This window comes from Talpa europaea (genome assembly GCF_964194135.1).
Source record: "Talpa europaea genome assembly, chromosome: 1".
NCBI lineage: Eukaryota > Metazoa > Chordata > Mammalia > Eulipotyphla > Talpidae > Talpa > Talpa europaea.
Window position 1 is genome coordinate 9,024,566 of NC_140073.1, and position 55,262 is coordinate 9,079,827.

At 41.6% G+C, this 55,262-nt stretch overlaps 4 protein-coding genes across 4 annotated transcripts; 3 read left to right on the forward strand and 1 right to left on the reverse strand.

Moving 5' to 3' along the window:
* Positions 1-9,219: 9,219 nt before the first annotated feature.
* On the forward strand, positions 9,220-10,164 carry LOC311170842 (olfactory receptor 10W1-like; the record flags this gene model as incomplete). The annotated part of the gene is made up of 1 exon (XM_084233303.1): positions 9,220-10,164. The coding sequence occupies one exon, from the start codon at positions 9,220-9,222 to the stop codon at positions 10,162-10,164; it is 945 nt and encodes a 314-aa protein (XP_084089429.1).
* A 7,859-nt stretch (positions 10,165-18,023) lies between these two features.
* Positions 18,024-19,259, forward strand: LOC311170828 (olfactory receptor 10W1-like; the record flags this gene model as incomplete). Its single annotated transcript, XM_084233280.1, has 1 exon — positions 18,024-19,259. Exon 1 carries the CDS (start codon positions 18,315-18,317, stop codon positions 19,257-19,259), a length of 945 nt encoding a protein of 314 aa, XP_084089406.1. The 5' UTR covers positions 18,024-18,314.
* An 18,798-nt stretch (positions 19,260-38,057) lies between these two features.
* LOC311171741 (olfactory receptor 1S1-like) lies at positions 38,058-39,023 on the forward strand (the record flags this gene model as incomplete). Its single annotated transcript, XM_084234803.1, has 1 exon — positions 38,058-39,023. The coding sequence occupies exon 1, from the start codon at positions 38,076-38,078 to the stop codon at positions 39,021-39,023; it is 948 nt and encodes a 315-aa protein (XP_084090929.1). The 5' UTR covers positions 38,058-38,075.
* Positions 39,024-45,855: 6,832 nt separating this feature from the next.
* On the reverse strand, positions 45,856-46,985 carry OR9Q2 (olfactory receptor family 9 subfamily Q member 2; the record flags this gene model as incomplete). The annotated part of the gene is given in 2 exon segments (XM_084228708.1): positions 45,856-46,058; positions 46,061-46,985. Coding segments are annotated over 2 exon segments (1,128 nt in total).
* Between the last annotated feature and the right edge of the window lie 8,277 nt (positions 46,986-55,262).

Consider the following 55,262-nt stretch of genomic DNA (forward strand, 5'->3'; position numbering starts at 1 on the left):
GCTTTTTATATTAAACCATTAAATTTTCATTTAATAAAAATAAATAAATTAGGAAGGAATGTGTGAATAGACCATTTTATGAGTGAATAAATAAATGTATTTATGAACTGAGATTGAGTGAATGAGTCAGCTCCATCTTGGGCCCCCTGATTACAGGATTTAAGATCTGTTCATTCTTTATGTCCAAAAAGGACATCTCTCAAATCACCCAATAATGTTCTGTCTTCTCTCACCCCATGGAAGCACAAACCGTATTCCTTTTCATTAAATCCAATGTTCATATATTATAATCAAGTCCACTCGCTACCCTAGATAGAGGCTTTTGAGGCATCATAAAATTCAAGAAATTAACAGGGATAGAAGTGGAATTTAAATGGTGAACTCAATGTAGTATATTCACATGTTGGTTTCCGATGAGGCACACTTTTCTTTTATTTATTTTATATAATGTTATAATGTAATATTATTTCAAATAAATAAATAAAAGCAAAAAGAGAGAAAGATGCATTTCGTTCTAACAAATCAGGGCAATAAATATCACGGCATCCAACCTTTATAGGAAAACCTCTGCTACTGAAGGTGGAAGAGAAGAAAATGGCCCGGTCTTTCTTCACCCCTGGCCTGACGGCCAGAAAGACAAGGAGAGAGGATGAGAACTGTCCACCACTGGAAGCGTCCGGGGAGCAGTACCAGGTCCTCTCTCTAGATGACAATAGGAATTCTTACTGCTCATGGGGACTCACAGATAGAGGGGTCACTCTGTGCAAAGACACATCTCAAGACAAAACTGTCTTTTTCTAGGGAATTCCCTTTAGAAAAGAGATCACAAAATGCCTTCAATCAAAATAAAATTATTTCATAATTTTTCACTCTGAAGGAGTCTTTTTTTTCTATTTTTAGTATGACTTTTATTTTATTTTATTTTATTTTATTTTAAATTTTATTTTTATATTCCCCATACAATTACAACCCCCTTGTTTTGACCCCAAGCCCTTCTTTCCCCGCCCCCCCCCACCACCCATAGAGTGTCTCTGGTTCATAGTTGTTTGTTGATTTTGATATTTTCTTTATTATAGTTATTCTTTTTCCTGGTCCCTTTTTAAGTTTTCTAGATTCCTGCTATGAGTGAGACCATCTGGTATTTTTCTTTTTCTTTCTGGCTTATTCCGCTGAGCATGATCCCTTCCAGCGCCATCCATGTTGCTGCAAATTGCATGTGTTTATCTTTTTTGAATGCTGAGTAATATTCCATGGTGTATATGTACCACATCTTCTTGATCCAGTCATCTATTTTTGGACATTTGGGCTGTTTCCAAAGCTTAGCCATTGTAAATAGTGCTGCTATAAACATGGGGATGCGGGTTTTCTTTGGAATTGATGTTTCTATGTCCTTTGGGTAGATACCTAGGAGTGGAATTGCTGGATCATATGGAAGCTCTATGTTTAGTAGGTCAAGAAATCTCCACACAGCTCTCCATAGTGGTTGGACCAGTTTGCACTCCCACCAACAGTGCAGGAGAGTTCCTTTTTCTCCACACCCTCACCAACACTTGTTATTGCTAGTTTTTTTTAATATGTGCCATTCTCACTGGTGTAAGATGGTATCTCATGGTAGTTTTGATTTGTATTTCCCTGATTACAAGTGATGTCGAACATTTTTTCATATGCCTGTTGGCCATTTGCATTTCCTCTTCAGAGAAGTTTCATTTTAGCTCTGAAGGAATCTTTTTAAATTTTACAATAATTAAATCAGGATCCCCAATGTGAGGCAATATGGATTCAAACTTTATTAATCATTGTTACCTTGTTTGCAAAATATGCATAATAATGGTAACTGCCTCAAAAGGTTGAGGTAGAGTTTTAAGGGATAATACATCTCATGTGCTTTGCACAGTGCTTGGCAATAAATAAACCATTTTTATTACACTTTCAGCAAAAGTGACTTAAATTAGACCATGACTTCTCTCTGCCCCTGTCCCACCACTTATCCTGTTGCTCCTCTCCTAGGTCTTTGAGCTTTATGACCGCAACTTCCGCTCTTATACTAGCTCCACTTGGGGACAGCTTCCTGGGACCAAGGTTACGGGGAAAACAAAACAAAGACCAGTTTCTCTGACTTGAACCCAATCAATCAAGACACATTTAACACTGTGAGCTCAGTCACCTATTGTGTCATTCTTGTCCCCATGGGGGGTTCAGCAAATGTGTTGAGAATGGAGGACTTTCATGTCCTCCTTGTTAACAGTTAATTACAGCACAAATTTTTATAACTCAAGTAATGAGGAGCTTGCTGATATTCTTTTTATATACCTGTACCCAACACATATGTACATAGGACATAATCTTAGTATTTAATGGACCCTCTGTACTGTTCCAGTGAGAGAGCCAGATGTGCTCGGCAATAACATGTGTGTGTTCTAGCAATAGCTTTCCAAGAGGATACTCTTTGTTGCGATATGGAGGAGGAGGAAAGGGAAGAAGGGCAAGGCATAGATGATACCAAGTCCCTGTGGACATGAGACAACATTTTAGTTATATCATGAGGGATGGCTTCTGCTCATCGTATGAAAACCCTTTCATAAAGTGTTTGATGAATCCATCAAGAATAATTTGTTCTCATTCCAAATTTTATCAAGCATGAATGGCAGCATCATTTTACAGGCAAACATTTCTGAACTTGTTGATTGAGCAAAACATCATTGATTTGGGGGTCAGAGCCTCTGGGGCCCATTGAAGGTAATCTGCTATTTGATGTTCAATTTCTTTCCTTCAGGACTGAATAAATGAGCCAAAATCTAAATGGGTGAACCCTAAGACTGTGTAATTATCACCTAGGATAATAATCACATTTCAAAGGGAACATATCTGAAGTCTGATCCGTTGTAAAAGGAAATGAAGGAAAGAGAAGTACAATAAGGATAAAGATCTTTTTCAAACAATAAGTTTATTATGACAAGTAATATCTGAGCAGGAACATAATCCTATCTATGAAATGTACAATTCAGCCAAATGTACATTGGCTGAATATGTATGCTTTCCTCAAATTCTGGAAGACCACAATAAGGAAATTATTTAAAAATTAACAAAGTATGTGTCTGCCTCATGTTCCCCCTCAATTTGCTCCTTATATACAATGAAGATTTCTACTTTTTCATATAAAATATAAACTATGATCTCAATTCTCCAGGACAATAATAATTCAGGACTTGGGCTGAACCCAGCTAGGACAACCTCTTGGAAGTAACTCCTTGAAACAGAAAGCTGAAATGACCTTGATTAAGGAACTTCATATTTTTTAGGAAATTATTTTGGGCACTAAGGATGTCATTAATGGGATTATACTGGTGTTCACTTTGACAAGCATATGCCAGGCTTCCTGCTGACAATGGATCCCAAGTGTAGGGGCAGTTTTTGATTGGGCTAATTAATTAACCTGGTAACAGGGGAGGAAATCGGCAATCACCAACCTTCTGGGAGATTGAAGTTTTGAGGCAAGACCCTAGGTAGCAAAACAATTTACTGCTTCCTTAGATTTTGTTTGGGAAGATTACTAAGTTCTCAGTCCCACTGGGGAGTATCTCCAGGCTCATGGTCCCCCCTTCTCTATCCACAAGAGCAACATCAACTGCTAAGTCCTGTCTTTTATGAGTATAGCAGAGAAGTCTGGCTCAGTGTACTGCTGTCCCTTCTCACACTGGAGCTGAGAGAAAAGTCCTTTATCTATCTTCTGTCTTGCAAAGTCCCAGGCACTGGCTGGTATTGAATTATAAATGTGAGTAATGGCTTTACAAATTGAGACCCCCCTATTTCAGAACTAGTTAAGACTATGACTTACAGTATTTTCTCTGATTCCTCTTGAAAAACTAATTTTTTATAATATGGTAATAAATAATCTTAGCCAAACAAATATTGAGAGAATAAATAATATATAAATTTCATTACAGGTTGAGTTTCCAAAATCTTCTCCTCATACAATAGGATCATTGAATCCTCAAAGATAATAAGGCAGATAATATTTTCTCTCATCAATATTATTCATTTTATAGTTTCAAAGAAATAAGGGAAGAATTGACATTTTATGCACACTAACTGGCTCATATATCAAGCCAAATATCCTCAACACTCTAGCTCATTTCCTCTCACCACAACTCTTTTAGGTAAGTATTATTATTTACATCTTTTAAACAAGAAAACCAAAAGTTAGGTGAGACGATTTGCCCAGAGGATAAAGGTACAGATAGTAGAGTGAGATTATAGCACAGGTCTGCTTTAATGCCAAATCCACTAATTAAATCCCCTCTTAAAACAATGTTAGACAATTGATGAGCTGTCCTAGCCTAGACTCTCTGGAGTCCCAGAATGCACATAGGTCATTTTTCTCATAATGTCCTTGCCAATTGGGGCTGTACTGGCTGGAAAGATAAGAAGGAAGAGGGGTATGATGTGGGATTGGAGGTTCCGAGATGGGTGTGGATTCATGAACAGGTGCCAAACTGGGGTAGATTTCTGGGGACGATGCTGAAATGCTCTTATCTTGCCTATGTCCTGTGCAACTTGTAATAGCAAGTTGATGATATGTTGATGTAATAAATTTCACTCTCTTAGAACCATAAAATCACTATTTCATCTAACCATGGCATGGACCCCCTATTCTGTCTACCTCCTCTTTTAGTTAATATCAATTTTTCAGATCTAAACTTAAATATTATTTCTTCTAGCAAGCCTTTGATATGCAGTCTTAGAACAGACTTCTTCAACACACACACACACACACACACGTTTATTAAAAAATGGACTATCCATGAAGATAAGGGTGAGGTCCAAATCTTGTGAATGCTGACCACTCATATAACCCACCCCACAAAGCATATTTTTAAAGGCAATATTTAAAATAAGAGAATTTCTGGAGCTAAAATTGAGGGAAGTATTAAATCCACAGTATGTGAGGAATAACAAAATAAATCTAAATGAAAATTTAGGGCTGAGTGATGATTCTTTAGTGTTTGATGTGTGTCAGGTAGAAATGGCCCCATGGTGTAAAACAGAATGAATATGCAGTAGTTTTAGAGACATGCTTCAGCTGACTTCCAGAAAGGCTTTTTAAAGAATTAAGCTTCCACAATGAAGCAGGAGAGGCCAGAGATAATGGAATGTCTTAGGCATTGAAGAAGACACAATGTGCAAATCCTTTATTGGAGATTCAAGAATGTAATAAAAAACTGAACTGAGCAATTTTTGAGATCCCTTTCAATCTAGGACTTCATTCCTTGTGATAGTTCTATTTAAGTATTTTATTATAAATCCTGAAGAGTGCCATTCAGATGCTATGAGTGTGACTGGGTGTGATAAAATCCTCCTAGGTCTTCATCATCACACAGATTTCAAAGCCTACAATCATAATATAGAAGTCTGCTTGTCGTAGCCTTCTATGTGCTGTTCTTGAGTAATGAGGTTGTGAGACTTTTTCCACAGTGTAGCTCAAAACTCTTCCATAAGGGTTCCTAAAATTGTTTTCCATGAGATCTTAAACAAGAGATTTCATTATGAAATAATCTTAAAAGAGAAAATGGGGAAATGTGTAGATGGCTTGTTTTCACAGTATATTTATCCACACAGTATGCGTTTATTGAGTGTCTACAATTTTCACATCACTTGCTTGGTGATACAGGGAGCTAAAACATAAATAAGGGAGATGGTTGCACTTGAATTTACAAGTAACAATGATAACATCTGTTGTTAGTCTGCAATGACTATGGACTAGGCATTGAGGTATATTGTGATCTCATTTAATCCTCACGTTGCTTAGAACTAAATATAAACACTATTTTTCAAATAAAGTAACAGGGACTCAGAAAAATTACATAGTGCCTAGCATCATGAAGCCAGGAGATGGAATTTTTCAAATCACATCATTCAAGTTCAAAACTGATTTCACACTAATGCAATGCCCCCCGCCACATGTTTTAATGAGGTGTTGTCTATGCTATGTGACATTGGAAATAATTCAAAACAATATTGAAGTCCAGAAGAGGAAAAGAGAATGAATGGATGAGACCCAGCTTGCTAGCTTCTGGAGAAACAAGAGAGGACCTTTTATGTCCTCAGTACTCTTCATCTTATTCCTCCCTCTGTTGGTGCCTCTGGAGTGGGTCTATGTGATTGAGTCTTCCTAGAAATGGTATTTCTAGATTGAAATGTTTCTTCAATGCTCATGATGAATGATAAGAAATATTAGAATTGGGCTAGTTGAAGCAAGATCACATGTCACCTGTTTTCTACCTTCTGACTATGACTTGGTCTTGGAAAGGAAGGGGGATGGTTGCCTTTGATGATAGATCTGTTCATTAGAAGATTCTTGAGGAAGGTAGATGGCCCATTCAGGATTTCACTGTAGCACCTTAGAAGGAAAGGTTAAGTATGGAAACAGACTGGTTTGTCTTTCCTATTTATCCCCAGACTTACAAAAGGATTCTTAGATCTTTAAATGTTTATGATCCCATATTTTCCATTGCTCCACAAGCCCTACCAAAAAATACTCTGTTTCCTTCAGATCCTATGCTTCTGCAGATTGGGTAAGGCTAGAGAAGTCTGAACTTGAGAGGGATTTGTTGTCTGAAGCGCATCCCTCACTGGCAAGCTCAAGTCTATGTCAGGTCTTCACTCCATGAGCATTGATTTCTATCCTCAAATTCTACTCCTAACTCGTAACACACTTTTAATATACTTTTGTTTCAGGTAGAAAGATAGTTGATGCATAGATACAGAGATAAAACATTTTCATCCAATATTAGTTTATTACACATTTTTCTACAAGTGGAAACCTAACATATGTACAATGCTGGATTTTGCCTTTCTGGGGGTGGGGGTCAAAAACGCGTAACGTAAAATTTACTCTCTTTACAATTTCCAAGTACACAGCACAGGACTACTAACCATCTACACATCGTTGCACAAATATCTCCACAAATTTTCCATACAACAAAATGAAATTCTATACCAATTGAGCAAGTCTTTCCCTTTTCCCCTTGTTCCTGTCAATCTCCATCTACTTGAAGTTTCTAAGAACTTGATGACCTTAGACACCTCGTACAAGTGGCATCATGCTGTACTTTCCTGTTTGGAACAGACTTATTTCACCTAGTATAATGTCCTCAAGATTCACCCATGTTGCAGCACATGGGAGAAGTTCACTTTTTTTTTAAATATCCCCCTGTATGTATACACCACATTGTGTTAGCCATTCATGTGCTGATGAACATTTAAGTTGCTTCTATCTCTTGACTGCAATGAACACAATTAAGAGACATGCAAAAGTCCTCAAAAGTCTGCTTTCATATTTAAGTTTTCTAAATTCCTGCTATGAGTGAGACCATCTGGTATTTTTCTTTTACTTTCTGGCTTATTTTGCTGAGCATGATCCCTTCCAGCTCCATCCATGTTGCTGCAAACTGCATGTGTTTATCTTTTTTGATTGCTGAGTAATATTCCATGGTGTATATGGACCACATCTTCTTGATCCAGTCATCTATTTTTGGGCATTTGGGTTGTTTCCATAGCTTAGCTATTAACAGGAAAAAGACTAATCAACACAAAGTAAAAATCAAAATCAACAAGCAACTATAAACCAGAGACACACTACAGGGGGGAGGGGAAGGAAGGGCAGGGAGAGGAAGAACTAGAGTCAAAATAAGGGGGGGCTGCAATTGTATGGGGACTATAACCATAATGAAAATGCATACATTGTGCAAAGATGAAAAATGATGCAAGAATTATATAAAATAAAATATTTTTTTTAAAAAAAGGATCTGATTTCATTTGTGTTAGATATGTGCCCAGAGGTGGGACTGCTGGATCATAAGGTAATTCCATTTGCAATTTTTTGAGAAACATCCATGTTGTTTTCTGCCATGGCCATGCTACTTTACATTTCCACCAACAGTGCGCAAGGTTTCCAACTCTTCCTCATCCTTGGCAACACATTATTTTCCATTTTTTGATAGCGGCCAACCTATAGATGTGTAGATGGTTAGTAGTCCTGGGTGGGGGTCAAAAACACGTAACATAAAATTTACTCTCTTCACAATGTTTCTCTTCTCATACACTTATTGGTCATGTGTAAGTCTTCAACAGAGAAATGTCTGTTTAAGTCCTTTGCTGATTTTTAATTGACATGTTTGTTCTGTTGCTGCTGAGTTGCAAGAGGTCTTTATACAGTCTAATGTTCACACAGTATTAGATGAATAGTTTGTAAATATTTCTCCATTCCATAGGCTACCTTTCCACTCTGTTGAAGTTCCTCTGCTGCACAGAGTTCCTGATGTTTGTTCAAAGCAATTCTGATGGTGCCATCCACCACATCACCCTCCCCTCACCTGAAGAGCAGTGTCTCCCACATAGTTTCCAACCTCCTAAGATCTCATGGCAGCCTCCTCTTCACACACCCACTTTCCAACAACTTATATTACAATCCTGGTAGGCTGAATCACCATTTCTAAGGACAGTCATATCCCTTTGTTTTACAACTTTCTTTTCCATTAACGACCTTGCTATTCCATGTTTCCTCTCCCTTGAAGTCTTTTTTTTCCATTTTATTTTATTTTATTTTTTTAATAATAAATTTTATTTTTATATTCCCCATACAGTTGCAACCCCCCCTTTCTGATCCCAATCCCTCCCCTCCAAATTGAAAATGTGTTTCATCTCTAAAACTTTACTTTCTGAATTGTAAATTTCTTATCATGCAAGCTACTTTTGATCATAAACACATTGCACATATTTTCTACCATTTTGTGAGTTTTGATGTTACATCCATACATCTCCAACTCATTACTGAGGAGGTAGTGAGTATAAATATAGATGGATTAATAAATAAATGAATAATCTTCTCCCTCCACCTCCACAAGCTCTGCACCCAAAATATACTGCTATTTTCTTGTAAATTTACCAAAATAATTTGATTTTCATTCTACTTCTGAAGGTAGCTATGAATTTCAACTTACTCTACCTTGTTGCTTCAAAAATTCTTGATCATTAAATCAACTCTTGGCAGTTAGAAATTTATTTGTAGGAGAAAAAAGAGAATTAGCCCAGATCCTTCCAGTTTCTAATTCCAGCCCTGCAAAAGTTAGATTAGTAGCCCAAAATGTGAACTAATATATTGTCAGTCTAATTCTTCTTCTGTCTTTATAATTCTCAACAGAAAAAAAGGCTGGTAACTCAATGATCTGGCAAAATCATTCAGTGTTGATGGAATTTGTGTTTCTGGCCTATCCCTCCCACCCAGAGATTTGCATCTTGTCCTTCCTTGGAGTCAGTCTGGTTTACGTGTTTGTCATCACTGGCAATGTCCTCATCATGGTGGCCATCCAGACAGAAGCCCGTCTACACACACCCATGTACTTTTTCCTGGGCAGCCTCTCAAGCATAGAACTGTGCTATACTGCGGTGGTGGTGCCCCACATGATGGCCAAATTCCTACAGTCCGAAAAGACCATCACCCTACTAGGCTGTGCTACCCAGATGATTGTCCTCATTGGACTCGGCAGTGCTGACTGCTTCCTCTTGGCTGTCATGGCCTATGACCGGTACGTTGCTATTTGCCACCCCTTGCAGTACCCCCTCATCATGACCCTAACTCTTTGTGTCCGCCTGGTTGTGGCCTGTGTGGTCGGTGGTTTGTTCCTGTCCTTACAGTTGGGGGTCTTCATCTTCTGTCTGCCATTCTGCCGGTCTCGGGGTATCCAGCACTTCTTTTGTGATGCACCACCAGTGATGCGTCTCGTTTGTGCCAAGAGCCACATCCACGAGCAGTCAGTGCTGGTGGCAGCCACGCTAGCCATCGCTGTACCTTTCTTCCTCATCGCCACCTCCTATGGCTTCATTGTGACCGCTGTGCTCAAGATCCACTCAGCAGCTGGCCGCCACCGGGCCTTCTCCACCTGCTCCTCCCACCTCATGGTGGTCTTGCTGCAGTATGGCTGCTGTGCCTTCATGTATCTGCGCCCTAATTCCAGCTACAACCCCAACCATGACCAGTTCGTCTCACTGGTGTACACACTGGGAACCCCACTGCTCAACCCACTTATCTATACCCTGAGGAACAATGAGATGAAGGGGGCCATAGGGAGAGTTCTTACCAAGAATTACCTCTCCCACAACAACTAAGGGAGGATATCAGATTGATTCCAGCAAGTATAATCCTCACACAACTGGGACTTCTCTCAGTTGATGTTAAAAAAAGCTTTAAAAATTGTACAAGTTATTTAGCTATGCGGGCCAAATGTTTCCATCACTGAACTCAGTAATTTTTCATCTAGGAAAGAAATACATAAGCAAATCATCATAAAGCAATACGCAGTGGCAAGTATAAAACAATATGCAGATTATAAGCAGGAAAATATGGCTCATTCAGTAGTTCTGAACTGGGATGGAGGGAAAGGGATAGAATAGACATGATCTGTGGGGGTCATGGGTTAGGGAGCCAGCAAGCAGTGTCAAGACTGTACCACCAAGAGCAGGAAGCCATGATCACCTTTAGACCTCAAATAGAGGGCACAGTATTATCAGACTAGAGCGGAGGATCACAAGGAACAACTTGGTAATAACTATGGCTTAAGGGGAAAAAGCAACTATTGACATAACTGTGGCCATTCCAGAAGAAGCAAGGCGATGAAGACCCCAACGTCTCTCTGCTTGGACTCACCCTGCTTGTCCCACTTTGGTCAAACCCAACAGCAAGCAAAAGGACAGGGAAGGCTGATGATTCAGTTCTCAAAAGTCAGCCTTCTGATATGGCACAGTACAAAAAGGTCCTTGAGAGTGAAGGGCAAACAGAAAATAACCATAATAAAGGTATTGCTATAGTATTATGTGCAACAATTAAAAACATTAGCAATCTAATTTCTTCACAATAAATTATTGGTTAAACAAATACTATATGAAGTAATTTGCAACCTTAAAATATATTTTCCAAGTGTAGTTTTTAGTAACGTTAAGTGTTTGCTGTCTGCCAGACCCTGTGCTGTGGCTGCGTGTGCATGCCTGCAATATGTGTATACATGTATGTGTGTATATATATCCATGTAAGCATCAAAAATCCTATGATGTAAGTGTTTCATATTCCAGAAATGGAAATAAGTCACAGAGATTAAATAACTGGCATGGGGCCGCATAGCCAATAATTGGTAGAACTAGAATTTCAAGACATTCCAACTTCAGAAAGGATGCTAATATTTGTAAGTATGAGGGACAAAATCAAGAGATGAAACTACATTTACAGCATGCTCCAGATATGTATACAAACATATATACACATTGTATGAAAGAGAATAAATAAATAAATGAAAATATTAACTATGGTCATCAGTTGGAAGGGTATTGATCGCTATTGCCTTCATTATCCATTTTCATCTTTTCCCATACTTTCTTTATAGAAATGTATTTTTTTACTTAGAAAAAAGTCAACTTCAAAAAGCATGTTCATAAAGAATCATGTTTACGTATTAGTTTTTATTTATTTATTTATGATCGAATAACTTGGGTGTCTCAGCCATGTGAATAGAATATCTTATGGAATGTTGATTAATAAATAGAATTTGTGGCTGGCTTACAACAGAGTTGACTTACATAGCAACTATTTTTTTCAACTGATGTGATACCTTATATTAATTTGCGCATGTGCCATGCAGGCATGGAATATGTAGATGAATATGTCCACACTCATCCCAGTCAAGGACCCACTGCATTATTCATCTTGACAGTGAATTCCTAGAATAGGGACAAGGGTTTGAGCCATCAAAAAACTCTACAAAGCGCTTAATTCAAAATAGTGGCATGAGGGCCTCCCCGGTGGCGCAGCGGTAGAGCGCTGGGTTGCGAAGCTGCCCGCGGCCTCTGCAGCGCTGGTTCGTTCCCTGGTGCTCCCCGGCCACCGGAGGAGGGTCCCACATGGCGCGCAGACCTCTCCTGCCGCCCACTGCTCCCCTCAGCAGTGTCCTTCGGTCCTTCTGCCTGCTCTGCTCCCCGCTCTGGCTCTGGTGAATTCTCTCACCCTCCCGCACTTCTGACTGTACCCAGTGCATGTATAAACAAAAACAAACAAACAAACAAATAAAGAAAGAAAGAAAAACATGCCTCTCTAAAAAAAAAAAAATAATAAATAAATAAATAAACAAAATAGTGGCATGAACAAATCCAGGCTGAGGTGCAAACCTGGTTCCTTCTACATGACACTAATGCTCTCCCTGCATCAGAATCCTGGGCAGTGACTGAGGAAACAGTTGTTCCCAGCACCACACTCTATACCACTCAACTTCTGCAAAGAATGAAGAACGACTCACTTGAAACAAACACACGGTGCCTCCAAAGTTTGCATATCAAACACTTTGATATGCAAATATTCTTTTAACATTGACCCATTTAAGATACCAGAGTTTATTTCTCTTTACTTTTACTGATCTTCCTGGGTCACTTGATAATCCTTAGATTTCAAATATTTAGGCCACATCCCCAGTGACCTTCTGCAAAACCTCTCTCTCTATGAATTCCTTATTTTTCTTTGTGTTTATCTAAACTAAGGCATGAAAGTTCCTGAAAAGATGACATGTATAAGAACTTCAAGGGGATTTTTCTGCATTGATAATTGAAAACCCCACTCACATCCTTCAATTTATTAAATGTTTGTTTTTAAGTTTGATCTTTAAAAACACCAGTTTTCTTAAAGGAAGAATGCCAGTACACTTGATTTTTTTCACCCAAATTCTCTTTGGGATTAATTAAATACAGTCCTGTAAGTCAGGGGAAAAAGTAGAATTACTGCTGCAATAAATTACTCATTCTATGAAGTGCTTGATCCATCACTTCAGTGTTTCCTGATGCTTGCTTTATAAAATATGGGGCATGAGAAATACATTATTGGTCAATCAAATATCTGCATTTCCTTCATTCACTTCTCCAAGTGTTTTCCCCTGAGTAAAGATGGAGAGGAGTGGGATGTAGGTGAGACTGGGACCTTTGGCACCAACAGTGCCATGATCTCGCAGGTAGGTGGAGCCAGATGCAAAGCCAGGTCAAGGCCATCCTAAAGTCAGAGCAACGGCCCTGGCAAACTAAGACACCTACCGACCAAAAAAAATCTTGCAATACTATTCTCTAACTGATATACTTTAGAGGGTAAAAAGTTTTTATGACCTAATACATAAAGTCATAATATGTATTTTGACATGTATAGTAACAAAACTACACACACACACACACACACACACACACTGTCTAATGAGCCATTTCTGCAATCATCCTGTGCAATTTCCTACTCCATGATACATTCTCTAGATGCCTACTTAAGTCAGGAAACAGCACTGGCCCCTCCACTGCCTTTCTCTCCCATTTGTGGACTATGGAGACACTTCACAAGTCTTTGAATATCTCCAGTAGCTCAATCCTGCCTGGCTGATGGAGTCTGACTGTCCTGATACCACCCCCATACACGCACACACAAACACACATCAAAGTGTTTGTGTTAATCACTGTGTTAATCACTCCAGACCTACATAGAGGACTTGCCTTTGAACAAATGAGACACAGGGGTATGCACACCCACACAGATATATAAATATTTGTATGCACTTGGCCAACCCACATCTTTTCAAGGAATAAGTTATTTTGCAAAAAATCTATGGGAGTGTCTCTGCTAAAAGAGAGTTAAACAAAGAATGGTGCCCAGAAAGAGGTGAGACATTTAATGAATATTTATGGATATTCATGGACAGCACTGTGCCAGAGTCCAGGAACCCAGATAAAACCTATAATATGATCTCCTTTCTCCAGGACAGTAGTAATTTGGGATGCGGTTTGAACCCAGTTATGACAATCTGGTGGGAGTAAACGCTTTGAAACAGGAAGCTCAAATGGCCTTATTAGGGAATGTCACATTTCTCAGGAAGTTATTTCAAGCACTGAAAATGTGGCTAAAAAATTTAATACTGGTCTTTACTTTGACAAGCATACTCCAGGCCTTCATTGATGGGGGATCCCGAGAGAACAGATCATTTTAGTTTGGACTAATTATCTGGCAACACAGGTGGAGATAAGCAACACTATGCTACCTTCTTCTGGGAGATGGAACTTATGAGGCAAGACCCTAGATATAAAAGCAATTTACTCCTCCACAGCTTTTATTTGGGATGATTACTAAGGTCCCACTGGGGAGACTTCCCAGCCCACAGTTCTCCCTTCCCTACCCACTAGAGCAGTGGGACACAAACTGCTATGCCCTGTCATTTATGCATATAACCAAGAACGCTGGCTTAGTATATCCCTCTCCCTTCTTAGGCTGAAGGTAAGAGAAAGTCTTCTTTCTACGTTGCTCCAGCTTCCCAATGTAACAGGCACCAACTGACCCTGAATTAGAAGAGAAGTAAATGACTTTATAAGCAGACACTCCGGGATTTCAGAACTCGGTCAGCCTACAGGTTGCAATGTTCCTCTGAACTCATCTGCAAGCCCAATTCTTTGGATTAAACGTGCAATAACTAATCTCAACATAAGAATATTGATGGGATGACTAATACAAATTTTAATAAAATTTAAGAATTAATATAAACCCTTTCTTTATAAGGTAGCTCACTTAATCCTCTGCTACGAAGCAGATATTATTAATAGCATCCCCTTAATAGATTCAAAGAATAGAGGGAAGAATTAACATTTATTATGCAATTTAGTAGGATTCATTCATCAAACCTAATGTTCTAAATACTTTATCTCATTTAACCTCATCACAACTCCATTAAAAAAGTGTTGTTATTTATAATCTATTAGACATGAGGGGAAACAGAAATTAATGTGAGAGGATCCTCCCAGGAGACAATGCTATTATAATAATGGATTGAGATTATACCTTGGGTTTATTATTTTCAAATGCACTAATACATTTTTACATCATGCTAACAAGACAACTGTGGAGCTTATCCAACTCATGCTCTCTGTATTTCCAGAATGCACATGGATTAGTTTCTAATGACATTTATGCCTACTGAGGCTGGGTTGGCTGGAGAAGGAAGGAAGGAGGATAGGAGTATGATGTGGGATGTGAGCTGAAGACACTCAGAAGGGTGTGGCTTCGTGAACAGATGCCAGCCTGAGGCAGATTTCTCCAAATGATTCCGAAAAACTCTTATCTGGCCTATGTCCTATAAAACATATTTAGTAGGAACTGGGACTATCAAGATCATAATATCTTGATGTTTCACTTTCTTGAAAACATAAGAACTACTCTTTTATCTATCTGGAATATGAACTCCACTGTTCTGCCTACTTCTATCCCTGTTCAGATCTAAGCTTAAATATTACTTCCTTTAGAAAAATCTAATTACAGAGATACTGGAACCCCATGTTAAACAAACTTATAGCACAACTATTTTTATAGCATTCAATCACAGCTTGAAGTATATAGATACACAATTATATGTATATATGCCAGGTTCTTAAATTAGTGAGTATTCTCTCTATATATAATGTAATATAAAACCACTAGGGCTCAAACATGTCATTTTGATCATTTTTATGTGATGCCCAGAACTTAATTCATGACAAATAAATGTGAGTGACTTCAGGAAGGAAAGGTGTGGAGATATGGAGTCACACATAAAGATTTTCTGAATGCCAGATTAAAGATCTTCTGTATGCCAGACTAAAGCAATGGACAAATGTTAAGGCATTTTGGAGGATGTTTTGTTTTGTGCAAAATAAAATATATATGGTAGTGTTTAATCAGACAAGGAACTTCATAACAACCCAAGTAGAAGACCACCAAAGTGATAAATACAAACTTGTGGGCTAGTCTGATTGTTATGTCATGTGAAGAACAGCAAGAGGAAATTGGGAAGAAAACTTAGGGCTGTGTGATAAGAACTCTGTAGTTCCTGAAGTGTGTCATGTAGAAATGGCCCCACTGTAGAGAACAGAATGGATATGTAGAAGCTGCAAGAGGCAGGTTTCCACTTACAAGAAAGAGTATTAGAGAAGCGTGTCACCCGGTACAGTGGGAATTCAAGGACTAAGAGAGGACTGAAGTAGATTTCAGAAGACTTTTTCAGTGCTGAGAATCCATGACCTATAGACAACTTTATTATAGATATTTTATGACAGATCCTGGAGAGCACCATTAAGATGATATGAGTGTGAATTACTATAAATGCTCAGGAGTCATTATCACACAAATTTCAAAGCTCTCCATCATACATGGTCATGGAAGGAGAGGGTGGGCAAAGCAAAGTGGGGAGGGGGCCCATGGTATATAATAAAGGGGCATGGGTTCCTTGGGGTAGGGTTTGTGGTGCTATATATCTCAGGAGATGTGAACCTATTCCTCTGAATCAAATATGATGCGGTAAACTGATCTGACCTCAAAAAATAAATTTAAAAAAATAATATAATTTGTCAACTAGCCTCAGGCCTGCTTTAGTTGTTTTCCATTCCATAGGCTTTGTTCCTGAGGGACAGGATTTTTTCCCTAGTGCAGCCCTAATGTCAGGGCAATATCTTTCCATTAAGACTCCCAAATAACTAATTTGATTATGAAATAATCTTAGAAAGTGGAAAAAAATCAATGATTTATGTTTTTTAGTTTACTAATCTGTAACAACATATTTATTGAATGCCCATAATTTTGACAACAGTAGACTTACTGATATGAAAATAAAAAACACAAATAAGAAAGGATGGATACCCTTGAACTTAAAAATAATAACGATGGCTAGCTGTCATCGGCTGCTATGGCTGTGAACTAGGCATTGTGATAGATACTTTACCTGATGCTCTAGTTGAATCCCCAGAACAACCCTTAGAAATAAGAATAATTGTTATCCCACTACTCAAATAAAGAAACCAGGACTCAAAAAATTATATAATGCTTAGCATCCTGGAACAAGAAGATGAACTTATTGAAACCTCATTATTGAATTTCAAAATTGATTTCACAGTGACACATTGCCCCTCCTGCACACGTTACACTAAGATGTTGACCATGGTCGGTGACTTTAGAAATAATTCAAAATAATATCAAAGTCCAGAAGAGGAAAGAGGTGGAATGAGATGGACCCTGCTTGTTAGATTTCAGAAAAACCACAGAGAATGCTTTGTGCCCTTGATATGCCTCATGTTTCAGAGCCCTTACTCACAGTCCTCCCTGTGTTTGTGACCCCTGGTAGGTTGATGTGAATGATTTTTATGGAGATGTGCTGTGATTAAGGTTTTTCTCCTAAGTCTATCATGAATAGTAACGAAAAAATTAGACTAGTTGAAACAAGTTCACTGTTGCCTTTTTCTACTTTCTTGAATATGAGTTGTTTTGGAAAAGAAGAAGAATGGTTGCCCTTGATACATGTGTTTAGTAGAAGGTTTTCAAGGAAGCTAGATGACTTCTCCAGGGTTTTACTTTTGCATTTTAGGAGGGAAGAGAAATAAATGGAAACTAGCTTAGTCTTTCTGTTCATCCCAAAATCATAGGAAGAGTGTTTAGACATCTAACAGTCTATGATTACATATTCCCATAATTCTGTAGGCCAGGAGGAGTCCTGTGATAGAAGAAAAAAAAAATACCTGTTTCCTTTGAGTACCCAGCCCGTTTTGATTAGATATGGGTTAAGAAACCAGGAGTTGGGGGGCTTTGGTATGGGGGGATATCCCTGACACTGTGAATTTCAAGTCTACGTCAGCTCTTTGTGCTGTGGATATCAATTTCTTCATTTTTAATCAAATCACTCGCTTTTCAGTGTTACATCCATATATTCCTTAGTCGATCCTTTAGGAGGCATTGCATGCAAATAAATAGCAGAGAGGAAGAGAGGAAGGAGAAAGAATGGAGGGAAGGAGAGAAAGAGGGAGCAAGGGAGGGAGCGAGGGAAGGAGAGAGGACAGCTGTCTACCCTCACTCAAAGACCTCTTGGGGTCCCTGTTCCCAAGAATTCCCAAAAATCCTCTGACATTTTCTTATGTAATTACTGAATTTAACTTTCCTTGCACTTCTAAAAATAACTTGGAAATTCCACCAACTTTCTTTCTCTCTCTCTTTTCTAATAGTCTCTTACATAATTTGGCCCAATTCTTAGTAGTTAGAAAATAAGCTACATATTTTCTAACTACTGAAGAAATATGGTAAAATGTCAAGGAAAATTAATGAACTAATTCTTATCTTTCTGCTTTCTCATCCAGCCCTAATTAGATCAGATTCATAGCCCAGAAAGAGAATATATTGTGAGTCTGATTCTTCTTCTGTCTTTGTAACTCTCAACAGGAAAAAAAAAAAAATTATTAGCTCGATGACCTGGAAAAACCACTCGGTATTGATGGAATTTGTGTTTCTGGCCTATCCCTCCCACCCAGAGCTATGTGTCTTGTCCTTCCTTGGAGTCTGTCTCGTTTACGCATTGGTCATCACTGGCAATGTCCTCATCGTGGTGGCCATGCAGACAGAAGCCCGTCTACACACACCCATGTACTATTTCCTAGGCAGCCTCTCAGGCATAGAACTATGCTACACTGCGGTGGTGGTGCCCCACATCATGGCCAACCTCCTACAGTCAGACAAGACCGTCACCCTGTTAGGCTGTGCCACCCAGATGATTTTCTTTATTGGACTCGGCAGTGCTGACTGCTTCCTCTTGGCTGTCATGGCCTATGACCGGTACTTTGCTATTTGCCACCCCTTGCAATACCCCCTCATCATGACCCTAACTCTTTGTGTCCGCCTGGTTGTAGCCTCTGTGGTCATCGGCTTGTTCCTGTCCTTACAGCTGGTGGTCTTCATCTTCTGTCTGCCATTCTGCAGGACTCGGGGTATCCAGCACTTCTTTTGTGATGTGCCACCAGTGATGCGTCTCGTTTGTGCCAAGAGCCACATCCACGAGCAGTCAGTGCTGGTGGCAGCCACGCTAGCCATTGCTGTGCCTTTCTTCCTCATCGCCACCTCCTACGGCTTCATTGTGACCACTGTGCTCAAGATCCACTTGGCAGCTGGCCGCCACCGGGCCTTCTCCACCTGCTCCTCCCACCTCATGGTGGTCTTGCTGCAGTATGGCTGCTGTGCCTTCATGTATCTGCGCCCTAATTCCAGCTACAACCCCAACCATGACCAGTTCGTCTCACTGGTGTACACACTGGGAACCCCACTGCTCAACCCACTTATCTATACCCTGAGGAACAATGAGATGAAGGGGGCCATAGGGAGAGTTCTTACCAGGAATTACTTCTCCCACAACAACTAAGGGAGGATATCAGATTGATTCCAGCAAGTATAATCCTCACACAACTGGGACTTCTCTCAGTTGATGTTAAAACTGATCTTAAAACAATGGTACAGCCATTTGGATATCATGTGTACAGAGACTTTTCAAATGTTTCTACTACTTTAGTCAGTAGTTTATCTTTTAGAGAAAAATTAACAAATAAACAAAAATTTAATCAAAGTATAAGTATATGCAAGTAAGACTACATCTCGGGACTTCATCAGCAAGACTGCATTTCAGTCAACAGCCGGAAACAGAGGGCTCACCCCATAGAAATAAATGCAATAAAGAGATTATTTGTAGAAGTATGAGTAAGGAAACCAATAAGAGGTGACAACACACTACAGACTAACAATAACAGGAAGTCATTATCTCCCAGACACCACAGACAAAAGATTGTACTGTATTATCAGAGACCAATGAGAAATAGATGTATGAGAAATAGATCTAAGAAAAACCACTTGGGAGGACTGTAACTTTAGGGGAGGAAAAAACTATTGGCAGAACTGTGGCCATGGAAGGAGAGATCAAAGAGATAAATACCCCAACCTTTCTCTACTTGTATTATCCCATTTCTGATCTCACCTCCCATTGGCACAACCCAAATGGGAGCAAGAGAACAGGGAAGGTTGGTGATAGAGTTCTCAGACGTTGTCCTTTGGGGAAGGACAAGACAGAGATGGGCCTCGAGGGGGCAAAAAGAGGAGAATCAGATACAGATTGTTTGTTACAATATTTTACATAAAAATGAAAATACATTAATAATCCAACTTTCCTCCTATAAAGTGTTGGCTAAATAATTGTTGTGTTAAATAATATTACATAGCCTTAAAAGTTTGTTTTCAAATACTAGTTATTAGTAATATCCCATTAATGTCATTAGGTGCTTACTCTGTATCATCAATACTTACATTTATACAAAGATAGTTATGTTACATACTTATGGCACAATATTTTCTCTATTAATATTTTTTATTGAACTTGCATCTATTGTAGTGGGAATGCAAGTTGGTGCAGCCTCTTTGGAAAAAAAGGTATGATGTTTCTTAAGAAAATAATAATGGAAGCTCTATCTTTAGTGGTTGAGGAATCTCCACACAGCTTTCCATAGTGGTTGGACCATTTTGCACTCCCACCAGCAGTGCAGAAGAGTTCCTTTTTCTCCACATCCTCGCCAATATTTGTTGTTGCTACTTTTTTTTAATATATGGCATTCTCACTGGTGTAAGATGGTACCTCATTGTAGTTTTGATTTACATTTCCCTGATTACAAGTGATGTTGAACATTTTTTCATATGCCTGTTGGCCATTTGCATTTCCTCTTTGGAGAAGTTTCTTTTTAGCTCTTCTGCCCACTTTTTGACTGGATTATTTACATTGTTTTTATAGAGTCTCATCAGCTCTTTGTAGATTTTTGTGATCAGTCCTTTATGTGCAAAGCTTTTCTCCCACTCGGTGGGGTGTTTCTTTGTTTTGGTTACTGTATCTTTTGCTGTACAGAAGCTCTTTAATGTGATGTGTAGTCCTAGCTGTTTATCTTTGCCTTCACTATCACTGCTTTGGGTGATGTGTCTGTAAAGATGTTTTTGAGGTGCATGTCATGTAGTATTATGATCCAGCAATTCCACTCCTAGGTATTTACCCAAAGGACACAGAAACATTAATTCAAAAGGGCACCTGCACCCCTATGTGTATAGCAGCACTATTTACAATCGCTAAGCTATGGAAACAACCCAAATGCCCAAAAATAGGTGACTGGATCAAGAAGATGTGGTACATATACACCATGGAATATTATTCACCAATCAAAAAAGGATAAACACATGCAGTTTGCAGCAACATGGATGGATCTAGAAGGGATCATGCTCAGCGAAATAAGCCAGAAAGAAAAAGAAAAATACCAGGTGGTCTCACTCATAGCAGGAATTTAGAAAACCTAAATAAGGGACCAGGAAAAAGAATAACTATAATAAAGAAAAAATCAAAATCATCAAGCAACTATAAGCCAGAGACACACTACCAGGGGTAGGGGGAGCAGAGGAGGGATTAGAGGGGTTCAAAATAAGGGGGGTGAGAATTATGGGGAATATAACCAAAATGAAAATGCATACATTGTGCAAAAATGAAAAATGATATAAGAATTATATAAAATAAAATTAAAAAATAAAAAATAAAAAATCTTTCAAAAAAGAATGAACAATGATGTAAAATATATATAAAATTTTTTTAAATAAAAAAAAAGATGATGGGATAAAAAGAAAATAATAATGGAAATCCTGGGTGGTCCAGCTATCTTAAAAATGTGAAAACTCTAATATGAAATGATTTATGTATGTCTATGCACATAGCAGCACAATTGTCAAATCATGGAACCATCCATGGGGAAATGCCTCATTTTGGGGACCCATTAATTTTAAAGAGAGTTTATAAAGGACACAAAATAATCTGACTAACTCCAGCAAGACTGGACTCTGAGTGCATTGATCTGAATCTATTGCCTATTGTTAAGGAAGAGACAGATCTTCTCATTCAGAACTTTATTTAGGATTATTCCACTGTATCATTGTAGGGTAAGGTAAAAAATCAGGCTTTTCTGCCCTCCCGCCATCAGGATAGATGAGGGAGCCCTGTGATCCTGAATGCATGCCTGATAGCGGGCACCTGAAGTGGGTACACCTGTGCTAAGACTGTGCTTTTTTAAGGGCCGCGTCACGGGAACGCCAGTAGAAGCCGAAAGAGAAGAAGCCCGAAGCAGAAGCAGAGAATGCCAGAGAGCCCAGATAGAGTGAAGATTTGCTGGGGCTGGGAGGACTGCTAGCCTCCCGGCCCCCCAGCACCCCTGCCTGCCACATACCCACTGAACCCCAATAAAAGACCTGCAAAAAACCACTGAGGACTCTGACTCCTCCTTTACCCGGTCTGCATGGGATCAGAAAACCTGCACTGTGTCCTGTTCCTGACCTTATAATCATCCTTTCAAAAGGATGTCCCTCTCACCCTACTCCACTTTATCACAAATTTCTATGAGATGCCTCTTCTTCTGAACATTAGTACGCAGAGGACACTTGTCCGTTCTCGTCTGGATATTACAGGGGTGTGATATATCATCTATTTGTTGTTATCAGGAGAATCTGCAGAACACAGAGCTCGTGGCTCCTCATTCCATTGTACTCTGTAAAGGTCTCTGCACTCACTGGAAGAGCTCCTCTAGCCTCTACGGCAGAAGCAGTCAAAGCGTTCACCTGCCCTTTAGTGAATTTCTTTAGATGGCTGATGGAATGAAGCAAATTTCAAAGTGGTAAGATAGCATCTCAAGAGACTTCATTTCTTTGATTTGGCTTTTATTTCATATCTAAAAATAAAACATACATGTTTCTTTGATGCTTTAACATGAGGAAGATTCTTCACACGTATCAATGCCGAATTGTAGAAAACAAAGGAGTTATCAGAGTAATACTCTCCACTTTTACAGATCCAGGGGAAAAAGCAGTAAAATAGTTGAATTACCCAGAATTACGTATCTAATAATTGTAAAGCTAGTATAAAACTTGGGTTTTGTGCCTTTCCTTTCAAAATTCCCACCACACCCATTTATCAACTGAATCCATCTCACTCAAGGCCTCCCTCAAAGAAAGAGAAACAAAATAATCATCCGGCTGACAAAACCCCAATCTATGAAGGGGCTAAAGTAATTGCAACATAATTGGACTGTAGAAATTGTCAAGGAACATTGAAAGGACATGGGATATAACAACAAAATAATTCAATTCAGTTCAGATCCAATCAATTTGGGTCATGATACAGCAGTGAAGACAGGAGCCCTTGTGGGTAGCAAATACAGCCTTGATTGAAATGTCTATCACACTCTTATTGCCAGGAATTGTTTTAAGCATCAGATCCCCAAGTAGGAAGGTGAATTCCTTAATCGTGGATAGTGATGATAACAGGGTTGGAAAGTTTGCTGAGAACACCTTTGTGGAGGGAAGTAGAAGGCTTAGAATAAGAAATACAGCCGTGGATTTGTCTGGACTGTTAGGTGATACAAAAAGGAAGTTTTGAATGCCCCAGACCATACACTAAGATGATACAGACTCAGAATAGAGAAATTTATTTTCACCAAGTTCCTTTGAACTTGAAATAAAAGCACCAGCACAGGGAAAATAGCTATTAAAAACTTGTTTAGAAGCAATCAACATCGCACCCATTACCCAGGTGAAAATTCTCAAAATGATCAGACATTTTGTCTGTGTCAAAGGTCAGTTCAAGGTGCATGGCCTAAAGTGTTGAAAAGCAGAATCAATTACTTGATCTTGTGATCAAAAACAGGAACGCAATAGAAATTTTCACATGCTACACATTTGCAGGGTAAGGAAAAATGTCAGGCTTTTCTGCCCTCCCACCATCAGGATAGATGATGGATCCTTGCAGTCCTGAATGCATGCCTGATGGCGGGCACCTGGAGTAGGGTGTGGGCACAGGTAGATGGGATTCACCTGGGCTAAGACTGGGCTTTTAAGGGCGGCGTCATGGGGACACCAGCAGAAGCCGAGAGAGAAGCCAAGAGAGAAGCCGAGAGAGAAGCCGAGAGAGAAGCCGAGATCACCGGAGAGCCCAGATAAAGTGAGGATTTGCTGGGGGCTGGGAGGCCTGCCAGCCTCCCGGCCCCCCAGCACCCCTGCCTGCCGTGTACCCGCTAAATCCCAATAAAAGACTTGCATAAAACCACTGAGGACTCTGACTCCTCCTTTACCCGGTCTGCATGGGATCAGAAAACCTGCACTGTGTCTATTCCTGACTTTACAATGTTTTGAATGATAAACCTAATAGCAATGATAATGTTTATTTTTCTATTACAAAAAAGCAGAAGAAAATGTATGTTTCTACCGCCCAAGATAAGCCTCACCAACTCAACTGTGATCAAACTCAGCAGTGCAAACTGTGACAACTAGTCTATTCACTGCATTTCCTCTCAAATGTTTTGCTACTAAGAAAAAAAGGAAAAATATCCTCAAAATGTAAATATATGGCACAACTGTTGATATTTAAGAAAATGTGCAGTCTTTGAAAATAATCCCTAGAGGAGCATCAAAAATGGTTTGATGAAGGTGATGCCATTAAAGTAATTGAAAACCCTTTGAAGGGGGGGACATGGAAAGGAAAAAACCCTGATTTGTGTATATAAACTCAAATGTGTCTGGTTTTTCAGTAATTTATAGCCTCACTTTGGATATGCGTGAGAGCTTTTCCTGGAAATCACCCTAATTGTGACTTGTCGAATCCTCCAACACAAACAGGTCTTGCTTTATCCACAGATGCAGTCTGATTTGTACCAAGCAATTTCACCAAACTGAAAATGTTCCCATTTCAGTACTATTCTGTACATTTGATATTCAAGATGGAATCATTTTTCATCTTGAAAATTGAAAAACATTTTTCAATGTTCTTCTAAGTCAAGACCCATCCAAGACCTACTTTATTTGGTCCTGTCTATATGATAATTATAATTATTTTACTGAAATCTCTTCTCATTTTATCTTACTACTGTATTAATTGCTTTAAATCAGGTCATTTGGAGTGAGTTTGTGGCATTCGTTCAGTTGATGGTTACGTAGGGGAAGGTAAAAAGTATCAGGATTTTCTGCCCTCCCGCCATCAGGATAGATGACGGAATCCTGCGGTCCCGAATGCATGCCTGATGGCGGGCACCTGGAGTAGGGTGTGGGCATAAGTAGATGGGATTCACCTGAGCTAAGACTGAGCTTTTAAGGATGGCATCATGGGGATGCCAAGAGGAGCGGAGAAGCCGAGAGAAGAAGAAGAGAAGCAGAGAGAACACCAGAGAGCCCAGATAGAGTGAGGATTTGCTGGGGGCTGGGAGGCCTGCCAGCCTCCCGGCCCCCCAGCACCCCTGCCTGCCATATGCCTGGTAAATCTAAATAAAAAGCCTACAAAACCCACCGAGGACTCTCTAGGACTCCTTTTTTTTTTTAACATTTAATCAGTATTAATATTTATTTTTTTTATAAATTTTATTGTTATATTCCCCATACAATTGCAGCCCCCCCATTCTGACCCCAATCCCTCCCCTCCCGCCCCCGCCCCCCTAAAAGTGTCTCTGGTTCATAGTTTTTTGTTGATTTTGATTTTCACTTTCTTATATTCATTTTCCTGGTCCCTTATTTAAGTTTTCTAGATTCCTGCTATGAGTGAGACCATCCGGTATTTTTCTTTTTCTTTTTGGCTTATTTCACTGAGCATGATCCCTTCCAGCGCCATCCATGTTGCTGCAAATTGCATGTGTTTATCTTTTTTGAATGCTGAGTAATATTCCATGGTATATATGTACCACATCTTCTTGATCCAGTCATCTATTTTTGGGCATTTGGGTTGTTTCCAAAGCTTAGCTATTGTAAACAGTGCTGCTATAAACATAGGGGTGCAGGTGTTCTTTGGAATTGATGTTTCTGTGACCTTTGGGTAAATACCTAGGAGTGGAATTGCTGGATCATATGGAAGCTCTATGTTTAGTAGGTCCAGAAATCTCCACACAGCTTTCCACAGTGGTTGGACCAGTTTGCACTCCCACCAACAGTGCAGAAGAGTTCCTTTTTCTCCACACCCTCGCCAACATTTGTTGTTGCTAGTTTTTTTAATATGTGCCATTCTCACTGGTGTAAGATGGTATCTCATGGTAGTTTTGATTTGCATTTCCCTGATGACAAGTGATGTTGAACATTTTTTCATATGCCTGTTGGCCATTTGCATTTCCTCTTCAGAGAAGTTTCTTTTTAGCTCTTCTGCCCATTTTTTGACTGGATTATTTTCTTTGTTGTTGTTGAGTCTCATCAGCTCTTTGCAGATTTTTGTGATCAGTCCTTTATCATTAGTGTTGGGTGCAAAAATGTTCTCCCAGTTGGTGGGGTTTCTCTTTGTTTTTGTTATTGTCTCTTTTGCTGTGCAAAAGCTCTTTAATTTGATGTAGTCCCAGCTGTTTAGCTTTGCCTTCACTATCACTGCTTTGGGTGATGTGTCTGTAAAGATGTCTTTGATGTGCAAATCACGTAGTGTTTTGCCTATATTTCCTTCTATATATTTTATGGTTTCAGGTCTTATGTCTAGTTCTTTAATCCATTTTGAGTTGATTTTTGTGTATGGTGTGAGGTAGTGGTCAAGCTTCATTCTTTTGCATGTAGCGACCCAGTTTTCCCAGCACCATTTATTGAACAAACTTTCTTTGTTCCAATGCATATTCTTTGCTCCTTTGTCAAAGATTAGTTGACCATAAATCTGTGGGTTTATTTCTGGATTTTCTATTCGATTCCCTTGGTCTGTATGTCTGTTCTTGTTCCAATACCATGCAGTTTTGATGATTATGGCTTTGTAGTATAGTTTGAAGTCTGGGAGTGTGATGCCTCCATTCCCTTCTTTTTTTTTCAGGAGAGCTTTGGCTATTCGGGGTTTTTTGTGATTCCATATGAATTTCATCAATAATTGTTCTATTTCTTTGAAGAATGACATTGAAATTTTGATTGGAATAGCATTGAATCTGTATATTGCTTTTGGAAGGATGGCCATTTTAATAATGTTTATTCTTCCAATCCATGAGCAGGGGATGTCTCTCCATTTCTTTGTGTCTTCTTCTATTTCTTTTAACAGTGTTTTATAGTTTTCTTTGTATAGGTCCTTTACCTCTTTTGTTAGATTTATTCCCAAATATTTGATTTTTTTTGTTTCAATAACAAAAGGGATGGGTTTTTTTATTTCTTCTTCTTCAGATTTATTGTTTGTGTATAGGAAGGCTACTGACTTTTGCGTGTTGATTTTGTATCCTGCCACTTTACTGAACTGATTGATGAGTTGAATTAGCTTTTCTGTGGAGTTTTTGGGGTTCTCTATGTATAATATCATATCGTCTGCAAATAGTGATAGTTTGACTTCTTCTTTTCCTATTTGGATTCCTTGGATGTCTTTCTCTTGTCTTATTGCTCTGGCTAGGACTTCCAGTATTATATTGAAAAGCAGTGGTGAGAGTGGACATCCTTGTCTTGTTCCAGATCTTAATGGAATTGCTTTCAGCTTTTCACCATTGAGAATGATACTGGCTGTTGGCTTGTCATAGATGGCCTTTATGATGTTGAGGTATGTTCCTTGTATCCCAAGGATTTCAAGGGCTTTTATCATGAATGGGTGTTGCACTTTGTCGAAAGCTTTCTCAGCATCTATTGATATTATCATATGGTTTTTATATTTCTTTTTGTTGATGTGTTGGATAACGTTGATTGATTTTTCGGATGTTAAACCATCCTTGTGTCCCTGGAATGAATCCTACTTGGTCGTGGTGAATTATCTTATGGATACATTGTTGGATTCTGATAGCTAAAATTTTATTGAGGATTTTTGCATCAGTGTTCATTAAGGAGATTGGCCTGTAGTTTTCCTTTTTTGTGTTGTCTAGGACTCCTTCTTTACCTGGTCTGCTGGATCAGAAAACCTGCACTGTGTCCTTCCTGTCCTTACAGGTTAATATCCAAAAATATGTGTTTGAATAGATATTTCTCCAGTCACATTTAAATGAAAATGCTTCTAAAATATTTCCTTACATAGTTTGAAGAAATGAATATATTTTCACTTTCCCATCTTTCCCTATCAATTTCCCAATTATGCCCCGCCCCTTGTGATTTTAAAATTCCACAATTATATTAATGTTTGTATTATATATAATGTATGTTTCCAGGAATTCTCTTTGAAATATTTTTGCTTTTAACAATTTTATTAACCATTTTGGGTAAAAATATAACTTATCACTTCATTTTTCAAACTAGATTTTATACTGTAACTTCCCCAGTCTTGAATTTTTTTTTTTTAAGATTTATTTATTTATTTATACAAGCACTGGGTACAGTCAGAAGCGCGGGAGGGTGTGAGAATTCACCAGAGCCAGAGCGGGGAGCAGAGCAGGCAGAAGGACAGAAGTACACTGCTGAGGGGAGCAGCGGGTGGCAGGAGAGTTCTGCGCGCCATGTGGGACCCTCGCCGGTAGCCGGGGATCGAATCGGTGTTGCAGAGGCTGCAGGCAGCTTCGCAGCCCAGCGCTCAACCGCTGCGCCACCAGGGGAGGCCCACCCAGTCTTGAATTATGTACCGTGATCCATCATGAAGCAACACAGAGTCTTTGTGGACAAATTGCTTTCTTTGTATTAAAATGATGCATTTTAATACTGTGTAAAAAATAAATCAAGCTGTATACTTAGGATTCATGGATTGCTCCACAGGTGTTTTTCAATAAGCATATTTACTCAAAAAGTGAACAAAATATTTGTCTCTTGAAAATATCTAGAACCAGACAGCTCTTTAGTTAAATTAAATACAAGCAAAGAATTAACCCGTATCATTTGGATTAAAAATACCAGAGCAAAAAAAAAAAAAATTCCACCAGAAACATCTGTCTGTGTTTGTCACCAGGAATATTTGCAGGTAAGTATCTACAGACGAGTATGCCATTCATAAAGGTGCCCAAGGAAAAACATACTATACCCTCCACAGTGAATTAATTTGCAAGCACCGTCATTGGAAGCAATTCCACATAGGTCACACCAAGTCAGAAACCAAACTTAAAATCCCTGTTTTGATTCACCTAACCGAGCAACAGCTTTCTGTTCTCGCTCTGCAGGAGACATGCTTGCCCGAGCCCCGCTTCAAGCAGTCGGGTCCCACCTGGTCCTCGCACCTCGCAGTGGGGCTGCTGCAGCCTGATCTACCTGCGCCCCCCACCAGTGCACCCCCCCACACACACACACACACACACACACTGAATAAAGGTCGCTCCCTTTACACAGCCCGCCTCCTGAAAAGACAAGATATCCATCCATCCCGTAAAACATGCCTTAATTAAGGACAATTCATAGACATATTTTACCCAGAGAAACACTTTGGGGTTGTTTTAGATACAAATGTGTGGCAAGCAAGAGCTGATTTGGTGCATTCATTTCCTGCATCCACACATCCTATGCAGCATCCTTGGTTTTCTTTCATTCTGCCATGCCAGGAAGTGGTCGGCAGGTCGCACTCACTGATGAAGCACCTACTGTGTGCCGGAGCGCGGGCGCAGGGAAGATGCTCCCTGTTACTGCAGTGCGGCCTGCGTGGGGGGGGGCCAAGCTCTCGGCCTCGGCAATTGGTCCTTCCCTGCCTCGTCCTGTGCTGCTGTTCATAGATCCACCAGCAGGTGGAGCCACTGTTCCTCCCACCGCAGCGTGCTCTGGCTTCACGGTTGCTGTTCCTTCTTTTTTTTCCAAATTGTATTTATTTGCCAATCGTTTACATAACTATCAATATAGGAGTATGATTTCTTTAACCAGTCAGCTGTCAACCCCCCAATCTAGGTGGTTTCCACCGCTCGACTATTGTGGGTTGTGCTGCTCTGAACACAGAAGTGCAGAAATTCTCCCCTGTCAGTGTTTTTATATTCTTTTGGTAAAAACCTAGAAGTAGTATTGCCGAATCATATGGCATTTTCCTTATTTTTTTTAAGGCTCTCCATACTGTTTCCCACCCACCAGCAGTGAATGAGTGTTCCTTTTTCTCCACTTCCTTGTCAACATTTGTCATTCCTAATCTTCTTGACAGAGGCCACTCTCACAGGGCTGAGGGGACAGCCCCTTGCAGTTTTGATTTGCATTTCCTTTGCAGTTAGTGCTGTTGGGCTACCCCCTGCTATGGTAGAAGAAGGTGAGGAAGTTCAAAGTCAGGAAATAGAAATGGAAACAGAAGAAGAGGCTATGCCTATTCAAGCTGACCTCAAACCTAGTCTAGCAGATGCTGGCTCCCTCCAGTCAAGAAACCTCGGCCTCTGAGACTGAGTCCACCCTCAGTCAGACAGGAGCCAGTTCCACTCCACAAGCTGCCCCTACCCTGCCTGATATCACTGCTACTGAGGCAGGACCTGTCGCTGTACCAGAAGAGGCTAAAACCCCTCAAGAGTCCACATCTGCCCCAGCAGAGACCAAACCATAGCCCTTCTTAGTGAAGATTTGTCATTTATAAAGTCTAAGTAACTTTTGTGTTTTATATTTGCTACTGCCACTTTAATGGCACTAGTTAATATTCAGTCCTGATTTTTGTTAACCAATTTCAACATTTGTCTTCTTGAATATATTTAAAAAAATTGTATTTGTAAAAAAACAATTAGAGCTGTTGGGCACTTTTCCTGTGCCTGAGGGCCGTCTGAATGTCCTCTTTGGAGAAATATCTAGGTCTTTTGCCCTTTTTTTTGATTGGGTGGTTTGTTTTTGTTTGCTGAATGGTAGGAGTTCTTCGTATGTTTTGGAAATTATATTTGAATTAATATTTAATCACAAGGAGGAATGTTTATCACTGAAACTGTAAGTGATAAAAGCAAACACTGCATTTATAATAGCAGCACAAGTTTATAAAAAACACATGCATAATAATGACTAGAAATACAACAGAAAGTTAGCAGCTATGTTCTGTGCTTGTAGAATGATGGACCATTTTTTCTTCTTTATTATTTTATGCATTTTAAGTAATTGATTAATTTAAGCAATTTATGTTAAATAAGACCATTTACTCTTTTTTTTTAAGATTTATTTATTTATGCATACAAGACCTGGGACACAGGCGGGGGGGGGGGGGGGGGGGGTGGTGGTGAAAGGATTCACCAGAGACAGAGTGGGGAGCAGAATAGGGGGACCTACTGAAATACACTTGCTGAGGGGAGCAGCAGGTGAGACAGGAGAGGGTCTACTGTGCCCTGTGGGTTGCTCCCTGCCTGGCTGGGGGTCAAATTCGGCCTGCAGAGGCTGCAGATAGCTTCATAGTGCTGTGCTTAACCCCTTGCACCACCAGGGAGACCCATTTACTCTTATGAAGGGAAAGATGTTTGTTTCCATAAGGAATCTGAGGTTTATCCCTTAAGGAAACAACCATAAGGCACATAACCTCCCATCATCACAGCACAATCCTCCCAACTTCTCATGTTTTTCCCAGGTTAGAGCTTTTTGTTTCGGTCACTTTCTTTTCTCTTCAAAACTACATTTGAGGCTTGGAAAAGAAGTACTAAGTGTTTCTTATTCTAGTTGTGGTCACGGCTTTATCGCATATTAAAAACATGTTGGTCTCCAGCTACAAGCTGGAGAAAAGATGCGAAACTCTGACTGGCAGGCTGCTTCTCCACACCCAGGCCAAATCACATCAGAACAGAATGAAGCAATTAAATGTACACCGTGTGGTGGGCCCAACAAAAGGAAATTTTGCAACTGCGTTTCCATGCCTCCTTTCATTCTTATTGAATGCCACAAACCATACAGAAAATTTACTTGAAACTCAAAAGGAAGAGGGTGAATTGTTACTCCATGGGGAAGAAAGAACAGTTTCTATTTAAGTGGCCAGTGAAAGAAAGGGTCAGTCCCAGTGGTGGGAGAAGAATTTCCATGTGGGAATTCCTGCCCAGCATTTCTCAAAAAAAAAAAAAAAATTATTTTAAGTCCAAAGTTTGAGAAAATATAGTTGAGAAATCAGGAAAATTGCAAAAAGTATTCTAATTCTCCTGCAGGAATTGAAGTGTCATAATTAACACAGAGAGGTTGCCAGTTCAGAGGAATCCACGGGTGTCAAGGTGTCAAGGCAAGAACAGGAAACAGTGACACCAGATCCCGAGGTGATGTCTCCATTTCCAATACCAGGACAAGTAGCTCTGGGAAGAAGCAGTTGCCACCTGCAACCGGTCTTACTTGTAGCTGTTTCCACGTAATGAGTCATTCCTGCAAATAAAATAAACAGTAATAAGTTTATATGCCTGGGATACTTAATACAAATCCTAAGAGTGATGTGCCAAGAAATAGCAAGACTTGGAAGCAGATAAATCCTTAAACTGGCAATTTTCACACGTGATTCTGTGAAGTGCTGCTGATGTCAGTTTGGACAGGTGTTGGGTTCAGACAGTGCAGTCCTTGCGTTAACTCTGGAAAAAGTTTCACTAGAGCTCCCATTTCAGTGGCACATGGTGAGTTTCCCAGGTGAGTTTTCCTATATGGCAGAGATGTTTAGTTATATCCAAAATGGAAAGAATAAAGGACACTTGCATAGACACAAACGGGCAGGAAAAGCTGCCCGGAAAGGAGCACGTTTGCTTAGAGAGAGGCCTGCATGGTTACAGGCGGGTGGCCTTGGGAGGAGCTGCCTCTGCTGCTTTGCAAAGAGAACAGGTTGCCAACCAGAGACACTGCCTAGTCACCAGCAGGCCGGAGGGCTGCCCTTGCCAGTGAAGAATTTGCGCTGATGTAGCCTTCTCTTAGGGAGGGGCTCATTTCTTTGTGGAATTGTTAACTTTTTTTAAATTAATTACTTCTAGGGTGTGACTAGGTTGAGTTGTAAGGACCCACAATTCCTACAATGGCCTCCATCTCCACAACCCACCTCCCGGCTGCGCCTCGGAAAGCTTTCTGTAGCATCTGATACTTGCTGTAGCAGTTGGCCCTAAAGATTTGCATTTCCGTAGCTGGTTTAAGGACAATGTTAATCATTTCTACCCCCACCTCCAGCTTTTGGCCAGTTTCTAGTCTTATGATGCCTCCTTTCCAAACTTTTTACTCTTAGCCGCCATCACTGAGAATTTTATTGGGAGACCTGGATGCTTACTCTCTCCCAGGGCGGTCTCCAGTGTGTGGCTTCCCACTCCAGTCCACAGTAGCTGGCATATGCTAAGAAGCCTAATGTTGATCACCACTAAGCAGATTTCAGGAGCCTGTAATGATGAGTAAACAATAGCATCCTTTGTGCACAGCCTACCTCTCAGTTCTGTCCTTCACAATTTCTCCACCTGGCAGGGAAAATGAACCTTGAACCAGAGTAACTCAAAACTCTGAAGGGAAGGTTGGGAAACGCAATTGCAACCATCACAGCACAAAAGGTTAGGCCAATAAGAATTTCCCTTCAGGGAGAAAGTTCCAGGTCCCTTGCAAACATTCCAGATCAGCCAAAGAGTGAGCCAAGGGGGAATCTAAAGGAAGACGATAGTATCAGTCAGAGCCTGAGGGCCAGTGAAGACCCAAACCACTTGCCTTGGTAATGTTCCTGCCTTAGTTTTCCAGGAGCTCAAGATACATAACCTCCTTGAAGGGGTCTCTAGACCAGGTTTTCTCAACAGGGACGATAGCGCCCCCAACTGGACAAAAATTAGTACTTGAGGGTGAAAACAAAATGGCCGTGGCTCTCTAAAGCTCAACCCATTCTGACAAAATCTTACCCCTCGGCATTTCATTTCATAAGAGGGGAGGAGGTTGAGGATAAAGATCTAAAAAAGTTCTTTGTGGAGGCCTCCCTGGTGGCGCCAGGGGTTAAGACGCAACCTATGAAGTTATCCACAGCCACTGGAAGCACAAGTTTGATACTGTGGAACCAAGCTTAGCCGAAGTTTCTCCATTTTGTATATCCTCCACCTTGATATGTTAGTCCTTGTCCAGCCACATTCTGGAGATAGTTTCAGTAGTCACAACCCTCACTCCACTTGGTGACAAAAAAGCAGACCACCCAGCTGCCAATGAGGGCAGTCCTATCTGTAAATGGGACAGCATCACTAACCGTCCAATCAGTTTGAAACTATAACCATGCACACCAAAATGCCTTTGTAGTAGCCAATGAGTAATTGCCAGCTTCTTTCAAAATTCGCGCAACTTGTGACCCTATAATAAACCCCTGCTTCCTCTGTTCGGGGCTCTCGACCTCTGCTGTTGCATCGGTGCATGTTGAGGGCCCGGACTCGAGCCCATAATAAACTCCTTTATGTTCTTGCATAGGCTGTCTGCATCCTTGGGGGCTGCACTGGTCGACGTTGGGCACAACATATACCTGTCCAGAGAGCTACCCACTTGGCACAGCAGACCTCTCCTGACTCGCCTGCTGCTCCCCTCAGCAGTGTATTTTGGTGAATCTGCCTGTTCTGTTCCCCACTCTGTCTCTGATGAATCCTCTCACACACCCCCACACACACACACACAAACACACACCTCTGGCCTGTACCCCAGTTCTTATATGCATAACTAGATAAATCTTTAAAAATAAAAATAAATAAATATTAAAAAATTTCCTTATTGTAAGGTTGAGGCTGGGGCAGAGATGGGGTAGAGGAGGGGGAACTTGAAACTGCTGCCACCTGCATCCCAGGAGCGTCTCTGCCCGGTTTGCATGGGCCCTGATAAGCAGCGTTGAAAGAACAACCAGTTCTGAGAGAAAAAACTTCTTTGAAAAGCAACTTCGACTCTGCATTCTCCACCTCCCTCCAAGGCCAGCCCCTGCCCTATAAAATCTTGCCCTTATCCCCCAACAGGGGTCGGCGAACCTCACCCATGAGCACAATTAATGTCTTGCCTGTGAGAAACTTAGCCTGGCTTTCCTTTTCTTTACTGCGCCAAACCCTTTCACTTATGACGGCAGCTAGACAGTGATAACCAAAAGGCAGAGAAACACTACTCCAGGAGGACTAAACTCACTGTTCCCTTCTAAGAGTATTTTCATTCTTATGAGAAAATGGCGGCACCATATGTGATTATAGGATCCAGAGATAATGAGAGCAAATGAGTAGATCTGGGTAGCACGAGAGGTGGATTGTATTGGACACAAACTTCAGATGTCCCTCTTCTTTCTAAAGATGCTACTCACCTCGCAAACTCTGCTCCCTCTCTCCAACCCCTCTCAGGCTAAACTGCATCTGCCTTAAGCACACACACCAAATCTTCCCACATTTCCCAGGTTAATAGCCCAGTCGTGAAACATGGTTGCTGACTGTGATGCATCACAGATGTATGTTCCAGAAAGATCTCCCTGAGAGGAGCTGCCGCTGATGGGACAAGAGGTGAGAAGAAATGGAGCATGTGATATGCCTTTCTCCTCTGCCTGGATTGACCCTAGCTAAGCGTTCTCCTTCCAGAGGAGTCCCGCATGCTGGGTGAGAAAGCAGAGGAATAATCTTCTCTGGCTCTTCCAGGATTATTGTGAAATCACCCTTTCAACAGCTCAGGTCTTTTGCATTGATTTGTAACCAGCCCAGCCTCAGTTCCCTCAATTGCCTTCCTCCTTGATCCCTGGTGTTTTACCTTGCAAATAAAACGCCAGCTTAAATTCTTGCTTCAGGCTCTGGTTTCTAGAAGACTCACACTAAGACGAGAGTAGTCATCCTGGTCCTTTCTGTCACCCAATAAATCTTAAGTATTAAAAAGCCAGAGTTTATTTCTTTCACTTGTGACTAAGAACCAAGAGTGCTGGATCATAGTGTCCAGACTGCCTTCCAGTGCCATAGTCACTCAAGTCCAGAACACCAAGCCCACGCTGTTCCCTAGAGATGGCGTCTTTTTGCTGGAATAATCCCTAAGTTATGACTCCAGCTCAAATTTCAAGGTTTGACTAAATGTTTCCCCTCCACTAAGCATAGAGAGGAAACAAAGAAAGAGCTCTCCGCATGCCACCTTGTCACCGGGAACATGACACACACAGCAAATAACTCTCTTTCATGAGCCGTATCCAAATAAGCTTCTGTAAACCCTAAGGAGGAAGAAGCTCTTGAAAACAAAACAAAAGCAGAGCTCTTCACCTATTCCCCATTTACCTCACTGAAACTGCGAGGTGAAAACAACTGTTTTGAGGAAAATGCATCAGGGATACGATCTCAAGGGACTTAGAAGGAGCTAAATGCTCCATATGAGCCCAGCTCCAGGACTCTATTAAGTCTGGTGTTGCGGAAAGTCGGGCTGTGGAAACACAAGAGCTGCTCTTGGGCTCCTCCCGCTGGCCCTAACAGCAAGGACAGCCACTGGTCTAGATTCCAGAAACTTCCCAGGTCCTAACGCCCTTCAGAGGTAAGTGTCTTTGGAAGACAGCGTTACTCTTAAGCAGTTAAGCAAGTGCCTCGGGGCCTCAGAACAGTTTGTGCCATACTGCTGATAGGTGGGAGGGGTGATGGGAAGATAAAACCAGTGATTGTCACCCAAAACCACACAGTTCCCCTTTCCAAGCAAGCCCGTATCAGCCCATGGCTTGGTGACCACAGGAGCTTCTGAGACAAATCTGGATCTTGCCCTGAGGTTTAGATACAGATGCCTGCCTGTTCTTTCTCATTTTAATTTTGTCTTGGAGTTCCCCTTCTACATGTAAGTTTCTCCCTTTCTCTGAATTTAAGCTGAACTTATCAGGGGCAAAGCATCCAGAGGTCTTGCACCAGCTATCCACTACCATCAATTTTGGGGAGTCTTTTTTTCTGGAGTCTTCCTTGGTGGGGGTAGGGGAGGAATTACTTCCAAAATTGACTATTTCTAATATTTGAGAGAGGTGATTTTGGAGAAGAGATAAGGAAATGAGAGAGACAATACCAGGAGGACAGAAACACAAGGACCAGCACCCCTTGGCTCTTAAGCCTATGTTCTTTCCAATAAACCACAAGGAAAACCATACTCAGCCCAATCTCCCTTCCCCATTTCTGGGCAACACCTACAGCTCTCTGGCTACTTTTAGTTTAAAAAATAAATTTCATTTTTTATCAAAGACCTATTTGCATTTATTCAAAATCCCACTCCAACTTAACCCTTCAATTTCGCATCCTTCAAGCATCCTCCAAGCTTGAGGGTGACAACAGAGGAGAAAAGAGCAAGTCTTCACATCTGTTGCCATAGAATACTCTGTAAGTGTGTGTATGTCAGTTGAGCTCTGTCATGAGATCATTTGGGGGTTCTTCAGTGACCCCCTTTCAGCGATTATGCCATTAAGTGGTCTTTATGATCCCTCTCTCATGAGAAATCTTCTCCCTGGCCCCTTACTGCTACAACTTCCTCTACCCCTGCAGCCTGGCTCTTGGCTGGAGTTCCAGTAAGGTCATACAAACCCCACAACCTCCTGCAGCATTCACTGGGCCTATGGGGGTCTCATGGATTCATGCCGTGCCATGAAGACCCAATTGCCCTTCCATACCTTGCCCTTCCTCTGCCATAATGGTCCATCCAGTCACCCTGCTAGAAGGTAGCATCAAACTCAGACCTCTAGGTTCTCACATGGTCCCTAAACCTCCATCCACCTAACATCTAGCCACGAAGGAAGTAAAATTCTGTCTCCCATTCTTTTGTATTCATTTTCCAAGAGCAAGTCTTTTGGTGCCCTCCCCCTAACCTGAGTGGGAAGGAAAGTTCACACAATAATATATTCCCATAAATACGGCCATGGGTCACAGGTGAAATGGTGGCAGGAGAACTATAGGGAACTACAACGATGTAAGGAAAAAAATTAATTAATTAAGGATTAATTAATAAGGATTCCTAAGGCTCACTTATCTCTACTTTCCCAAACTGTTCACTTTAGTGACTTTTCATCTATCTGTCTTCTTTGATTTAAAGGATGAAGCTGAAAGCTTAGGTCCAGTTTCTTCAGATTTAAGTAGTTCCTTCATGGGTATCTACCATCCTTAGAATTTGGAGTACACCCGTCTGTCATCCTCAGTTTGGGGCATTCAACCACACTTGGAGCCACCTGCAAATATCATATTCAGAATCATGGAAGTTTAAAGCATGTTCCTTGAGCAATAGCTATCATGTCTCCGTCTTATCTTTCTAAGGAATTTCCTGCGCCTCTGCACTGCTGAGTTAGTTCCTTACTGAGTAGTCCTTCTCCACTCTTTGTTTCCTTTCAGCCTAGAGGAGAGCTCACTCGCCTGCAATGGCTGCTGCTGAATGGCGCCATCTTGGGTTCTTTGGCCAGACTACGAAGAACTTATGTTCCTTTCTTCAGGTCAGCAGGAATATGCGTCCAGGAAACCAAACCACCATCTCTGAATTCCTCCTCCTGGGACTCTCCAGCCAGGCAGAGCAGCAGAAGATCCTCTTTGTGCTTTTTCTGGGAATGTACTTGATCACTGTGGCTGGGAATGGACTCATCATTCTAGCCATTGGCTTGGATTCTTACCTCCATACTCCAATGTATCTCTTCCTTGCCAATCTATCCCTTGCTGATATTTCCTCCATTTCCACCTCGGTTCCCAAAATGTTAGTGAATATTCAGACCAAGAGCCAATCCATCTCCTATGGGAGCTGCATCACCCAGATGTACTTTTCTATCGTGTTTGTTGTTATTGACAATTTCCTTTTGGGGGTCATGGCCTATGACCGCTTTGTGGCTATCTGCCATCCCCTGAACTATGCCACCATCATGCAACCCAGACTCTGTGCTCTGCTCACCATCCTCCCCTGGGTCCTCAGCAACATCGTTGCCCTGACCCACACCCTCCTGCTCCTTCGACTGCTCTTCTGTGATGGCAACACGATCCCACACTTCTTCTGTGACCTGGCCCCTCTGCTCAAACTATCCTGCTCAGACACGATGATCAACGAGCTCATGCTGTTTGTTGTGGGCTTATCGGTCATCACCTTCCCCTTTGCCCTGATCTTCTTCTCCTATGTCTGCATCGTCAGGGCTGTCCTGAAAATCTCATCCACAGAGGGAAAGTGGAAAGCCTTCTCCACCTGTGCTTCTCACCTAATGGTTGTGTTGCTCTTCTATGGAACTATCGTAGGGGTTTATTTCTTCCCCTCAGCCATGCACCCTGAGGACACAAACAAGATCGGTGCAGTGCTGTTCACTGTGGTGACGCCCATGGTGAACCCCTTCATCTACAGCTTGAGGAACAAGGACATAAAAGGTACCCTGAGAAAGCTTGTCAATAGGAAAAGCTTCTGCCCTCTGATGCCCTGAGCATCTGGTGTCTGGACCACCAAGAGCAGGTAGATGATTCTGGCCTGAGGCCGCATCCCTTCTCAGGTAGAGCTCCAGCCACAGTGTGACGGGGATGCTGACCAGGCTAGACATGGGCACTGTGCAAGTTGGGAGCTTGCCTGAAAACATGATTTAGGATTAAGTTTGGGACACAAAAGACAATTGGTTAAATAGAGAATCACAAACTTTAAAGAAAACTTTGACACATTTTCATGGAGGAAAGGCATAAATCTGTACCTGGATGCCTGTGTTTCCCTGAATTATTCTCCTGTCTGTCATTTTCAATAAACACCTATTATAATCCTTCTATTTACCAGGCTCTGAGTCTGGGCCTGGAACTAAAAAGATTACTAATTCACTGTACCTGCCCTCAAGGCACGCACAAACAAAAGTGAGAAACTGACACAAAAATAATTTTAAATGGTTTTTAAGACTGAATAAAGACAATCTTTAGTCAATAATTAATGTTATTAGACTGAGGAAGCAGAAAAATTTTGCATAAAGCACAGTTGACTGGATTTCATGCTATTCTTGTTCTTTTGTGTAAGCCATTCCTGGAGTTTAAGCGTAAATTAACCCCTGTCATCCAAGTGGAAGTAACACGCATGCAATAGAAATATTTCCCAAAAATCCATACATTGGGTAAGGCTGATTTATAAAACCAAATTCGTAAACAAGTATTTAGTAATTTGCTCACTAAAAAGTTTTGTTAGTGTCTAGTAAGAGTCGAAGATAAACCAGTACAGTTGTTTTCCTGGCTCTCACTTCATGGAGCATGAAATAGGCAATGAGCATAAAATAAAAACATGGTGATCTGATGGGCGGTCTCAAGCTCCGTGAGAAGCAGTGATGCGGGGTGAAGGGATGGACGATGACATGGGGTGCAATTGCTGTTTAAGATGTTCACAGCTTGGGGAGGCCCTCTCTGGTATTTGAACAGAGAACTGAATAAAATAAGGGAGGGACGCATGAGAAGACCCGGGGAAACACATTCCAAGAAGAGGAAAGAGCAGGAGTGGAGATTTTGCTGCAGCAACAGGTTTGGACTCCTTTAGGAACTGGGGTTGGACAGGGGGAGGGCAAGTAGATGTAGTTATGGGGTTTGAATTTTGTAGATGAGAGCAAAGAATTTGAATTTTATTTAAATACTGTCAGTTAGTATTAAAATCCAATGGACTTGTTGGGCTGACCTAAGGAGTAACCACAGAGGGAGAGGAAGGCTCTGACTTTGCCCCACTGTGTGACCCTGACATTTAGAAATAAGGACCCAGCAAAGGTAACTTAAGAGCAGCCTCAGGGAGGGAGACATATGAGAATAAGATAGTGTCAGAAAGGTGGAGAATGACAGTAAAAATCCTTCCAAGAAACATGAGGCATCAGCTGCTTCAAATACCTCAGGAGCTGAGCCATCCCTCCTGAAATGTACTTTTCAATCCTTTCTCTCCAACCCATGCAGCTATCTCTCTTAGCAATCTCTCCTCCAGCCCTGCATCCTCAGGGCTGAATGCAAATGGAAACAGCCTCCTTCAGAACATATTCTCAGAAGATGAAAACATCTCAAGTTTCTTCTTTGCCGCCATCTTACTTTCACTCTTGACTCCTCGCTCTATATTCTTTGTTTTATAGGGACTTTAGATGACTCAGAACTACAAACCTCTGTGACCTTTCTAACCAAACAAGCATGCTCAGAAACTTCTACTTTCTTTGATAATAAAAGAATAATACACTGTGACCAAGTGTGACTTACCCCGAAATGCAAGAATTATATAACATTACAAAAGTTAATCAGTGTCACTCACATTTAATAAACAAACAAACAAAAAAAACCTATAAGACCATCCAAGGAGACACAGAAAAACCTCCTGGAAAAACCCTTTCTTGATTAAAAAAGTAAAACCTAAAACTATAAACTTCTAGAGGAGGAGAAAATCTTTGCAACCATAGGGATAGGCAAAAATTTATTTAAAATGAAACCAAAAGCACAACCACACATGGTACAATTGATAAATGGGACTTCATCAGAATTAAGTGCTTACTCTTTGAAAGGCACCAGAAAGCAATATAGAAATGGAAAGAAAATCGTAGGAAAGCATAGATCTCCTATCCAGGTCTCATATCCCAAATACAAAGAGCTCTCATATATCAATCACAAGACAACAACATGCTAACTTAAAAATGGGCAAAAGATTTGAACAGACATTTCACCAAAGAAGATGTGCAAAAGGTATTGAGCACATTGAAAGATGAAAGCATCCTCAAGAGAAAGCAAGCTAAAATCCCAATGTGGTACCACTACATACCTTCTAGAATCCCAGCATTAAAAATCCTGGCCATGCCAAGTGCTGGGAGGATGGAAAGCATCTGGAATCTCAAGCACTCTTGAGTAGAAAGTTCTGATACAGCCACTTTGAAAAGCAGTTTGATACTTTCTTGAAAAGTTATTAACAGCAAGAGAGAGAAAGAGAGGGGGTCAAAACAGGGAGGGAAGGGCACAAGGGACTGTGGTGATGGATCATGAAGTGAGAGAACTATGAGGACCACCCCTTAGGGGAAAAAGCAAACACTACAAAAATTAACAATGATCTAATGATCTATAAGAAAATAAATATTAATCACAGACCTACCATATGATCCAACCTTTCTACCCTTAGATATTTACCTGAGAGATGAAAAGTATATACCCATACAAAGACATTTTATGAGTGTTTGTAACAACTTTATTTAAAATAGTCAAAAACTGGGCCTTCCCGGTGGCCTAGGGATTAAGTCTCAGCACTATCACCACAAAGGTCTAAGTTCAATCCCTGGCCAGGGAGATACCCACATGGCGCAGCAGACCTCTCCTGTCTTGCCCGCTGCTCCCCTCAGCAGTATATTTCAGTGGATCCACCTGTTCTGCTCCCCACTCTGTCCTCTGACCCCCTGCACCTCTGGCCTAGACCCCCTGTTCTTCTATGCAAGAAAATAATAGTCAAAAACTGGGGGAAGAGAGGAAATTGGGGAGGGAGCGCATGGACTGTGGTGGAGGACTGTGGGCATCTTGGTGGAAGGTGTGGTGCGGTAACATCACCTGTTGTAAACCAGCATTACTTTAATTTTAAAAAATAGTCAAAACTAGAAATAGTCAAAATGCACATCAACAAGGGAATGCAAAACAAACTTTTACAGACCCGTACAATGGAATGATGCCCAGTAACAAAAAGGAAGCAAATATTGGTACCCGGAACAGTATTAGTAAATGTCAAGATAAGTATGTTCAGTGAAGGAAGTCAAGCATGGTTCCATTGCATCAAATTTATATAAAGTTCTAAGAAATCCAAACTAATGTAGAGTGTTAAAAGAGATTCTGGGTGACAAAAAGCCTGGGGTGTGAAGAGGGGTGTGGTGGAAGGAACTCATGGGAGAAAGAACAGCTGGTAAATGATGACTTGTGGGAATAACATCTGTGTTCTTTATTGTCTTGGGATGTTCATCTTGATTATGGTGATGGTTTCATGGAGTATTCGTGTCAAAACTCACCAAAGTGTATGCTTCAAATATGTGCCACTTATTGCACGTCAATGACAACTCAATAAAGCTGTTTTTTAAAAGTCTTAGCAAAGGGACCCTAGATAAATCCTTTGAGTAACATCATAGATAGATGAGAGACAGGCAGATAGAGAGATAGACAGGTGATGGATGAGGATAGCTGGGTGGAGGGATAGGTAACAGGTAGATGATAGATGATGGTGGAGGTAGATAGATGATGATGATAGATAGATACATAGATGCATAGACAGAGAAAAATAACGAATTATGTATGATGTGTGTGTGTACACAATACTATTAAATGGTGAGAAATAACAATGATCCATGTTTGGAAAGGAATATTGATATCTTAGGTGATCACCAAAGATTGAAAAAGATGTGAATACTATTGATAGGCCAGTGACTACTGGGAAGCACCACACTGATGAACTATTGAGATTTATTGGCGGAAGCTCTGATCCAAGAGGCGCTCTGGCAGAGCCTTAGATGGTGATAGTTCTGCTCCCTCTGAGGGAGTTAAAATTCCCCCAGCTCCTCCTCATGGACCTATAAGAAGACAAAAATGAATTCCATGAACTTCACATTTATGTCAGGTTATAAGATGTGCCTGCCTGACCCAGACTTCCCTGAGGGCTATTGCAGCCAAGAATTGGCACCTGCAAAATAAAAGGGGAATGCATAGGGCGTCTCTCACTAAGACACTTACTTGGGAGCACACGCCGTGAGGTGCACACTAAGAACTAAGGGAGACTTGATTGAGATCCACTCTGGCCTGTCACTCTCTTGCTGTGACATTGGGCAGAGCAAATGCGCTGTCTGAGTCTTAGTTTTCCCTTTTCCTAAATGAGGTCAATAAAAAATAATTGCTTTCCATTAAAGTTGTTAGAAGGACTAAAATAAATGATTCATGTAAAGCTTTCAGCACAGTGCCTTGCCTGTACTAATGTGCATTAGCTTAAGAGTTATATTTAAAAAAAATTGTTTTAATATTTTGAGAACCCGCCATACTGTTTTCCATAAAGACTGGGTCAGTGTACATTCCCACCAACAGTGGACAAGGGGTCCTTTTTCTCCACACCTTCACCAGCACCTGTTGCTTTTAATTTTCTTGATATGGGTCACATGACCCAGGAATGCCACTCCTAGGTATCTACCTGAAATATGCTAATGCAAAGGAGTATATGCACACCTATGTTCACTGCAGCACTATTTACAATAGGCAAGTTACAGACAGAACCCAAGTGCCCAAAGATAGAGGAGTGGACTAAGAAGCTGTGGTGTATTCACAGTGGAATTCTATTCAGCTATTGTTTTAAAAAATGAAATCTTGCCACCTTCAACATGTATAGACCTGGAAGGGATGCTGCTAAGCAAAAAAAGTCAGTAGGAGAAAGATAAAAACTGGATAATGTCACTCATATGTGGAATACATAGAAACAAAATAAAGGAACAAAGAAAACTAAACAAGACAAATCCCAGAAATCTGATTGCAGAATTGAGGCCATAGAGGGGGGAGAGAGGTGTAGAGAAAAGTGGGAGGAGATTTCATGGACTATGGCTGAAGACTATGGGTGCTTTGGGGTGGGTGTGGGGTGGTAATTTAATCTGAAGAATTGTGAATCTATAACCCTAAATCATATACAGTGTTGTAAACCAACGTAACCTCAATTCAAATAAAAAAAAAGATAGCTTTTCTTTTTCAAGTATTAGTGAGCTCTCCACTTCTGCAGGTGTCCAGATCCAATCTGAGCACAGACATGAAATGAAGGCGCTCACAAATCAGGTGGGGGTCCCGCACCTGCCCATGCTCAGTGGAGCTGGTGAATAACACTACTCGGTGTCACAGACCCTTGCTTAGCACCTGCCCACTTTCCGCACGCACCAAGTTGCTGTGCAAATGCGTGAGGTGCATGAAAGCCTGTCCCGAGTGGACACTCGTGAGCAGTTTTACTCACAGTGGAGAAAGCAGGCTGGAAAGTCCAGACCCATCTGCAGCCAGACACAGCTAAGAAGTCACAGACTGGGCACTTGGGGGGTCAAAAGCTGAGCACGTTCTGCATAACAAATGCCTCCCCCACCTGCGACAGTAGGCCACTGTCAGAGAAGTTTGAAAATGACCCCCCAAGATGCTCTCTGTGGACGTGATTGACCCCTCTCTGCAGTTTTTAAATGATTTGTGCAAAAATACAAAGGTTCATGTGTGAACCCCAATCCTTTGACCACCATTGTCATTTGTTTCGTCTTTTCCTAAAGACATCCATGTCCACCCAGCTCATCTCTAAAAGTTTGTCGCATGTCCCTAAAGTGAGTTTCTAGGCTAAGAAGGTGCCGTGTACTTAATGCCCACGCACCGTTTTCTCACACACAGCTCTCTGCGCGCCCTGCAAGGAGCCACGCCCCACAGTGTGGGCACTTGAGGGTTAGGAAACGAATGTTGTTGACTGCACCCCAGCTCAGCGGCTTGGACTTTCATCTCTTCGTGAGGTAAATGGAAAAAGAAAAGTGCAATAGCAGTAAATTCCTGGTTGAGGGACTGCATGGACGTGGCAATAGCTGTCTCAGGGACCATGTGGGCGACACACAGCTCGGGGTCGGGCTTGGCGCAAGCTCCTTCTACCACTTACTTGCTGACCTTGGGAAAATCATTCACTCTCTCCAAGTCCCAGGTGCGCCCTCCACCACTCAAGCAGGCCTAATAATAGGACATGTCACGTGCAGTTGTGAGAATTACATGCAGTAATTCCTCGGGCAAGAGCACAGTTTCTGGACGGTGACGCCGCCTACTCAATATTAGTTGCTATTCATCTACTCTTGTTATTATTATTTATTACTCTTACTATTATTTAAAGGCCACAAGGGGGAAAGGCAAACAATGAAAGAACAAATGATGAGAACTAGAAAATCTCTGGACCAAAACAGTAGCTGCTTTTTCATTTTCCAAACATGTTTGCTTCATTCACCAAGAATTTGCTGTGCCAGACAATGCGCTACAGTCAACAGATAGGAGTGAAAAAGACAAATGTGGTCCTGCCCACTCACGCGCTGGCTCCTCAAAAACAGTCTTGTAAAGCAGGTAACCCCGCTTGGCAGGGAAGGGGCCTGGGGACTGACGCTGGAATTGAAAGGCAGACACTAGAATCTGGGATTCACTGAACAAATGTTTACTGAGAGGCTTGAAGGTGCGTGCTGCTCCCCGAGGCAACAGGCAGAAGGAAAGGAATCTCAGGGATAAAAATGCTTACTCGCGTGTGGTTTACTTTTTAGTTCTGAGATTTAGAGAATATCAAATATGTAAAATGCACAGTACGTCATACGGTGACAAGCAGAACACAGAGTAATAAGTCAGAACGTGGAGATGGGAGGGAGCTGCAATTTGGGGTAAAGTTGTTGGGGAAAGTCTCCTCCAGCTGGCGATGTGTGACGAAGGACAGAAGGGACAGGGACTTGGAGGGGGACACAGCTGACAAGCTAAGTCCTCGCGGAAGTCTTTGGCCTGCTCAGGGCTTTCCTAACAGCCTCTTTTACCTCCTTATTCCTCAGGCTGTAGATAAGGGGGTTCAGCATCGGGGTCACCACGGTGTAGAGCACCGACACCACACGATCTTCCTCTGAGGACTGGCCCGAGTTGTCTCTCAGGTACATGAAGACGAGTGTACCAAAGAAGAGGGCCACCGCCGTGAGGTGGGAGGCGCAGGTGGAGAAGGTCTTGGCCCGGCCCCCCGCAGAGCGGATCTGCAGGATGGCCACGATGATGAACAGGTAGGACACCAAGATCACCACGATGCACAAGGGCATGACAAAGAGGGCAAACACAATAATCACCACTTCCTGCGTGTAGCTGTCCCCACACGTGAGTTTCAACAGCGGGGGGAGGTCGCAGAAAATGAAGTTGATCTCACTGTTTCCGCAGAAGGAGAGCGTGAAGGCGGTGACCGTCCGGACGAAGGCACTGGAGAAGCCAGCCACGTACGCCCCGGCCACTAAGCCCGAGCGCGCCTTCTCCGTCATGATGGTGACATAGAGCAGGGGCTGGCAGACGGCCACGTAGCGGTCGTAGGCCATGATGGCCAGCAGGTAGCAGTCGATGGAAGCAAAGAAGGTGAAGAGGAAGAACTGTGCTGAGCAGCGAGCTAGCGAGATGACCGAGCCGTGTTCCCACAGCACGGCCAGCATCTGGGGGACGATGACAGAGGAGTAGCAGATGTCCACGAAGGCCAGGTGGCTAAGGAAGAAGTACATCGGGGTGTGGAGCCGGCGATCTTTGCGGATCAGGACGATCATCACTGCGTTCCCCAGCAGGGTGAAGAGGTAGAAACTCAAAAACACCAGGAATAGGGGGAGCCCCCACTCCGGGTGTTCAGTGAAAGCAATCAGGAAGAACTCTGTCACTGTGGTATAATTCTTCCCTGCCATCCATTGGGTTGATGGTTTACCTGTGAGGGCTGAAACCAGAGCGTCAGGTGGGGGCGGCCCTGAAGACCAGTTCAGGTCATTTAGAGTCACAAAGCTTTTAAACTGAGCGTCTGATATGTGGGCACTGACTTTGACAAGCTTTGCTGTCTAATGTGTAAAAAGGCAACTGTGGTGTTCCCTGTAATATGAGCTAAAAAGTGATGAATGCTTTGATTAGGCTAAGAAGGGGGAGCAAGTGATTCTCTGACTTAAAAGTCAGTTCTCGTATTTGCAACTCTGTCCCCAATTAGCTGTTTGATCTTACACAAGGCACTTAACCTCTCTGAACCTCAATTTCCTCTTCTGCCAAAAGGGGATCATAATATCTGCCCTGCTGATGAGATAAGGTTAATGCATAGATTAAAACAGCTGCAAGAGTGCATTGGAAAGCTAAACACATCCCACATATGTATATGGTTGCTATTTCAAAGTATACATAAAGGTTTTAAGAAAGGAAAATTTATATTTTGTGAACAAAAGAGCATGAACAGGAAAAAAAAGCCATTAGCAGTCAGCAATGGACTTTGCTTGTAGAAATATTTCTATTTCAGTCCAATAACAGACATGTTTAACAAGCAGCTGTTATCCTAATTACAGCTGCCTGCTTATTAAGGTTTCGTTGTTTGGCTTTTGTTTTTAGTAAGTACTAGCATTAACCTTGGAATCATAAGAGCAAACATAAGCTCCTTTTAGCACCTAACAAAGCTCCAAAAACATGCTTTGGTTGTCTCACAGTCCCCCATTAAAGCAGTGGTTTGAAAATAAACAGCATCCGAGAGCAGAAATATTTCTGCAATCTGGTATTGTCTAAGAACTGATGGGGGAATCTGGGTTAATGGATTTGGGTCCTTAATAGAGTTCTAGAACAGGCTACAGAGGAGGGCTTTGATGATGTTTCATTACTGGATGCACCAACAGTCAGGCTAATACTAAGCTAAGCCATTAGGGAAAATAACAAAGAACAGAAATTAGATCTGGAAGCCATGAGCTGGACATGAACCATCCTCACCTGAATTCCACTTTGCTAGTGCCTTCCTTCGTTGTAGTGCTTCCTCTGCCAGTCCCCAAGAGACCTGGGTTCTAGTTTGCCCACACTAGATGTGTGACCCGGAAGAGTCACTTTTCCTCTCTGGACTTCAATTACAATATCTTTGTTCCCTTTTAATAAACAACAACACAGTGTGAGTCAGTAATCACAGTACCTGGTTGAGATGATGTGGCTTCCAAAACCTCTAGGTCTTGTTCTCACTATATGGAGTCTGTAACTTTCCTCTCCTCTTGACAGAACAATACCCTGACACTAGAGCTTCCCAGGATATTTTGCAGAACAGAACAGCAAGGGTAGGGGACCAGCCTCTCTCTCTGAGCTTTGGATTGAGCTGATGATGCCTCTTGTATCCACCAGCCCAGCATCACACTAATTGGCTCCTGAGGTGTGTCTCCAGGGAAAGGTAATTTATCTTCATGTAACTTCCAAACAAGTCATTTAGCATCTTTGAAAATTTATCATTAATTATGAATTCCCAAAACCCCGGCCCACGCCCTACCATCTCTCAGCAGGATCTGGCCCCTAAACTCATGCTATTCCTGCCTTGTACCAAAAGGAATGCACTTTGAAGGCTTCTTTTGTCTCAGTTGAGATTTTATCAAGGGTTTTGCACAATGTTGCCCTACACTGACAGGTACAGTGGGAATTTCTCTGATTTCCCTTGCCTTCACATGGTAGGAGTCTACCCTTTGGGGAATAAAGAAACCTTTTGGGATCTGATTCCAAAAGAAGGGTGTTTTGCAAGCACCAGCTTTTGCTCCCCATCAGCAAAGCAAGTTGTAACTGGTGGCTGGGAATGGTCACCATTTGGTAGAAACAGAATGATGATGATGGGGCACCCCGAGATGAAAGGTAGGGGAAGCAAGTGTGAGCATGTCAAGGTGGGAGAAGCAAGTGTGAGCAGGTCATGAGCAGATGTCACCAGGAAAGCCGAGAAATTCTGCCTGGTGACCAACCTCTCCTCCTGAGGGCTGGTTCTCAAACTTCATTTTACATTAGAGTGAATTTATTTACAGAGCCACCTCCATCAGTTCCGATGCACTGCATTTGCCAGGGGGCACCCTCAGTGGGTTTGAGACACCTAATCTCCAAGGATCAGTTGTAGAACTGGGGCTTTGGGAGATGTTCTCAGGAGCACTGGCCTGCTTGACCCTCTGTGACTGTGCCATAAGTGAAAGTCAAATAATAAAGGTGTGTTCTTGGGGAGCATTATTTTTCCAAAGTCCCACCAGCATTGTCCTTTCTCACAGGAAATGGAAGGCAGAGCTCCCATAGTGGGCCTCTGCACAGCTGCACGGGTCACAAAACAATGACTGGAACCAGGTCATGCTCTGTTGACTGTCTACTCAGAAAACAATCAAGGGCAAGGGTTCTCAGCTTTTGAATCACCTGGGACCTTTTATACTCCCACGGCCCAGATTGCACCCCTAAACAACTAAATCAGTCATCAGTATTTCCTTAAGTCCACAGGTATTTACAATATGCAGTGAGGTTTGGGGGCCACCCCCAACAGGTAGATAGTCCAGAAGGAAAATACTGTTCAGGTAAGAGGTAAGTTTGTACATCACTGCATACTAGATCTTCCATGTGGAAAGTCATTTTGCCTATCAGCATGTTGTGTGGGCTATACGGTCTTGAATTTATTGACATTTCTTACACTATGATATTTTCTCTATTTTGTGTATTTTTTTAATTCTGTAATAAAGGTAAAGATAAAAAAAGAATAAACCTTGTCAACTTGCTTTAACCCAACATTTCACAAAATATTTGGCCATAGGACTTCTTCATTGAAGATGACTAGCATCCTGCAGACCAGAGATCCTGGGGAAGGAGGAAGGCAGTGTGGCTCTAAAACAGTTCAGCAGTGCCAAATGGCAGGATAGTAGTTATTCCAAGAAGGGCATCTCCCAAGGACTCAGGTGAGGACCTGGCTTATTTAGGTCTCCATCAGTCTGGCTCCCCTCAGTAGTCAATACTGCTGGGAAAGGACTAGGACAGGACCTGGGGGAAAGCAACACCTTTCCAGATGGATCTCTCTAGAGCTGCAGATAAGAAAACCATGTGTGTGTGTGTGTGTGTGTGTGTGTGTGTGTGCGCGCACGCGCACGTGCGTGTTTGTAGGAACAAATATGTGTGTGTGTTTGTAGGAACATAGGATTCCTGAATTCATTTGGATTCAGTAAACAAAGTCATTAAATTATTTTTATTAACCCTCTTGCTCTTTAAGAGAAACTTCCCCTTCAGATGTAAAGTGGTTTCAAGGACAATCCCCTCCCCCACCCCAGGTTCTTCCTATTAACCAAGAGACCCCACCCCACCCCCCACAGGTGCAACAAGCTACCGAGACCAGATCATCAGATACCTACCTTCAAGAAACTATCATCAAATTAAAAATTATTAATATGCCTGCTGGCCATTTGCATTTCCTCTTTGGAGAAATGTCTTTTAAGTTCTTCTGCCCATGTCTTGACTGGATTGTTTATTTTGTTTTTGTTGAGTTGCGTGAGTTCTTTATATTTCTTTGTGATCAGTCCCTTATCAGTTGACTGGGGTGCAAAGCAACATGGATGTAACTAGAAGGAATTATGCTCAGTGAAATAAGCCAGAAGGAAAAAGACAAATATCGGATGGTTTCACTTATAGCAGGAATATAGGGGAACCAAATAAGACATCAGTGTAAAAAAATAATAATAACAGTACAAAACACAACAAAGCAAAAATGGACAATTATAAATCAGAAGCATCCTGCAGGGGAGGAGGAGGGAGAGGGATCAGAGGGAGGGAGGGAGGAGCACAGGGGACTGAGGTGATGGTGCACGGGTGTGTTGGTGAAGGAAACTCTATGGGGACTAAACCTGAGGGGTTGGGGGGAAGCAAATATTGTTTAAAAATGAACAATGATGTAAAAAAAATAAATAATTAATATAAAAAATAAATTTAAAAAGAAAGAAAAGAATAGAAATTATTAAGATGATTCCATCACCAAGAGGTAAGCTCCAGAAAGGAAACAGAATGAACTTCAGAGTCAAGATCAACATTTCATATATTGGGAGTATTGGGACCTATAAAAACTACAGCAAAAGAAATTTAAAGATTTGTTAGTACCCACAAATCTGACAACTTTGGTTTCCTGATTTAGAGGTTCAGTGCATGGTGATAGCTAAGTCAAAATGTGAAAGGGAAACTCAATAGAATAATAGCAAAGACACTTATGCTACTTATTTTTTTTTAATATTTATTTATTTATTGTATACAAGAACCAGGGTACAGACCAGATGCGCAGAAGGGTGAGAGGAGTCACCAGAGACAGAGCGGGGAGCAGAACAGGCAGACTAACTGAAATACCCTGCTGAGGGGAGCAGCGGGTGCAACAGGAGAGGTCTGTTGTGCCATGTGGGACCCTCACCAGCAGGCCGGGATCAAACTGGTGCTGCAGAGGTTGTGGACAGCTTCACAGCGTGGCGCTCAACTGCCTGCACCACTAGGGGAGGCCCTATGCTACTTATTATTACTCTTCTAAGATGATAGATGACATAGATGAAATATGGATAGATGGGTGGATGGATCTATGGATGGATAGATAGATAGATAGATAGATAGATAGATAGATAGATAGACAGAAGTATTAGTTCATTTAATCCACCCAACACTCTTATGAGAGAGATACTATTATTTCTATTTTAAGGAGATTAGAAAATTAAAGCACAGAGTTCAATTAGGTAACTGACAATCCCAAAGTAAAGGGCACAGCTTTGGTTTGAACCCAAGAATTCCACCCCAGAATGCACACTCAACTCTTCTACTATATTGCAAACCCTCATGAGGACGTGTTGGACTCCATGTTTGAGTTCTTCCTTCTACATCTGTATTTTCTTTCTAACCTTTTAGAAAGAAAGGGACTGAGAGAGAGGGACTGAGTTCTACCATCTGCAGAATGATCAGACTGGTAGAAAATCCTTGGGTTACTTGGCCTGGCTCTTTGTCCTTCTACGTATTCTCCACAGCATGAGGAAGAGCTAGACTCAGCACCCACCTTGATCCCATATGGCCTCACCTTTCTAAGCACAGATGATTAGAAAAGGAGAAAATTCAAACTGAGTTGATTGCCAGGGTTTACCCTCTCTTCTTCCAAAAGGCTCTTTCCTTGAACTACATTAAGAGGAGATTTGTTCCTTGTAGCCAAAGTCATTAGTTGCAGCCTGGAGGAGGCACTAGGAAGGAGGCAGCTTTTGATGGAAGTAGGACATATCCCGAGCTCTTGCCCTGGCTCCATCCCTACTTCTGCCTTCCAAACTTGGGGGGATCTCCAGATGATTCAAGGTGAGAACAACCTAGTGCCCATAAATGTACTTTGTAAGTACTTATCCTGCTGTAAAAGTTCATTACTGGTATCCCTTCCCTTGCATCACATATAGTGGAAGCCCAGAATTTTTTTTTTTATTTTTTTAATAATAAATTTTATTTTTATATTCCCCATACAGTTGTAACCCCCCTTTCTGATCCCAATCCCTCCCCTTCCGCCCCCCCCCCCAAAAGTGTCTCTGTTTCATAGTTTTTTGTTGATTCTGATTTTCACTTTCTTATAGTTATTCATTTTCCTGGTCCCTTATTTAAGTTTTCTAGATTCTTGCTATGAGTGAGACCATCCGGTATTTTTCTTTTTCTTTTTGGCTTATTTCGCTGAGCATGATCCCTTCCAGCACCATCCATGTTGCTGCAAATTGCATGTGGGAAGCCCAGAATTTTTAGAGAGGTATCCCATCAGATGCTGAAACTAAAAGAATATTAGGAGTCAAATTACTCAGATTTTCCAATTCACAGGCAAAAGCCTGAGATCACAAACTAGGGATACTGTTCATTTGATTCCCAATCCATGACTTTTTAAGGTCAAACTAATTAACTCTCACTTGTCCTATGGTCCCTTATTTGTCTCAAATACAGATGAGGCCCCCAAACAAAAGATAACCAGGTAATTCAATGAATTCACCTTGGGGCAGTTCTAATTCTTAAAAGTGTATATTTGCCCTTCCTATACCCCAATTCCTCTCAGGTACAAGAGGGCCTGAGACGAGTCTCTTCCATTGCTTCCTTTGTAAGTTTTCTCAAAGGTTGATCAGAGCTTGAATTTCCCAGAATGATGGAGCCAGAAGGAACTCAGGAATCCAAAAACTCCTCACTTTACATGTGAGACCCTTGAAAGAAAATGACTTACAGTCTCTGGGTTTCTCAATGAGGTCTTCTTAGTTGCAAGTGACAGAAGCCCAGCACGGGACATTGACTTGAATACCTACATGAATTATTATACAAAATTCTCAAGACCTTGGCGAGGGCAGGTGAGACTGCAGCCAGACCCCAGGACACTGGGTCCACAACTCTCACGACACCAGGAACTTCTCTATTGTCCATAACCACCACTTAATATCAGTTTTATTTTCTTCCTACACCTACTTCTTTCACAATATGGCCACTGGTTGTGTCCACACTTTACATATGTTCCAGATTTTCCACTACAAAGGAGATGGAGTTTACTTGCCAAGTTTAAAAATATCCCAAGGAAGTCCTCGGGCATCATCTGGCCATGGGCTGGGGCACCTGCTTTGCCTGGTGCTGGTCAGGTGTGTGCTCAGGCCAATCTCCGGAGACCAGAAAGCTGAGATCTGCAGGGAGATGGAGGTATTCATGTGAATCCCATAGTTAGAGTAGAAAAGAGCTCTTCCCAGATGAGAGGGGAGGCTATTCTGGAAACATAAAAGAATAGTCTCTCCATCCTTCCAAGAAGAATCAGAGAAATTCCCACCACACTGTGCTTTGGGGAATCCACAGAGGTGGTGACTGTGCAGTGACTCAGAGGGGCCACATGTGGGGAGCTCCACACTCCCCACGTGTGCTTACCGCCTGCCCAGGTTCATGCTTATATCCTGCCTGCGTGTCTAGTTGCCATTAACATGGCACTAGAAAGACAACTGTTTGGTGATTTCTGTAAGTTTTATGCCTGCTCTGCTGGGGTCCATGAAAATACAGCCAGTTTCTCTCTGGCTACTCCGTCTTCCTTCACCATGGCACCTGTACCACAGTTTTCAGTTGCCTGCCTGGACCACGCCTGGCACTCAGCCCCTCTCCCGCCACCACCTCAAGTGCCTGCCAACATGTGGTTTCCTCCAAAGAGAACTCCAGTGCCAGAGTCAGGTCCTCCAGAGGCTGTGGAGAAGGAAATTGCTGGAACCATGGTCTCCCACCTCCTGGAGCAAGTAGTGGGCCCCCAAAATCTTTGGGGTCTGGGGCAAAAGGTTGCGAGAGTCTCATAAAGCTACCATAGAGACCATGGTCCCAGGCAGAGTGTTTTATACTCACCAGCCCTTTGTTGAGCTGGATATCCAAGATCATCTCTCCAGAAGGCTTATTCATCCTCCTTTGGGATATTACAGCCACATTCCGAACCTTCCAGTAAATGATGTTTTCTGATCTGATAGCCTGGTATTCCCTAAGCATGTAGATCCAATATCAGATTTTTGAAAAATTTTCAATCAGGTATAGATTTTCTACTAAACCAGGATTTGGAGGGATTAAAATGACAGGAAAAAATCATAATTTGCTTTATTTGAATGATTTCAACACCAAGTATAATAAGATGCAAGGAAATACTAATACCCATTTGCAACCAGGTTGGGTGCTCTTGCTATTAACAACGATGCTTTAAGATTCTCTAATTTAAAAAGTTCCCTCCCTTCCATCCGTAGGAAGAGCACACTTTTCAAACTCCCCCTGAGATCTCTCCAGGTTCAGGCTGGACCAAGTCCTCTATCCAAGACTGAGGCTTCAGTGGCCACCAGTTCGCACAGATGCTTCAGTTTGCATTCTCCTCAAACACAAGTCTTTAATTACCTGCTCAGCATTTAATCAGAAGGAGGCATTCACTTTTCTCTTTAGACCTGGCGACTCTGTTAGTGGGTCCCTTTCAATCATGTTCTTCCTGTCTTCTGGCAGATTCTCTAAGAAGGCAAACAACTCTGCTCTTATTCACACAGACCATATTGTCTTTCTCGATAAGGAGGAAACTTCATAACTAACCCAAGCTTTCTAACTACTTTCTTTACTTTTCCCACCATCCACAACATAGTTGACACAGGAGCTATTTATTAATCATCCCCCTTGGTGGAGATATTCATTTTTCTACCTGATTTGGTATTTAG